The 70,793-nt window shown below is 43.8% G+C and overlaps 1 protein-coding gene across 1 annotated transcript; it reads right to left on the bottom strand.

The window, feature by feature from the left end:
- Positions 1-10,494: 10,494 nt before the first annotated feature.
- On the bottom strand, positions 10,495-29,144 carry LOC309654110 (protein transport protein Sec31A-like). The gene is made up of 7 exons (XM_082478734.1): positions 28,784-29,144; positions 20,915-20,953; positions 19,345-19,403; positions 17,580-17,843; positions 15,088-15,207; positions 12,586-12,657; positions 10,495-11,084 (listed from the first exon to the last, which is right to left on the bottom strand). Exons 2-7 carry the CDS (start codon positions 20,940-20,942, stop codon positions 10,905-10,907), a joined length of 723 nt encoding a protein of 240 aa, XP_082334860.1. The 5' UTR covers positions 20,943-20,953; positions 28,784-29,144; the 3' UTR covers positions 10,495-10,904.
- Positions 29,145-70,793: the final 41,649 nt, after the last annotated feature.

Below are 70,793 nucleotides of genomic sequence, written 5' to 3'. Positions count from 1 at the left end.
ACATTTATACTTTTTTTCACACACTGTCTTCAAAATCCAGTGTTTATACTTACAGTACAGCACATCTTAATTCAGATTAGCCTCCTGTGGCTACTGGCTACATATTAGAGAGCACAGTTTTGAAGGATGAGTAGTTTACTAGACAAAGAAATGGAGGAGGGCAACCCAGGCAGAGAAAATAGTGTGAGCAAAAGCTTTTGCATTTGTCACTCAGAGAGATGTCTGGAATATCCGAAGTGAAAGTAGAGAAATGGTGGGAGATGAAGATGAAATGTCATGCAGTGGGCAGCCCATGAAGGTAGGTGGGTGTCTTTCATGTCCAGCAGAAGTAGCATGTGAGGGGAGTCACTGACTGGCTTTATGCAGCGTAATAATATGATCAAGTTTGCATTTCAGAAGGACCACTCTAGAAGAGGTGTGGAGAATGATTGGACTGCAGGTAGACAGAGGTAAGACTGAAGGCAAGAAGAGCAGTCAGGGCACCATTTTAAGAGTCTGGTCGATTGATGAGGAGGGTCTGAAGTAAGACAAAGTTACAGATTCTGGAAAAGATGTGTTAGAGAGGAGACTATAAAGCCAGAGGAACTCAAATAGAAGAACCAACAGGATTTGATGCTTGACTGAAAATGAAGGAGGAGAAATAAAAAGTACAGGATTCTTTCTGGGTCCCTGGGTTGGATATTCAGGTGAAAAACAGTGTCACTTACTGAGTTACTAAATCGTACTGTGTTTATTACCACTTTTGTGAAACGGGGACGATAGTACCTCCCGTACGGTATTTCTATGGTGACTGAAGTTTAGAACAGCGTCTGGCATGTAGCACGGAGTCCATAAATATTAGTCATCTTCATCACCATCACATGGGTCATCATTTCTGAGAAGGGACTGAAGACATATTCAGTATAGTCAACACTTGGTAAATATGCATATAGGCCTGGAGCCCAGCAAAGGTCTAGGCTGGAGAGAGTAACTTAGTGGTAGTTCAATTTAGTAAAATCCATGGCAGTGGAAGCAGTTGCCCAGGGAAGGTAAGAAAAGGACTCAGGATAGACTTCTAGTGAACTGCTATTTGTGAGAATAGCAAAGAAAGAGAAGCCAGTGGTGAGGACAAAGCAGGACTGATGAGAGATGGGGAAGAAGGTGCAGAGTGTGGGAGAGCAACCTCGAATATTACAGAAAGGCTGGGGAGGATGGGAATGAAGAGACCACTTCATACAGAGGTCATCGCTGACCTTTGCCAAGGCCTTTTCATTGAGTGATGGGAACAGACCTTACACAGAGGTGTGTTTAAGAATAAGGAGGAGGAGGGGGACTTCCCTGGTGGTCCAGTGGTTAACCCTGCACTTCCAGTGCAGGGGGGGCAGGTTCGAACCATGGTTGGGGAAATAAGATCCCACATGCTGCGCGGCTCGGCCAAAAAAAAAAAAAAAAAAGGAATAAGGAGGAGGAGACAAGCATGGCATACCTGTGTAAATTAATTTTCAAGAAGTTTGGCAATGAAGAGCCGAAGGACAGAGAGGTGAAGCTGAGTGTGTTTCTGAGGAATCTGAATATATCTATTGGGTTAGGGAATGATAATGAAAGGTCAAAGTTCAAAAATATAAGAACGAGGATGCTTGATGGAACTATTTTCCTAGGGTTGGGGGTTAGACAGGATGGGATCAGGTGATCAGATGGTTGGCTGAACTTTGAAGAGAGGGACAGCTTTTTCTTGACACTGGAAGGAAATGAGGATGAGGGCAGATTTAGCTTGCAGAGTGAGCCAGTAAAGTGAGGCAGGGTGCTGTGATTCAGGGCTGGTTTGCTCTGAAGGGAGGTCAGATCACCTGCTAGGTAAGCAGAGTGGGAATTTGGTAGAAAGCTGGGGAAAAGTGATGAAAGATTCCAGGAGCTGTTGAGCAGAATGAGAGAGGAAGCTGACCAAGACCCCTAAAAGGTTGTAGAGCCAAATTAAGGGCCCAAGTAAGAACGGAAGCCACAAGCTCGTAAGGCGCCAGTCTGCACAGTCGTGGTGACACAGCCTCACTCGGCAGTCGGATGGGATCTCCAGATGGAAGTGGGGATGGGGGCTTGATGGGAGGACAAGAGAGCCGGGTGACTGAGGTGCTGGTGAGACAGAAGTTTGTGAGGAGTCCAGGCTGGGGAAAGGGGGAGGAAATGTGATCAGAAGGAAGTGAAGGACTCGCAGGTAGTGGAGGAAGCAAAGGCATCGAGGTTTGGAGGAAGCTGAAGGGTAGATTTCTATCTGTCAGGGAATGAGAGTAAAGGAAGCAATGGCCACTGTGCACCGAGTGGGATTCGGAACTTAAGACCTATGGTGGTCGAAGAGTTTCCAATGATAAACTCCAAGGTGAGGCCACAGGGTTATATAGGAGGTGGCGGTCGCTGGAGCTGGGGAGGCTGAGGTATCTGGACAGCACCTCCACGAAAGGCTGAAGTCCCACAGGGAGGCATATGGGTTTAGCTGGAGAAGATTGTGAGCCAGGTGCCCAAGGGCTGTGGGGAGGCTTCCTAAACAAGGACAGGTAACAGTTCTCAAATGTCAATGAACAGTTACAAGTTTACAAACACAAACTACAAAAGGGCAGCTCTGAGATGTACTGGGAGAAAACCGTCATAGCCAGAATGCCTAGGTTCTGGCCAACAGTATGTGCCTCGGAGTAGAAGTTGCTTCAGGTAGGGAGAGAAAGAGGACAGGAGATGAAAGTGTTGGATGGCAACACTACCTATAAAAACTGTGTGTGAGACTTGCTTGTGAGGTGTGTGGGCTGGCGTGGTCAGGAGGGCTTCATGGAGACGGTGGCAGCAAACAAGGCCCTGAAAGATAGAATGACCTGGTAGCAACTCCCAGTTGGAACGCTGTGCCAGAGAAGTCTCAGAGATGGGAGTGAGCCTGGCAAAGTATCTAGCTAAAGGGTTAATACAAGATTTTTAAAAATTGTATAAGAAATGTTTGTGGAGGGACTTCCCTGGTGGTCCAGTGGTTAAGACTGCGCACTCCCAATGCAGGGGGCCCTGGTTCAATCCCTGGTCAGGGAACTAGGTCCTGCATGCCGCAACTAAGACCCGGCACAGCCAAATAAATAAATAAATAAATAAATTTTTAAAAAAAAAAGGAGTTTGTGGAGAAAATGCAAGCTCTGGGGAGGAAGGAAAGAGGAAGAAAAGATCCATTCTTGAAGTAAGAGATTTACAGTGATTCTCATGCCTATGGTTTTCTTAAGGAAATTTAGATTTTGGCTACAGGAACTACAGTGTTGTGAAAATGGTCCAGGTTTGGCATCTGAAAACCTGGCTTTGAGTTTGGCTTCACCCCTCTGAATTAGCAAGTCTGAGTACTCTGTGATTTGGGGACCATGACAGTCTCTTAGATCTTCAATTTCATCCTACATAATGTAAGAATTAAGACAGCTCCATTCTGGGAATACTCTCTGTGCAATTTACCTAATAATCTAACTTTGGTTTTTTCATGTGCTAAATGGATATACCACTTACCTCACAGGAACAGAGCTCAGGACGATGTCTGATACCTAGTTAAGTGCTGAATAATGTTGGTATTTTATCGGTTTTTAATCATACCAGAGAGATAGGCTCCACACAGTTACGAAACCTGCCTGGCCAGGACGCCAGGATGCTTCTGGGGGCCCCAGACTGGGAAGAGACACATCCCTGGGTGGGCTGGAGGGATTCAGACCTTGAAGGAAGGGATTCTGGCTGCACCAGGATTCGTTTGCTCTGAAGGGAACTATGAAATAAAATAAAATCTCCTGCTCTACTTTATCAAGGTAATCATTTAAGGCAACTCCTTTGGCTCAGGAAGGAATGAACTCTGCAGCTCTTGCGGATTAAAGGACGGGGGGTTGCCTCTTGGATGAGATGCATGGACAGCAATTTCAAATGTAAACCTCTTTCTGCTCCCAGAGTAAGAAAACCACTCATAGGCTTTAGATTAGAGTGATCTCAGGAGAGCATAAAGTTGGGAAGTTAGCCTCCAAGACTATGGGAGGATCGGTTTTGAGACACAGCAACACCACGGCATACTAGAAAATTAGTCTTCTCAGCTTCCTTCAATCACAGGAGTGTTGTCATCTCTGCTTCTGTACTAAATGGATTGGAATATTTTCCCCATTAAGATTTTATAGCAGTGGATGAGGGGAAGCTGTTCCTCTGAAAGGAATGCGTCTATTGCTTTGGCTGCGAAGAGAGGAAGGGGTTTTCTTTTAACAAAACCCCAGCCTTACTGCTTAAGACTCTCCCCCCATTTCCTGACCACTCTTCATAGAGTGCTCCAGTTTGGCAGCAGGAAACTGGCCACTGGAAATAGCCAGATGTGAAGACCCTACTTCCTAATTCATAGATAGGAGAGGGTCTACTTAGTGAAAAACCCAACCCAAACCTGCCTCTGATATCACCTGTCAGTGACATGCTGCCCCCTGCATCTTTCCAAGTTACCTTCAGTTTGAATCAATTAAGAGTCCTTCCTTAAGCATCTATCGATTTCGCCTCCTCTAGAAGCCAGCACCGAGCTCAGCTCCACGGACAGAGGAGTGCATGGCTGTGCTCCTGGAACTCCCAGCCCGATAGGGAGGCAGAGAGGGATCAAATAATCCCTACAGGGCGTGCATGCACAGACGCTAACCAGTGCTACGGAGGAGTCACTCCTTTTTACGACCCAGCTGTGACACGTGAACATTTGTCAGTACCTATGCCACATCCCCCTTTGACCAACAGCTGCCTACAAATGAGGTCTACAAACCAAAACAAGGTCCACACTCCTCCCCACTCTCTCTCCCTGCTCCCAAATCCCAGCTCTCTGAATGAACAATCCCTATTGTTGGGGCAGAAGAAAGACAGAGCTGATGAGATTTTCTCCCACATCTCTTCCCGCTCTCCCGTCCACGTCCTCCGACAACACCCACCTTTCTTTTAGGATAGTTATTTTGGTTTCCAAGGGCAGATGAACAGAGAAGCTCTTATTTACTTCTCAGCATTAGCTGCTGTCATTGTTTCTGTTTCAATGACCTCTTTCTCTTCTTGCTGTGTCCGTTACCACGGGCTGCTCTTACAGCAAAGGCCCTGTGGTTCTCTAGCTTGGAGAGGGCATTTGTCAGTAGAGTTCAGGAATGTCAAAAGAGTGACCCAGGTTTGCAGCACCAGAGGGAAAACTCATTCATTGTTGAGTGTCCTGTGTAATCAAATATAGCATATTCTTTTTTTTTAATTAATTAATTTATTTTTGGCTGCGTTGGGTCTTCGTTGATGTGCATGGGCTTTCTCTAGTTGCGGCAAGCAGGGGCTTCTCTTAATAGTGGTGCACGGACTTCTCATTGCAGTGGCTTCTCTTGTTGCGGAGCACGGGCTCTAGGTGCACGGGCTCAGTAGTTGTGGCGTGCGGGCTTAGTTGCTCCACGGCATGTGAGATCTTCCCGGACCAGGGCTCGAACCCATGTCCCCTGCATTGGCAGGCGGATTCTTAACCACTACGCCACCAGGGAAGGCCTAGCATATTCTTGATGTGGGGAACGGGTGTGTAGAAAGGTTAATTTCATGGAAATATTTATCATTGCTGAGGGGGACTCACTACTTAAGGACCTCAAGGCCAAGCAAATATATCTGTCCCAAGTCCTCAAATTAGAAACTTATTTCTTAAATGCCCGCCTATTCATTTCCAACCAAGGAAAGCACTGCATTGATTGTTCTTCAGAAAAATCAATCAACTCTTCGAGAGGAAAAAAGGTATCCAAATATAAATAAGCTTGAGTTGTTTCTGTTATCTTTCTTCAAAGCTTTGGTACTATCCCAAAATTGTCTTTGGTTCCTTCTGAAGACTTGTAGGTAACATACAAAGACACTGTGGGACAGGTAGATGGGTCATAGACTTCCAGAGCTGTAAGTGAAATTAGAGATCATCTAGTCCTACCCCCTCATTTTACAGGTGAGAAATGGAGGCAAAAGGAAATGGGGTGGTTTGACCAACAGTAAGTGGCAGAGAAGACACTAGAACCCAGCTCTTTGACTCTCAGATCGGTGCTCTGCTTCACTGTCCCTCGTGAAGATGTAATTATAGCAACTGGGATAGAGCGGGCTCTCTAGTAGCTTTTTTTTTACACGTAGATATTCTTTTTTTTTTTTAATTTTTATTTTACATTGGAGTATAGTTGACTTAATTAAACTTAAGAACTTTTGCACAGCAAAGGAAACCATAAACAAGACGAAAAGACAACCCTCAGAATGGGAGAAAATATTTGCAAATGAAACAACAGACAGGATTAACTTCCAAAATATACAAACAGATCATGGAGCTCAATATCAAAAAAACCCAAACAATCCAGTTAAAAAATGGGTGGAAGACCTAAATAGACATTTCTCCAAGGAAGACATACAGATGGACAAGAGGCACATGAAAAGATGCTCAACATCACTAATTATTAGAAAAATGCAAATCAAAGCTACAATGAGGTATCACCTCACACTGGTCAGAATGGCCATTATCAAAATCTAGATAATAACTATCTAGATTGATAGATTGATAACTATCAAAAAATCTAGAAACAAAAAATGTTGGAGGGGGTGTGGAGAAAAGGGAACCCTCTTGCACTGTTGGTGGGAACGTAAATTGATACAGCCACTATGGAGAACAGTATGGAGGGTCCTTAAAAAACTAAAAATAGAACTGCCATACGACCCAACAATCCCACTACTGAGCATATACCCTGAGAAAACCATAATTCAAAAAGAGACATGTACCCCAATGTTCACTGCAGCACTATTTACAATAGCCAGGACATGGAAACAACCTAAGTGTCCATCGACAGATGAATGGATAAAGAAGATGTGGCACATGTATACAATGGAATATTACTCAGCCATAAAAAGAAACAAAATTGAGTTATTTGTAGTGAGGTGGGTGGACCTAGAGTCTGTCATACAGAGTGAAGTCAGAAAGAGAAGAACAAATACTGTATGGTAACACATATATATGGAATCTAAAAAAAAATAAGGTACTGATGAACCTAGTTGCAGGGCAGGAGTACAAAGGCAGACATAAAGAATGGACTTGACATGGGGTGGGAGGGTGAAGCTGGGGTGAAGTGAGAGTAGCATCGACATATATACACTACCAAATGTAAAACAGTTGGCTGGTGGGAAGCAGCAGCATAGCACAGGGAGATTGGCTCAGTGCTTTGCGATGACCTAGAGGGGTGGGATAGGGAGGATGGGACGGAGGCTCAAGAGGGAGCGGATATGGGGACATGTGTATGCATATGGCTGATTCACTTTGTTGTGCAACAGAAACTAACACAGTATTGTGAAGCAATTATACTCCAATAAAGATCTATTAAAAAAAAAAAAAAAAAGAATCCACCTGCCAATGCAGGAGACATGGGTTTGAGCCGTGGTCCACGAAGATCCCACATGCCACAGAGCAACTAAGCCCATGCACCACAACCACTGAGCCACAACTACTGAGCCCGCGTGCCACAACTACTGAAGCCCGCGCGCCTAGAGCCGGTGCTCTGCAACGAGAAGCCACCACAATGAGAAGCCCACGCACCACAACGAAGAGCAGCCCCTGCTCGGCGCAACTAGAGAAAGCCCGCGCGCAGCAACGAAGACCCAACGCAGCCAAAAATAAATACATCTTTTTTAAAAAAAAGAAATGGACTAAAAAAAATCAACAGGGTGTGCAGCTCCACTAAAAAAAGGATCTCAGACATTACTGAGTAATGATGTTTATACAAAGTTATTCTAGGTGACTAACATTGTTTGCTAAGTAAATACTTTAGCAGGTCTCTGGAAACATTAAACCAGAGTGTAAAAAACATGCACCACGGTTAAACCAAAGTCTATTTCCTTTTGTTTGATTTTATTAGGTTTTTCAAGGTCTGTCCCAACACCCTAAAACCCACACATTCCGTATCTCCCAGAGGGGAGAGAAAGCAAACAGCTGGAAATTTAGGAGTGGTGCAGTCTGACCCCAATCAGCTCGTAGGGGCACTACTCAACCTGAGCCTGAGTGAATGGTATGGTCACCAAAGCCCTGAGCAGAGCAGATGCTACAGAAATGTATGTAAAACCAGTGTGCCAGGAAAAGTGGAACTATAAAACTAATTTGATCACTTTTTCTTTGTAATTTAGTTTGGTTAAAAGATTTGGAGCATTTATCTGTTAGGGGAAACAGTTAAGAGCTTCTGCGCATAGGCAGTCCTTCTTCACTGAATAATTGGAGATGCTACCTGCCTGTGACTTCTTCAGCATCTGATGAACACCCTGATAGATTTGTCAGGGGTGACATTTGGGAATGCTGCCACCGCAGCAGTTGAACGACAAAGAGGGGTGCATACGTATATATGTATGTGTGCATTTGTAGATGTCCATTCCAAATGAAGTCTCCACCATGGCTGAGCAGTCAACAGATGGCCTTGCAGTCGTTCTTAGGTGAACACAAATCTGGTTCAGGAGACAAGCGGTTATCAGAAAAGTGTTAACCGATCACCATCCCTCCCTTTATCTTTCAGGCAGGTGTTAAATAGAGTACATCTGCTTGCCAGGAATCCTACTGCATCTTTCCATCCTCCAGCATACATGGGAATTCTCTGAATCCAAAGGAATATATAGGCTTGGTGGACTCTCAACAGTCAGATGCAGAGCAGTTGTTTCCAACTTTCTCCTGCTGCCACACTATTAGAATGAACCACCATCTCCATCAGCCGTGCATCCCACACACATAAAGCTTCTCAGACGGGGCCTAAGGTACATCCATCCCATCCAGCCCAAAAGGTCATACGCAGAGTGGAGGAGAGGAGCAGGTGAAGTATGAGAAAGCACGTCCCAGGGATCTGCTATGTCTCCCAGCCAACGCCCAGCCCCACCTACCAGTTTCCCTCGCACCCCTTTCCTTGTTCGCTTTTCTTCAGGAAAACAAACTGCTCTCTTCCCATAATCTCCTGTTATCTTCATACTGCAAGACTAAACTCTATTTTGGGTTCAAGTCCTCTTACCTCCATCCACTTGTAACAGCTGCTCAGATGTCAGTGGCAAATCGTTTGTTTATACTCATACTTGTAAAATCTTTGGGGTTGGTCAGGGCTCCACTGCCACCTATTCCTGTTTCTCATCTTTTGGAATTTTTTTTGTAAAACGCTGCCAGTTATGCCATTGTCATGTCAAGGTAATCATGCAGCCATAACACAAATCCTAACTATAAGGGCAATACCTCAAAAAAATTACTAGAGGCCAGCCTGCTGTTCAGATGGGGTCTTGGGCTGACACCACAGTCGAGGGTCAGGTCCAGAAGGTCAAGTCGCCGCTTCAGTGAGTCATAGGACTGACTCAGGCCACCAAACTCCCAGGGAGCTGATATATCACCCCACTCATGAGGCTCCAATGCTCATTCATGTTATTAAGGTTCTCCTTTTTCAGTTATAAAACTATTTTTATTTTTTAATGTCTTTTTTTTTTTTTTTGGCTGCATTGGGTCTTCGTTGCTGTGCGTGGGCTTTCTCTAGTTGAGTCCAGTGGGGGTTACTCTTTGTTGCAGTGCGCGGGCTTCTCATTGTGGTGGCTTCTCTTGTTGTGGAGCACAGGCTCTAGGCGCGCGGGCTTCAGTAGTTGTGGCACGTGGGTTCAGTAGTTGTAGCTCGCGGGCTCTAGAGCGCAGGCTCAGTAATTGTGGCACACAAGCTTAGTTGCTCCGCAGCATGTGGGATCTTCGCGGACCACGGCTCAAACCTGTGTCCCCTGCATTGGCAGGTGGATTCTTAACCCCTTCGCCACCAGGGAAGTCCCTATTTTTACTTTTAAAAGAGGGGTTTTATTTGGTGAGCAGGGAATCCCAGCAAAGGAAATTAAGAGGGTCTTGCAAACTATGTCACTTAGGCTGCAAAATGCCTGATGAGCTGCACTTAGTCCTTGAAACAGCACCTGTCTTCACAGTAGTCACACTTTTTATCTTCTGCTTTTCCAACTCACTTAGGTAAAATTGCTTAAACAACGAAAATTATTAGTATCTAATTCTCCTCAAGATTCTATGGGGACCATTATCTTTTGTTTACCACACTGTTCTTAAGACAGATTACAATAAAATCATTTGACGAAAATACTGTCTGAAAATATGTCAATTCAGGAGGCTGACAGAAGTTAAAGCTTTCTTTCTGAACTTAAATACCTCAGAGAAATAGGTAACTTTTTAAAAATGGATGAATAAGTTTCTAAATATAAAATGGAGACAATTCAATCTTAAAACTCAAACAGAATATTGAAAACATTAATAGAAAAAAGTTCAATGCATCCTACAGAATGAAAATGCTCAATCTTTTCCTATAGATACTTAAAACTAGTGATCCCACTTTTCATTAATATTTGCTAAAATCTATGTAGCAGCCTCTAGATTTAGTTATTTGTTCAGGACCAAAGTGAAGCCAAAGCCACAAAAAATAGAGATTAAACTAAACTGTGAGTAGCCGTTTAAAAAAAAGACTACATACACATAAATAGGATTACACACTTTAATCTGATTGACACGGAGGAAGTAGGGAGGACATGAAAGAAATTTAGTTGCAGCTCTGCTTTACACATAACCAAAGGCTCCTTCTCCAAAAAGTAAACCTGAGGTTTCAAAAACCATATTTTATCAGAATACTTCAGGAAAGCATACTATGTGTAATCCAGGAAATACATTATTTGCAGAATAGGAAAATCATCACAGGCAATAAAAGATTACAACAAAAGAAAGCACCAGGGTTTTGAGCAGGTCTAAGGTGAGTATATCTGCAGAAACAATGTAAATGTTCTTGAGTGGCTGCTATGGAAACATGCTAAGGAGGACTGGTCCACATCTTATCGTTTTTTAAAACATGTTTCTTTGGAAAAACGGCAATAGTGGCTGAGAGTGAAGCCATCCTTTAGACGCCCAGCTTATTGGCCTGGGTGAGAACCACTTTGAGAACTGGCATGAAAGCAGAGGTCTCACTGAAGTTGCTGGTGCTGACTATGTGCGTATGGATGGTCAAGCCTTCTGAGTAGTTTCGAGTCTCAATGCTCCTTGCGATGTTGTGTAAACCATTGATGATTGTTGGTGAAAGCTGAAGTAAAGGTGGAATTGAGAGAGAGAATTAAATTAAGGAAGAATTTTCCATGAGACCCTCTATAAACATTAAACCCTGATATTTAAGAGGAACTTGAAATAAACATTATTTCAAAAATGTATAAACTGGTGAGCATTTCTAGAAAGATTCTCAGACCAACCAACACTTAAGTTATAAAAGCGAACCATGACAAAATGATTATGTAAGGAATTACTTACGAATTATACATGTATGGTAAGCCAGGTATTTTCTTACAGAAAAGCCAGATTTCCTTCCCCAAGTTGAAATGTTAATGTCTCTCTCCACTTAAGAGCTTTCTTATTATTTTATTTTAGATAACTTAAATATTTTAAATAACTAAATTATTTTAGATAACTGTCTCACACTTTTTAAAAGTTTTCCTATGTACATGAAGGAGTTTCACGATTCTTAATCATGACATCTCGAAGTAGAGGCCCAATTTACTCTAAAACCTTGTGGACAATAAAAACCTTGCACTTCTGGTCCACTGCCATTAGGAGGGCAACAGTCCTCATCATGTACTCAATTTGCCAGCTCTTAACTGCTTTTCATAATCCTGTCATCTCTGAAAATCATAAGACCTCTAGTTTTTTTCCCCCCCATGTCATTACTTGGCATACATGTCCATACTTTCCAGAGAAGACTTTATTTTGGATCCATGTCCATGGGCCACGCCACTTCCACTGTTATATCAACTTTCTCTGGTTTGGTTCTCAGGAGACAAATGGTTATTTTTAGCTGATGGCATTGATATGGGGAATGGGGAAGAGAAATGCTAAAATGCAAAAATGTGAAAAAGTCCCAATTCTTTTTTTCTCTACTAGTGCTTTCATTAATAAAACACAACAATTCTAGAAAGGAATGGAGAGGTTGGGAGGGACAAGAGAACAGAACACACAGGGCATTTACTCCTTACTGCCGATCATCTTCATAGTTATACACATTGATCTGCTCAATTTGTGGCTACCTTTGGCTTTGCCTTTGTGTAATAGCTATTCTAAAAGAAAAGGATCAGAGTCTTAGACTACGAAAGAGATTACAGATTTGGTCTCTGGAAAACAGAGTATCTGCCCACTCTCTGATTTCTTAATTCAAGGGACATATAAAAATGAATAGAAGGCCAGTTACTGTAGCAGCAGTACAGGCCAGTTTGTAAATCTGCTCTTTGTCATAAAAAAGGTTAAAAATTCTCTCTCCCTCTTAATCTCTCTCTCTCTCTCTCTCTCTCTCACACAAACACACACACACACACACACACACACACACACACACACACACACACACACTGCCCTATCCCCTTTTCCCCGGTGACTGAAATGTAAGATTTAGACAGAGAAAAGCCCATTCTATGAACTGTCACGATCATTTTGCCCCCAAGCATACTATATATTACATGCAAGTGCTGATGAGACACTTATTTTACTAGCAACCAGGAATAAATGATTATCATAAATCCTTCTTTTCCCCACAAACTTACTGTCTGTTCCCTAAGTTTATCATACAGAAACTCCAAACGTTTGCTGGCATCATCTAGCTTCCTCTTGGTTTGCTGCAGGAGAGAAAAAACAGGTATGTTATGTATGAGCAATAACTTTTATCCCAAGAACTTGCCTTACGTCATTTCACTAAACCTTACAGTCATGATGTTGGACAGCTTTATTTTATAAAGAAATGGAGATAGCTAAGACCGAGGAACTTGAACAGATTATTAGAACAGAGATCAGTATCTATTAAGGCAGGGAGGGCAAGAAAGTGAGAGCCTTCCTCCTAGGGTGCAAAGTGGAGCACTGGCTGATTTCACGGGGACTGCGGCTCACGTGAGGTGAGTGAGTGCCCATCTACACTGTGTGCACAGGCAACACGAAGGGCCACCTGGAGGCAGCAAGGGGTCGGTGTACTACAGAAAGGAAGGTCTAACAGTTACTGTAAATTAAATAAAATGAACATGATGGGCGCTAGAAGGCAAACATACAGGTGAACTGTGGAATCTCAAAGTACTACTTATACGCTCAGTCACATTTGGTACATTTAATCCTGTCTTATTCTGGGCCTTTAAAACACCAAAAAAAGGAGAAAATTATCTTTTGGTGGCTTAAGATTATTAAGAGGGAAGTGTTAAAATGAGTTCTTAAATTAAGGAGTCCTCCTACCCTCATCCTAGTACTGTGAGTATAGTGAGAGAAAACTATCCTAAAAGTAAAGGTTTAAAATTATACTGTGATTAACTTCATATCTACATTATGCAACAGCCTTAAAAGTGACACTGCTTTTCAATATTTACTGAGTGACTACTACGCGCCATGCTGGGACAGTGTTGTGTCTCATGGATCTCATATTCTATTGGGTGGGGAAAGGATACTAAATAAACAATATATTGTATGTCAGATGGTGATGAGTGCCATGAAGAAAAGTTAACAGGGTAAGGGGGTCAGCAGTGTTGGCAGTATGACGTGGTAAGAAAGTCCTGACGGCTAATGGGACATCTGAGCAGACACCAGGAACAAGTGAGCAAGAGCTATGCAGCTCTGTGGGGAAGAGTTCCAGGCAGAAGGAGCCACAGGTACAAAGTCTCTGATGCTGACACGTGCTTGGTATGTCTGAGGAGGGAATGTCAGTGTGTCAGAAGAGGAGTGCGGAAGAGGTGACGCCATCGAGGATAACCTTACAAACTAAGCTGTGCTGCACAATTACGTTGTGCTGTTTGGACATAACTGAAGTGGAAATAAGAATAAAGCCATACTATAAAAATGATGTCAAGTATTGATTAAGATGGACTTTTGTGGAGGGTTCAAAGTTAATCCCACGTAGCTACCAGCAGGAGTCCTGGGCGGTATTTGAACTTCCTCCCCAACTAGTGACAGGAACAGTTTGTCTTTCTCTTCTGCCCAGGGGTGCTGGGTCACCAGAAGGAAGGTGATAGGGTGACCTGGAGGAGGGGAAGCTCAACACAAATTTCCTAAGCTAGGCCATGTACGAGGTGTCCTCCCAACCTCTATTTACATTAACTCATGCCTGAAGGAAGACTGGAGCTTTCCCACATTTTTATTAGGATTCCTCCAATTTGTATGATGAGGACCTGTCTGCCTAGGAGACACTGTACACTTACCTGTTTAACAGCTTCACCTGTTCTCTGTTCCTAGCTTCGTCTTTCCATCGCTCCCAGAATGCCAGGCGCTAAGGTTTATGTTACCTTTCCCCTGCCTCTGCTTTCCTGACACTTTCAGTGCAGAGAATTGCTTTCCAAAAGACTGGCAGAAGGCTGCACATATTAATAATACTCAATGTTTGATGAAACAACAAATTCCAGAAGCTGTTTTTCAAGCAGACAACTGGCCAGTGACTAAATAAACATATTCAATGTTTGTTGGCAGAAAGTGAAATTTCATCTAAAACAAAACTGGCTTTCTGGAATTTTTGTTGTTGCCAATACAGTCATCCTCTAATAAACTGAGTAAAATCAGTTACTTTGACTATGAATATGACTCCAATATCTAAAGCACTGAACTATTTTTAAGGTCTTAGCAAAGTTAAAGATTGTCTATCTACTTTTAAAAGCTTTGATGTAAGCTCAGAAAGAAACCCCAAATCTGAGTTTCACCGTTCTGTTGTATTTTTGTGCTAGGCATAAGGTTTGCCGATGAGACTCAGTGCCGCATAGTGGTGGAAAGCATGAATTCTGGAGCCAGACTAGGTTCGAATGCTGGCTCTGCCTTAATTATTACGTAACTGCTTTTTGCCTTAATTTCCTCCTCTGTAAATAAATATGACAAACCTACCTACCATGAGGTTGTTTTAAGGATTAAAGTTATATGTAAAAAGCAGTTGAATGTGTTTTTATATGTACAGCAAACTATATATAAGTGCTAGCTTTACTACTTTTGCATAAACTTTCAAAATACATCTTGTAAGACTTTAAGCAATCATTATAGAAGCGCTCCATAAGGGATTCTTTTAATTAAGCAAAATAAAAAATACATACAGGATCTGTGGCTGAAGAGAGGCAGCGCTGAATAAGATCCTCAAATGTGGTCTTTAGAATGAGGTGTTCATCTGGAATCGGTTTCTTGGTAATTTTTTCTGTTGGCAAAGACTGCACATGCTGGAATAAATAATACCATAAAATGACTAGAAATGACCAGAAGTTACCTATACACAAAGCCCTGAATCTGTGATAAAGAGAAACCAAGGACCTTGTAGGTAGGCTCTTCAAAATCAAATGAAAAATTAACATGTGAAATCACTTGGGATAAGCAAACATAAAAATCAGATATTCAGTAGAAGATACAGGTACTCTTTCTACAGCTTCTATTTTCAAAAATAGGATGGATATAAAGTATCTGATTAATTATGGAACATACATTGATCACTATTTCATATAACTGATGGGAAGGAGACCTGTGCCAGCAGGAAATGAAAAGAACAAGGCATTTACAAAGTTGGCTGGTTGGAGTGGCTGCTTGCTTTGCTTGTTGGCTCATTTTTGTTTATCCTGACGTTCTTCTATTCTTTGGTTTACTCTTGGAGGGTGTTAGCTGGACTATTATCAAACTGCAAGATTACACCAACGGTGAGGATAGAAGAGACCATGATCTTACTGAATGTACAGATGGGAAAACAAAGAAGGAATGTGTAAGTGTTTAAAGTTTTGACTGATTAGTTCATTCATAGAAAACATTAGGCAATTATGTATTAGGCATTGGCTAGGTATTGGTGAGCCAATACGGAAATGATCTCATCCCACAGGGAGTTTACAGGCTGATGGAAGAGAAAGTTTTAAAATGTCATAAATGTATGTAAAATAGCAACTGTGATTAAGTTAACATCACTGGAACCAACAGACAATATAATTGGGATTTAACTGAGGGGAAGGCTCTTGAAGGAAGTTATATCAGAAGGGTAAGTAGGAGTTAACCAGTTAAATGGGGGAGGAAATGCATTCCAGACAGAAGAACGTGTACACAGTCAGGATCATGATACAAGGGACTGAAAGGGGGTCACTGTAGCTGGAGCAGAGAGAGCGAGCAAGGAGGAGTGTGAGCTGAGCGATTCCAGACAATGTGAAATACTTTGGTCTTTATCCTGGGAACAATGGGAAGCTGTAACGTTTTAAGCAATGAGGAGATAAGACCAGATAAGAGATGAGTCAAAGTAGATGCTGGCAGACCAACTAGAGGCTCCTGCACTGCTTAAGACTGGAGACGAAGGTAGCATGGACTAGACTGGAAATGTAGAGAAGGGATTTGAGAGAGATTTTAAAGTAATATCAACAAGACTCGGGGATAGCTCTGAAAAACAGGTTAAAGGAAAAAGAATATAAAGATGATGCCCAGGTTTTTGGCTGGATTAAATAGGAAGGGTTATGGTGCCATTCGCTGAAACAGGACACACCAAAAGACGACTAGGTTTGGGAGGAAGACGATGAGTTAGATTCTGGATATGTTAAGTGTGAGGTGCCTCAGAGACATCCAGGTGGAGAGGAAGCTGGACACTAGGGCCTGGCTGAACACACGCCTCCGTGCAGCTCTCCCTTTCAGCGGTAACTGGGGTTCTGGCCCAGATGAGCGCAGCTTGAGCACCCAGCTCTAAACAAAAGTGGACGGCTTCACAAACACCACAGACGTGTAATTATACAAAATTAACAGTGCGTCTTTGTAATTTTATATATTCTCGTGGAAAGAAGAAGGTCCTCCCATCTCCATCAGAACACTTGTTTTCATAATGCAACTGTTAATGTTTAGAAGTTCCTTAGGCAGAAATCTCTTAACAGCAAAACATAGTCTTGTGGTAGAGATATAACCTTTACAAATTTGACTTCAGAGAGTCAAAGACAGTAACAGACAGAAGAGCTAGTTTTATACTTGGGCAGGAATTGATTTCATCTTATGTTGAGCTGTGACTTTACTTTTCATGAATAGATCAAAATGTTTCTCTTTGTATGTCTAAGTCAGTTATATGGAAATATGATAGATTTTTCATCATCTAGAGCCCTGCCAACTAGCTGTTTGTATGTGAAAAGCAAGCACAAATCTATATCTCCATCTAAAGATATGGCTATATTATTAGCTCTTACACATACACAAGAAAATATATAACTCATTACATTTTTATTTTCTATTTTAAAGGAAAAAACCTTTGGAAACAGCTTCTGCTTAGCAACCTTGGATGCAAATATGGATTCAACTGCTCTTAAATTGTGGCTACTGATTAGATCAGATGAAACACTGTAATTGCCAAGTTACTGTTAACGTATACTAGTAAATACATAAGCTCCTTCTGGAAAGTTTGTATATGGCCTCGTCATTGAAAAATAATATACATACATGAACAATCTTAAAAAAAAAGGTATTATTTTTAAGTTGTCTAAATTGAAATCAAATTGAGGTAATAATAAAGGTATAACCATAAAAGTTAAAACGTTAAGAAAACATACCGAAATAGAGCCATCTCCCACTTCCACAGATTTACTGTTACCTGCATGGTATTTCCAATAGGAGCCCCAGGGGCACCTTCAATATTGGGCTTTGAAAAAGACGGAGGCATGCCTGGTTGACTGAGGGGTTGCTGTATGCCGTGGAAGGGCTGGCCACCTGGAAGGTGTGGCTGCGGGAAGGAAGCTTGGCTTGATATTGGTGCTGGAGCTGAAGGCTGTTGCTGCAGCATCTGTGACTGGGGGTCACCCAAGGGGTTCATGATTGGTGATGTGATGGGAACAGGAGGCGTAAAGTTCTCAGGCATCTTTTAAAAGAAATAAAAGGCACCAAGAGTAAGGAGAAAACGGTATGATGACAACATCTCCTCAGCTTTAAATAAGGGAGTTAGCCATTTGTAGCAACGTGGATGGACCTAGAGATTATCACACTAAGTGAAGTAAGTCAGAAAGAGAAAGACAAATACCATATGGTATCCCTTATATGTGGAATCTAAAATATGACACAGATGAACCTATCTATGAAACAGAAATAGAATCAGGGACATAGAGAACAGACTGGTGGTTGCCAAGGGGGTTGGGGGAGAGTTGGAATGGGAGGGTGGGGTTAGCAGATGTAAGCCTTTATGTATAGAATGGATAAACAACAAGGTCCTACTGTACAGCACAGAGAATTATATTCTATATCCTATGATAAACCATAATGGAAAAGAACATATTTAAAAAAGAATGTATACACACATACATGTATAACTGAATCACTTTGCTGTTCAGCAGTAATTAACACAACACTGTAAATCAACTACACTTCAATAAAAAAATTTAAAAAAATAAGTAAGGGAGTTAGACTATTCCATGGTCAAAAACATTTTTTTAATAACAGTAGAATACTTTTTAAAATGAAATTTTATGCAGAATTCTAGAGAAAAACATAAAAGTAAAGGTAATCTAGCTAAGAGGGCTGGGAGCTCAAACCTGGACCTTTGTTTCCCCTTTACCTTCCACACTTATCCCATAACGGGCCAAAACCATGGTGTTTTTGAAAGAGGATGTCAAAGTCTGGAGAATTATATCTAGCCATACTGGGATCAGATATGCCAAATATGTGTTTGTGTGTGTCACGTGATCAGATGTAATACCTTTTTCCCAGATCATTAAGTGATACCTACTTAGTGATCAATCACACTCAAAGCAGTAGATTAAATTTCTGATTATCATTGACCTAATTTTGGGGGGGCTTTCATCATTTAGTATCTCCCAATTTTACATTCTGGCCTCTCATTACTATACTTGGGGGACAGAAATCACTAGGAGTAAAAAAAAATAAAAAGGCTTGGGGTAAAAGAAGGAAAGAAGAATCTTAAGTTATGCTCTAACAGCTCTCAACAGTTATTAACATCTAAATGATGCTCAGCTACAAGGCTATTTCTTTTCATATTGTATGTGATAGACAAAAATAGTCCAAAATATAATTACAAATTCATGATTACTGTTAGAACCCAAAACCAAAGTAACTCCTAAAAAAAAACCATTTGAGAAGCATGAAATTTTGTTTCCTACTCTTTGAAAAAGATCTGCTGGGAATTTACATCTTGCTTTTTAAAAAGGGTTTAATTCATACCACCATACTATTTTGTACTTTCCTTCCTTCCCTTCATGGATTAGAAGATGTAAGTTGAAATACACATATTAAGTATATTAGTCAGTCAGCTTTGCCTTTAAAGGAACAGTGAAGTGTGGTGTGCTTCAGGTGGCTACATGATTGACAGGACACCTGTAGGCAACTGAATAGACATCTTTTTCTAGTACCTTCTTCTTCTTGGGTACTCTGTTCAAAGCTGGAGGATCATTCCAACCATTCTGAGAACCTATAACAGATAATAGAGGGCATTTTCCTTTAGAATCCTGAAAAGAAGAAAACTAAATTGTATCCATCATATAATATCTTCAAATTTTACTTTCACCCTGAGATAACTGTCACAGAAGTTTTACCAGCTGAGCTGCTGGGATCACTATGTAGCCCTGGACTCTCAAACTCATTACCTCTAATAATCACAGGGCCTTGGCTTAGAAAGCAGCATATCTTGACATTATTTCCTTTTAAAGTGAAAGAGTTGTACTAAATTTAAGGATAGTGAAGTTTTTATGTCTATATTGGTATATAACCTTCAAACAATTCTCTCCTAAGAAAGAAAAAATAAATCCCCTGAGTCTGCTAAAAAAAAAAGGCTTCTGATATATTCAACACACAAAAAAAGAATAAAAGTGGCAATCTTCTATTTCCCCAGAGAGCAATTCAGCATACCCAAATCATCCACATGGTAGAAACACTGTTAAAAAAACAGAGCCCAACTACGCAACACCAGTATGTTTTTATCACCTTTGCGTTAAGAACAACCTATAAAGTAGAAAAAGGCATTCAAATATCTGTGGTAAGATTTTTTTTTTAATACACCCCTCCCCCCCAAAAAAAAATTTCCACGCTGGCAGCAAATATAAAATTAAACTACTGTCACCTTTAGGAAATTTCCTCCCCCCTCAAATCTCCCAAAACCTGTCATCTCAAAGTGAGAAATGAATATGAGTAGCAGAACTCATTAAGGTACTTAATGCCTGTATTTTTTAAAAACAATTTTTTAAAACATCTTTATTGAATGCCTGTATCTTTAAAGAAAAATGGAATAAAACATGCCAGAGATAAGATAATTACTAAATCAAAATATAATCATTTTACATCTTATTAAGTTTTGTGTATGTGTATATGTAAAAGCAAAAAAGTCTTCTTCTTTCAATAAACATTCTTTCAGTATTTTACTTTTGCTTGTTTTATTGATATCTACGATATTAAATCACAACAAAATTGCTTAGCAAACCAAAGAACATAATGTCATAGAAATTTTGTAAAAACAAGATCTTCTCCTAACCAGCATGCACTCATTTGCCTTGATTTTAAAAGTAGAATTAATTTTCTACAAGGTGACTAGGAGACAGAACGCCAAATGAGCCTCAAAACATTCAAGAGCTAATCACAAAATATTAAACCACATGCTGCTATTTGCTTAACAAATTCTTAAAGTTCTCATTATACACAGACTAATCATTCAAACCTCTCCCATCACCTTCTAATCTTTCTTATATCTAAGACAATCTTGGTATAGCCTTGTCTTTCAGTCTATATAAAATAGACAACTTTTATGATTCAAGATCATTTGTGTCACTATGTTAATTCAGTCAGTTCTAAGATTTGATTCCATTAAGAACTGATCAGATTTAGGGTATTATCGGCTTTAAAGTTCACATGCATAATTGTGAATATCCATTCATTAATTATAGTCAGTGATTCAAAGATTTCCAAAGATATATTTTGTAACTAATTCACCTTCCAACATAGATGCCTGGTCTTGCATAGACTGATTTTCTGTAGACAAAATGTAAAAGTCACTTAAACAGTATTATCATCAAAGATATTCTAAACTCTACTCATTTTCTTTTTGAATTTTTGAATTTTATTTATTTTTTTATACAGCAGGTTCTTATTAACTATCCATTTTATACATATTAGTGTATACATGTCAATCCCAATCTCCCAGTTCATCACACCACCACCTCCCCCCCACCACTTTCCCCCCTTGGTGTCCATACGTTTGTTCTCTACATCTGTGTCTCTATTTCTGCCCTGCAAACTGTAAACTCTACTCATTTTATAATTGTTTCTCCTCCCTCCATCAACCCCAAGAAAGAACAAACTAATTTTATAAGGGAATAAAACTTACTTTTTAATCAAGTCACGTGAAATGGCTTCTATCTAATTAAGAAAGTAATCAGTTTGTGGGCAAAGCTAATTCATTCATGAGAGCACTTCCTAACATATTATAACTGTGTCCATTTTAGTATTTTTTAAAGCTGTGAATCCAAATCAGTTGAAGATCTTGCAAAAATGCAGATTCTAATTCACTAGGTATAGCGTAGGGCCTGAGATTCTATTGCTTCAGCCAGCTCCCAGGTAATGCCAATGCTGCTGGTCTAAATCCTCTTTAAGTAGTAGGATTTTAAAGAGAAATGGGAGGATTTCTGCATTGTCGTGCAGACTTTAACACTACATTGTTAAAGATAATAAGCATGTTAGACGATCTTAACAAGGAGGTGCTACTTTACTGCTGGATTTGGGAGGACCCAAGGATCTGCATTCTGGAGGAACTGTAATTTCTGGGGTCACAACATGAATATGAGCATAAATGGGAACAGGCCCAGTAAATATGTAACCATCTCATATGGTCTTCTCTATAAGAATATACAGATTTGCAGACTGTTTAGCACAAATCTTCCAGAAATCACTGCTTCTCTTAAAAGAACTGAAGTTTCTGGCAGTGGACAAGAGGAAAGAAGGCTGAGAACTAATACAGCAATTCCAAAATTGTCGGATGTTCAGGATTGGTCCAGGCCCAGTCTCCAATCAAAAGCGTGCAGTGTAGATACATCATATGTACATACAACTTACGGGAATTCAACTTACGGGATACATCATATGCACATACAACTTACGGGAATCCCGTAAGTATGTGGGAGTTATGATAGTTGAACTTGGGGAGAGAGGAATCGAGAGTATATAGCATTAACTAGTGAGTTCAATTCAGTTTGAGCTCTACTCAAGAAGCACATGCCCCAGAGAAACTGTGAGGTGGGAGAACTAATGCCACAGTTTGGAATTTCTCTGTATGGCGCTAAGGAGAGATGTTTCTCATGCAATATGGCTTCTGACCACAGGCAACTTCTTCGTGAGGGCTTAACTGAAGAAAGCGGTGATCACGGATAACTGACTCTTAAGTGATTTCTTATTTTTGTCTTAAATGATGACTTTACAATTTAACTTCCCATGCAAGGTATGACCTCACAGCACTACAGTTAATAAATCCCTGGGAGTCACTGTGTGTGTGTTATGACAGAGGACAGACCTGACTTGAAACTAGTGATGTACTCTCTAGCGCCAGACTTCAGCTTCTGGGCTGAGGGGGTCAATATACAGTCCATCCCCAGGTTCTACATCTGCAGATTCAACCAACTGAAGATCAAAAACATTCAGGAAGGAAAAAACTCCAAAGAGTTCCCAAAAGCAAAACTTGAATTTGCTGCAAGCATTTACACTGTATTGGGTATTACTAGCAATCTAGACATAAAAGTATATGTGCATAGGTTATATGCAAATACGACACCACATTATATAAAGGACTTGAGCATCCTTGGATTTTGGTATTGGGGCGGGGTAGGGGGGAGTCGACGGTGTGAAAAACCTAAAAGTACTGGAGGTACCCTGGCCTTGATCGTTTTTTTCAGGGAGCAGTCTCAACAACATGCCTCCTCTCTAGCCCTGTGAAACGTGGGAGCAGAAGGTGAGACCAGTTTTTCCTCTAACCTCTCGTGGCAGTGATCTTAGCCTTGGATATTAAAGCCTGAGTGGGTATCCTGATTTCACCAACTATCAGCAGCACAAAAAAGTATGTGGAACAATTTCATATGACCCTTTGGTAGAATGACACCAAAGTTATAATGAAATCAAATTAAATCGAAAGTTACGAGTAAAACTGAATGAAATAAGAAACAAAAAGATTTTCAACAGGAACATATACCCAGTTGGCTATCCCTCATAACTTGAGGGTGGGCTGCCTGTTGAATTGAAAATAACGACTGTACAATAATCAAAGTTCCCACCAAAACATATGCCTAACTGGCCCCTCCTCACCTCAAACCATGCAATATATTTAGCAATATGTTTTATTTCAGCCCAGAAAATCCTTGTTCAAATCTCTGATCAATTTAACAGTTTTATCTTAGCTATGATTCTAACCCCTCAATACTTTTGCTTTTATATCTTTAAATTGTTTAAATATGACTTTTTCAAAACACAATTAGGGCTTCCCTGGTGGCACAGTGGTTGAGAATCTGCCTGCCAATGCAGGGGACACGGGTTCGAGCCCTGGTCTGGGAAGGTCCCACATGCCGCAGAGCAACTAGGCCTGTGAGCCACAATTGCTGAGCCTGCATGTCTGGAGCCTGTGCTCCGCAACAAGAGAGGCCGCGATGGTGAGAGGCCCTCGCACCCCGATGAAGAGTGGCCCCCACTTGCCGCAACTAGAGAAAGCCCTCGCACAGAAACGAAGACCCAACACAGCCATAAAACAAAACAAAACAAAACAATTAAATTAACCTCTACTTTATGGAGACACACTTTAATAGCAACACTAGGTAAAGCAAACTGAATGAAGAACGTGAATATCTACAGGAGACAGTATTATGGGGGTTCATTATGGATGTGCAAAATGATACTCTTGGTCAATATGTTTAAAAAAAGATAGCACAGTCTAATCTTGGACATAATTCTCTCATAAAACTAGTAAGGGAAGATAATCTTTTTTACCTTTTCAAAAAACCTTAAAAATGGGCATAAATCTCTTTCTTACTCTCTTTTTAAACATGACAATGACTTTAAAGAACATTGGAAAATGGTTCATGGTGTAATATTAAGGAAAGTAGTAAGATGTAAATTATGAGTGTATGTGGGAGTTATGATCTCAATTCTTTAAAAATGCATGCATACAATAAGATACTACTATCTTCACACCCATTAGAATGGCAAGAATTAAAAACAAAAACAAAAAAACAGGAAACAAGTGTTGGTGTGGATGTGGAGAAATTGGACCCTTACGCATTGCTGGTGAAAATGTAAAATAGGTCCACCACCTCAAAAAATTAAACACTGAATTACTATTTGATCCAGTAATTCCATTTCTGGGTATATACCCAAAAGAACTGAAACCAGGGACTTGAACAGATATTTGTATACTCACATTCATAGCAGCATTATTCACGGCAGCCAAAATGCCCATGTGTAAGTTAATGGATAAACAAAATGTGGTATATACATAGAGTGGAATATCACTCAGCTTTAAAAACGAAATTCTGATTACATGCTATAATATGGATGAATCTTAAAGACAGTGAAACAGCCAGTTACAAGAAGAAAAAAACTGCATGACTACTTATATGAGGTACCTAGAATACATACATAGAGACAAAGTAGAACGGTGGTTACCAGGGACTGGGGAAAACGGGGGGTTTTTAATGGCTACATAATTTCAGTATGGGATGACAAAAAAGTTCTGTAGTTAGTGGTGATGACTGTACAATAATGTAAATGCACTTGCTGTCACTTAAAAATGATTAAAATGGTAAATTTTATGTTATGTATATTCTACATTAAAAGAACTTTAATATATGCATACATACATATATGTGTGCATATATGTGTACGAAGGGAATAAATACACCTAAATTATTAGTGGTTATATATGGGTGGCAGAATTACAGATAATTTTAATTTTATTCTCTATACTATTTGAGGCCTTTCAAAATTCTACAATAAAAAATTAATAAAAATCAAGGGAAAATTAACTTAAAAACTGAATATGGCATGTCACTGGATTCTGGAGACCCTTATCCACCTTAGTGTAGGGATTAGTCCTCCACATGGTCTTTAGGGAAGGAAGAGAGAAGCGCTTGGTCTCACATACAGAAGTGGAGTTGCTACCATCCTTACTTGAATCTCACTTCTCAATGGGAACCTTCTCAAGGTGTTCTTGCATAATGGTAGGATGTAGGCACTGGCTAAGATACTCTCAGCGGATTCACAGAAAAATATTAGTGCCAATGGTACGGAGACTTTTGGCTAAAAGATCATTTGAGACGGAGAGGACAGAGCATCCTTGTTAATCATACACCTCCCCCTTCCCCGTTAGCCTCGCACGTCACATTATTTAAAAGGCACCACAAAGTTAAAAATTTAAATTTAGAGAGAATGAATCCTTAAGGTCATTTTCCAATGACACGAGATAAAACAGATGTATCCAAAGAAAAATAAAGAAGGCTATCATGCTCCTTTCCTTTGTTTAAAGGGTTAAAAACCAAGTACTTATAATTTGACTACGGAATGTTTATGAAAATTTAAAAAAAATTTTTTTTCAGCACACTGTTTCACGAAAATATTCAATATTATGCCCCTTCAAGACTCTTCTATGTGAAGGAGCACAAGACTATATATATATACATATATATATATACCCAAATTAAATTTTCCATTTTTTAATACTGTTTACTCAAAAACAGCTTCATGAGAGCTTCACATTTTATCAGAAAATTTTGCTAAGTAAACTTCTTGGGCCTTCACATTTGAAAGTGCTCTCCCTTAGTAACAAGTATACATTAAACCAGGGACAAAAAAAAAGGTGGGGGGGGGGCGGGTACAAGCAATATCTTACTTATCCTGCACAGTAAAGCTAGGAAAACTTCCTGCTTTTTGTGCTGCCACCACTGAAACATGTCGCACTATACTAACTTAGGCTGTTAGCACTTTATACCTTGAACTCGGAGACAGCCTGTTTTCCTTGCCTCTGATTCTGCCATGCTGCCCACAATCTGTTTTGCAGAACCACCTCCAGGTTAACCTCCCTAAAGTACCACTTTGACCATGCCTCTCAGGAGTTCAAACTCCTCCACTAGAAATTTTCTTCTTACTGTATGAAGTATAAATTTCTTGCCCTGACATTTAATGTCTTCCAAAAGTTGGCCCAAATACAAATTTTATGTTCCAACTTACAACAAAGCTATGTGCTGTTCACTAGAAATAGAAATGTACTGTACTTTTCTGCCTTCCTACCTGTGCCTAGAATAATTCTGATTATAGACTGAGCAGGTTCTCATTAAGAATTTACTGAATGAATGTTTTGATGATTGCAACATGAGTTTCTCTGAGCAGTGCGCACATAATTTTGTGGTTCACTAATAGTTACAGGGCTTGAAAATCCTAGTGTCTATCAAGAAGAATCCACCGGACAAGTGGAATTTCCAAGTCCCGTAGAAAACCATGATATAATAATCTAAGACATATTAGAACAAAGATAAAACTTTTAGTCACAGTTATCTGTATAACCTAAGCAAACTTTTTAGGAAATCAAAAAATAAAATAAGGTAAAGCTCTAACTGTTAATTAAAATACAGGGACTACTAACATGCAAGAGGTAACAAAGCAGCTAGCTTAGTGCATGCTGAGTATTGCAAAATGTATGGCTTCATCTTCCTATTAGTTACTGTGCTTCTCAGCCAGGTTAGAACATTGTTACTTTGTACATAAGCAAAGACTTTATTATAAGGCCAAATGCCCTTTAGCTTAAGGAGGAAAAAAATACCCATGCAAATATTTAACTTAGATGATGAAGTAACAAATGCTTAAAATAGTGATGCTAAATGTTTCTGTAATTCCAACACTGATAGCTATTTCTACTGCTTTCATCAGGACTAGACTATCTGGTAAAGAAGAATGAACATGGGCTCTGAAGACTGAGAGACCTGGGTATCTCAGTTGTATCTCAACTTGGAGTCTATCACCATGCAATCATGAAAACATTATACACAACCCTAGGAAACTCAAGCTTCCTCATGGCAATTTTTAAAAAAATAATTATTCCTATTTCTCATGGTTATGAGAAATAAGAAAATATACGGCAGTGCTGGTACATGTCCAATGTATGTTCAATAAATGATAATTCACTTTCCTACTTCCCTGCACCACTTTCCTATGTGGGGATTTACTTGAATCCATCTTTCACTCAAGCTATTACCCAACTATTCAGAATATATACTGTTTTCGCTCATCCAGGTTTTAAAAGGTAATTTTTTGAACTCTACAATTGAATGAACACTCCTCTCTAAATATCAACCTATTGAAATATCTGTATTGAAAATTATACAAATTGTATTTGTGCAGTAAAGGCTGATACATATTGTGTGTATGATTTTTGGTACTTTGGACTTTAATATTATATATCAAAGAAGAGAGAAGGAGATATGTGTATAATTCTGGATCCATAAGACTGCCAAGAAAAAAAATACTTCCTCAATAAATCCTATTATATGACCAGTGTTTTCAGTTATTAAAGCTACTGCTTAGCAGTTAAAAAGAGAAAAACATATACTGGACTTCCAGGAACAACTTCAGTAGTAGAAAGCAAGACTCACTTCTGTTTTGCCCCTCTAGTTTAAAACCATCAATTATAATCTGAAAAGGAAACTATTTTCAAATACCCTTAGTAACAAGTATACATTAAACCAGGGACAAAAGGAAAAGGCACAGAGCTCTAATTCTGGGCGAGGTGTCATCACGGCTAACTTTGCAGTCACTGTCCCCAAATGCTTTCAATCTCTTCCTAAGCTTATGCGTACATACTATTACTATTATGAGGAAACTGAGGCTTAAAGTTAAGTACTTATTCAAGGTCACATAACTAGAAAGGAGTGAAGCTGTGATACAAACACAGGAAGTCTGATTCCAAAGTCTGAATTCTTTGCTATGTTAGTGGTTCTTGCCCCGATTCATTGATCTCTTTTTGTAATACGTACTTCTGAGGCCCCTTTTACAATCCTAACATGAAAATCAGATAATATTACCTACTCATAAAAAATTAATATAATGCTTTAATTGTAACATGAAAGATAAAAAGAATCTATAAAATGTGTATTTACTATAAAAATAATTTTAAATTATGCTTTTAATTAGAAAATTTCAGGCAGAACTACACTGTCAACAACAAAAATGCCTAGAAATTTCCAAAATGTTTGTGAGGGTAGAATTGTCCTAATGGAGAGAATCCCTGCACTACTGTATACTTTCTGCTGTCTTAGAGATTCTGTCAGAGTTGCATTCTTTCACTTTTTTCCTTTCAATACACGTCAAGATCCTTGCTCACCTTTACAAACAAACATAATTACAAAATTTGTACAGCCTCATTAAACCCTGTATTATTTAATCTCTATGAATGAATTTAAGGCACAAATAATTTTAAAAACTGAAAATCTAGGAAGAACACAGAGCATCGTTTTACTCTGGCAAAGAAATTAGTGTCAATTAAATCTAGTTCCAACCACCACTTATCTGGCCAACTAATTTCTTACCGCTTATTTTAAATTCAATGGCAGATTATATACTCTTACCCTTTTAAAGCTCTAAAGCTTTTCTCATTTAGCAACTAAAGTTCACTATGGGAAAATCACACTTTTAGAAATAGTTTTAGAATTTGTTATACAATTAAATCAATACCTCACCTTGCCCAGTTTATAGTTAGAAGTAATTCCCCTCCATGCACCCACGTGATCACGAAAAAATAAAAGAGGGAGCCAAACCAAGTCCCTTTCAAGCGCAGACCTGTTCTTTGGGATGCAGGCAGCTCGCCGGCAGCAGGCAGTGTACCTGTTGCTCCAGGAGGCAGCGCATACGCTGAAGATGACGGTGGAGCTCCTGGTCCGCCGTGCTGGAAGGACGCTCCAGAGCGAGGGGGAGGAGGGAACGAGGCAGTGGGGCTGGACGTAGGTGGAGAGGCCTGGTGCTGTGCTGTGTACAGCTGAGACTGCCCAGAATAGGACGAAGCGGAAGATATGTACGGGGTGTTAGGGTAAGCGTTTGAAGCAGGGGGCGCAACAGGCTGCTGAGGTCGATACGCTGCTGACCCCCCTGTTCCGAAGGAATACTGCTGGACTGGCTGAGAAGCTACACCAGGGAGAAGGAGCAGAGATTTTAATTAGTTACACATTTATTCAGACAGCAACAGAAAACCAAAGTTATCTCATTCTATGGAAATTATTTTCTAGTTCAAGTCAATTTAAAACTGCAAAAGAAGAGGAGAGTGATAAGAAAATAAATTAATTGTGCTAAAAACTGCTTCTTGCATCCTAAAAGCACTAAAATGCAATAAGCAGATAGATAGATGGGGGGAGGGGAACTTAAGGGAGGTGGGTAGAGAATATATAACTATATATTTAGGTGAGCAGAATTCTGCTCAAAGAGGAATAATGAAGGATATACCTGTGTATCAGAGGGAGAGGCTGCAGGTGGATGGCTGGGAAGGGCGGTAGGAGTTTTGTTACTCCAGGTAGTGACAGTGGGGGCAATTCTAACCTGAATTGAACAAAGAAATACCAATCACAGAACATAAAACATGAAAATGTTAAAAGAAGAAACAAAAAACCCAACAGGCATTAATAGCCAGATGCAAAGCAAAAAATAAGAGCAGCAAGATAGCATACGTTAGCCAGGCAACTGCTTTCAGGTAATCCCTTTCAAGGGATTCCAAAAGAAAAAAGCACCTTTCACAACAGAACAGGGGAAGGAAGGCAGTAGAAAACTCAATATGAAAACTAAATCAAAGCAGAAAGAACAATGCCGTTCAAGTGTCAAGAGTAAGTGGGAAAAGGTAAGTTCTGTAACTAGGGAAGGAAAGAAGACATTCCAGGGGAAAAAAAAAAAAAAGGTAATTGAGTGAAAAAGTGATTTTTGAAGCACTAATTGTATTCATGCTACTATTAGATCTGTAAACATATTGCTATAAGCTCCCTTTTCCGGATTTCATTAGAGCCACAAAAATTATGTTAGTTCCGTATGAGGCTTAGAATCATACAATCAGAGCATATTAAAGATCATCCAATCTGATCCCCACCCTTTACCACTGAGAAAACCAAGGCCCAGAGAACTGAAGGGGCTGGCTGAAGTCCATACAACCTGTTGTTGATGGAGCTACGACTGATTCTAGGTCTCCTGATTCCCAGGCCAGTGTCTGCCACGCTACGCCATGTTGCTTACCCTGGAGTCCAGAGGTTTTCAAAAACATTTTTTTAAGCCATCAGAATATCTTTTGTCAAGTAAATCTTTGTAGAAGAAACTCTATCATATAAACAATTAATAGCAAAGATGTGCTGGTCATAGTAGGAGGAGAACTCCTACTCAGTTGGCTTCTCTTTCAGAAATCCCTTTACTCCTGCCTATAAACATGCCTTTAAAACCACAATCCACTGTCCTCATTCAACATATCATAAGCTTTAACCAAGAAAATCACTGCATAATTTATGACTGAATTTGTTTTCCTTTTCTTAAAGTATGAGACTGCTAAGTCACGGTATAATAAAAGTCCTTCATGGTTTTTACATTTTCCCAGAAAGATAGATTAAACCCAAGGACATAAGGAGTAAATATTCTCTTCTCCCAATGCAGAGAACACCTTACTTCAGTGCCCTGACACAGTGAGGTCAAACTCAAGGTGCTTAGCTTAGGAGTTCCAATCCTGTTAACCATTAACTAGCCATGCTGACAAATTCAAGCTCTATGTCTTAAAACTCTGGTTAGTCGCTAGACTTCTCCACCTCTCAGTTTCCCAGCCATCACCTGATTTGCCCTATCTATGCCATAGACTTTCTAAGTCTAGCAACAAGAGTGGAGAATTTAGTTTTGTTTATCAATATACCCTCAATAGGGAGAATAAAGACAGGCCCTTAAATTCATATTTGTCAAATGAACGAAAAAACAAAACAGAGAGTAGTACAGTCATAATTATATTCAAATGTAATCTATCCTGATTAAATAGCAATCAAAAGCATGACAGACAAAAGAGCATGAATTTTTTTTTCATGGTTTTATGCTTAGTTTTGCTACAAAATGTAAAAATGACCCCATCAATTCTATCAGCAATTTGTTCTATTTTAAAATGGGCAGAGGGACTTCCCTGGTGGCGCAGTGGTTGGGAATCTGCCTGCCAGTGCAGGGGACACGGGTTCAAGCCCTGGTCCGGAAGGATCCCGCGTGCCGCGGAGCGGCTGTGCCTGTGCGCCACGGCTGCTGAGCCCCCGTGCCTGGAGCCCCTGCTCCGCGCTGGGAGAGGCCACCACAGTGAGAAGCCCAGGCACCGCAGCGAGGAATGGCCCCGGCTCGCCGCAACTGGAGAGAGCCTGCACGCAGCGGCAAAGACCCAACGCAGCCAAAAATCAATCAATCAATAAATAAATAAAAAAGAGAGACTGCCATCGAGGTGGTTTCATCTCAAAAATAAAATGAGCAGAGTACCTACTAACTTTGTTATCAATCAAGACCATTTATTACTTACGAAAATATACTTTTTATTTAAGAACATGAAGGTTATCTGCTGGTCTGGAAATATAAGTTTCTACATGAAATAGTAAAAGACAATAAGAGGTCACATTTTATGCCACTAACCATTTGGTAATTTTAATTTAATAAATAAATTAGTTTATTAATAAAAATTATTTAATCATCTTTACATTCCCCATGACCTACAACTTCATATACCTTTGGTCACTCACTTTTCTCTAATATAAAGTTGTCCAAAAAAATGTTTGTATTCTGGATACTCTTTATTGTGCTGATACAGAAGACATAGTAAAACCACACTAATGATTCAGAAAATAATACTTAAAAAGAGACTATTTTCTAAAAACACTTTAAAAAATTGACCAAATTACCCACAAAATTGTTCCCACTACTTTACTTAGTTTGTTAGATGAATCAAATTAAATTTCAAGAACAGATGTACATGTGTAATTTAAGCTTGAGTGACGGAGAAATAAGAAGAAATCTCCCCAGAGAGCTTAAGTTAATTTTACCTAGTTTGTAAATTATTTGACTAGATTAAAGGGATAATTTTTAGAAACATCATAAATGCTACTTTCAAGAAAAGAAAAACTATAACCATTAAAATAATACATTGTCTAGTTTTATCACTGGTCTCTTACTCAAGACACTAAAACCACCAATTTGAAATACATAAATGTTCCTACTTTAATCTGGACCATATCACTCACATGGGGATAATATTGTTGAGCTGGAACTCTTGGCATCTGTGTGTGGCCAGCAACTGGTCCAGGCCTGCCCTTGGGCAGCTGCTGCCTCTCATAAGGAACTTTAGGTGACTCCTGTTGCCCTGGTGCTGGATCTCCTTGTGCTCTACAAAGTCTGTCACGAAGCTGAACAATATTTGGCTATAAGAAGCAATGGAAGAAAGCAAAGCCAATTGTTAAGAGTTCACCCAACTATATATGACAGCATGTTGATCTTCTTAAAGTAAGCTTGATCATTCATATGATTTTTGTTCATATGCTGTGTATTATGCAATAAACCCCGGCACATTAGGGTCTGACATCATGGTTTCTAATACTCAAGAACTGACACCAAAGGTCCATTATATACAGTGTAACTTGTAAGTTCACTGAGGCAGGGATTTGAATTATGCCTGCCACATGGTAGTATGCAAGATCAATGTCACTTATCATCACTGCTCTTTTGTTGTTTCTCTTGCAGTTGAGTAATGCTCACAAATCACAAAAGCAGCTGAAAAAATACAACTTTGTTTCTCTGCAGGGAAAAAAGGCTCCAAAAGAGAATCAGCTGCTAAAGATGGTGATGGAAGAAAATGGTGATCTATGAAAGACATGAAAATTAATAAAAAAAGAGATACTTGAAATAAACTAAAAGAGTAAGATGTCAAACTCAGGGTAGCTCACACAGATCTATAATTATATAGATCAATAGTAAGTATGAGTTTACCATATACATGTTCCAGTTATTAACAAACAACAAAAAAGCAATGTGTTAAAATGTTTCAGCAAGAATTCATTTAATATCTATAAAAATGATACATTTCTATAAATTCATTAAAGGTTTAAACACATCATTTACATTTTGTAGGTATACTTAGGTAAACCTGCCTTTTATGGAGGGGAACTTTATACTATAATGATATTACAAAGTCTCAGGAAATAGTCCCCAGAAAATACTAAGGGTATACTGAGATATATAGGAGGAAGTAACATCAAAATTACAAGTTTTGCATAAAGAATGTTCTTTAAAAGTCCAAAGAAAAGCATGAAGAATAACCTATAGAAAATGTATGTGATTATAAACAGTATTAAAAATAAAGAGTTTAATTCTCAGGCTAGAAGGTCTAAAGGTCTTAGAGTAAGTCAGTCTTAAGATAAAGGGTCTTATACCTCAATATAATAAGAAGACCTTATTAAGTACAAAATCCTATAAAACTATTATACCAAAGTCATTTTAAAGATAAAGACTTTGTTTCTATTCTACTTCATATTCTCATGAACAATTTAGAAAGATGTGAGCTGGATCCTACATGTAAGTGTACACAAAACCAACTAGAGAGTCATACCTCCACAGTCCTGGAACACAGATATAAGTATTTTTACTCAATCAAATTTACTGACAATTCCCTAGAACAGACAAAATACTGAAAACAATTAACTAAAAAATTTCGTCAAAAAGAGAATAAAGTTTAGAACAAAAAGTATAGAAATAAGAAAAGGCTCCAAATTAAGCTCTAGCAGATACACAATGCAGATAGAAATATCCTGCTTGTGGAAAATCTTCCTCACTCCCCACCCCAGCTTCCACCCATGCTGCATTATCGGGTTTAGATTTCCCTCCTCTGTGCTCCCACTACCTCTATCATTGTCCTTATCACTTTGGAATCCCATGTATACTTCTGTTGTCATTTTGAGTTTGGAAACTCCCTCAGGGAAAGGATCTTGGCAATCCTATTCATCACTACATATTCAGTCACTTATTGAATTGAAACAAATATCATGAAAAAGCCCAAGTTTTATTGCACACCAAATAAGGACACTAAATTAGGAATGTGATATAGTTCTCTCTGCCTTGAATACTTTAAAAATATACTCACCCACAGACAGCATCGGACTGAAACGGCATATAAAATGAACGACTTTGTTAACTCCTGGGGTGTCATTTGTGAGAATTTTAAAATCACGACCCCAATTTGTTTGATTAAGTATTAACATTTATATCTTTTTTTTAAAATAACTAATACCTTCTTTTTTTAATGAATGAATGAATGAATGAATGAATGAATTAATTTATTTATTTATGGCTGTGTTGGGTCTTCGTTTCTGTGCGAAGGCTTTCTCTAGTTGGGGCAAGTGGGGGCCACTCTTCATCGCGGTGCACAGGCCTCTCACTATCGCGGCCTCTCTTGTTGCGGAGCACAGGCTCAGCAATTGTGGCTCACGGGCCTAGTTGCTCCGCGGCATGTGGGATCTTCCCAGACCAGGGATCGAACCCGTGTCCCCTGCATTGGCAGGCAGATTCTCAACCACTGCACCACCAGGGAAGCCCAACATTTATATCTTTGAAGATACCTACAAAGAGTCTTGTGCACAGAATCAGCATTTGGCTTAGGAAACAAAAAGCTGGCCCTTTTCCTACTTATTCTCCTCAAATACTAAGCCTTTCAGTACAAAGGGACAAGCATTCTATCTCTCTGACACAGCCTGGGTACACCTGAAATTACACTTGAAGACGTGTCAATAACATTCACCTATTAGGTGATAGAAATTCAACTGCTCCAAATCATTCCACCTACTAGTACATTTATGTTTCATACTGAGTGCTATCTACTGAACTCACCTATTAAAAATAATAATAGCAATAGCAAGTTTGAAAACTTTCACATGGACCTATTCAGGTGCTTAATTGGCATTTAAGGCCTTCTAAGTATCTGTACTAGCCTCCTTCAGGTCAGCCTGTGTTGCTGGGAAACTGTTTTTCTCACTACCCTCTGGACAAAACTCTGGGTCTAGTTTCCATTATTCAGTGGGGTGTTTTTAGATCCCACCCATTGTTAAACACACACACACACACACACACACACACGCATGCACGCACACACACGCCCAAGGTCTCACCTGCGGACTTTCTCCCTTTTCTCTGATTCCCAGGGGTACTTACTGTCTAGACCCTCATTTCCACATTTGGTCACATCCAGTCCTGGGAGACCTGACTGCTTTGTGTCTCTTTTTTATACTTCATGCTCACAGTGCTAGACCCATAACAATAAATTTTGAAGAACGCTGATAAGTTGGAAGTACTTGGCCTTTATTCATCTAGTCTCAATTTTTTTGTAAGGTCCTTACGAAAACCGCACTGTCTGTGAGACTTTGGACATTGGCTGGCAACTGCTCCGAATCTTCCCCAAAGAAATGCTGAAGAGAATCCCTCAGAGCACCTTGAGCGAACTCTACCCTCGAGAGTCTGCAAAGCATTAGCTGCTACTTCATCGCTGGCTCGATGCTCTTGTGAAATACTGGTTCTGTTTTCTTTATTCCTTTTGCACTCGCCCATCCCCACCTTTGTGTTGGAGTTTACTGTGTTGCCCTGTAATTAAAAACAAAGAATAGGTAACATATTGTGCCAGTGTTGCAATGTTTTAAACTGCTAACAGACTTTAAAATATCCCCTGTTCAGAAAACCTGGACCTGCAATGCTTTGTTTAAAGTAGCTGAGGGTTGGAGGTGAACTTTTCGTACTGATGTGTGTATTTGTACGTAGTGGTGTAGTTAGCTGCCTAGTGTCCTCATTATTTGGGTCTCTCAGACCTTCCCTGTCCACCCCCTCCAGAGTATCACTATCTGAAGTTCTAATGCTTTGATCTCCAAACTAGGGACAAGATAGGGTCTGAAAGACGCTTCCTCTCCGAGCCGAGACGCTTTCCTGAGCACTTGTTTTTAGATTTCGGTGTGCCTCTGGGTCTGCTCTAGGCAGACGGCTTTTCCTGTCCACCTGCTGTTTCCTGTTTAATGAATAGATTAGAAAAGGAGTTTCCTTTTCCTCTGTGGTGCGGATAAGTTTCAACTCCTGTGTCTTACCGTTCTCCCTCCCTCTGAGTAACACAGAATCATGCAGCTTTTGCCCAACTGGCATTGATCTGATAGTAGTGAGATGCCCTGTCTTGATGATCCCTTACTGGGTTTCCATGCAGAGGAATCATAATGAAAATAATTAATAGAATTCTTGGTTGGAAAGAGTTGGGATACAATTTTTTAAGAAAGAAAAAACCTATATCGGTTCTACATTCGGACATGCTAACAGTGGTTTTAAGTTTCTAAAGTGTTGACCGGATGCTAGAGGCAAGGTGGGGAAGAGAAAGCTCTTCTGTGTATGGAATTTTTTTTATATATATAATCTATGGATATTTTAAACTCTGTTAGATAGCAGCCTTTGGAAAATCCCCTGTTTGGTCCTGCTTTCTGACCTATCATCTGCCTTTTCAGGGTAATCTTGTGGCACAAGTGATAGCATTTAAAAGCTTTAGTCTTTTAATTCCTCCTCCTTCCTGCTGCGAGCCCTGAGCTGTCTTCTATGCACTTCTGACTTGTCTACTGTTTGGTCTCTCTGTGTTCTTTGTTACTTGGGTGCAATAGCAACTTCTCTGTGCATTCCATCTTTCTTTCAAGTTGTGTAAAGTTCTTCACTTTTTTTCTCTGAGGGTGTAGGGGGTGGGGGCAGTCAGCATGATTATATTTTAATGTAGAAAATGCGACCTGGATATAAAATGAAGACAAATATTAAATTAAATGGAAGTTACCTAAAGTGACTCTGTATCTTCTAATCAGAAAAGCAATAGCAACAAGCAAATATATAATAATGCACCTCTCTTTGATTGACAGTTTTGAACATCATGACCAGTATTGTGAACCAGCCCCTTGATTCACAATATTATGAACCATGTCCCCTTTACAGGGACATGGCCCATGTTCTGTACCCTCTGCCTTTTAGGCTGCCCTTTCAAGCTCTTTTCAGTAATACCTCTTCCAACATATTGTAGTTTGATCCAAGGTTGAGAGTTGCTAGGGTGTGGGGTTGTTTGTTTGTTTATTTGTTTGTTTTGCAGATCGTTAGTGGCTGTAAGTTCTCTGAAACTTGACGTTTTGATTCAGGGTCCACTTAGCATTTTCGAGAGTTACTAAGGTGTTTTATAGCATTCTTTGTTTCAGACATTCTCAGGACCTCTAGAGCCTGTCTGCCATGAATGAAAGAGGGTAATAAATAGAAAATGAAATACATACTGAAGCAAGCCAAAACTTGCTTCAAATAAAATCTGAAAAAATGGTCCAGTATATAAAGAAAACATACTGGTTAAAGCACAGGGATGTGGCATCACGGTGGCCTCCCATTTCTTTCCCCTCTTCAACTCAGAGTGACATTTAGGAGATGTAGAGGAAGAGGCTCAGTCATAGCAAGAGTAGGTAGACCTGTGTTCTGATTCTGGTGCTGCCACTAACTGTATGGTCTTGCTTAGTCATTTAACAGATTTGTGTTCCTTTTAGGGTTATTATAAGGACTAGAGATTTTGCTTTTCATATTGCTTTTTAACTTACGTAAAAAAAAAAAAAAAGTTTGTTGTATTGGCATGTGTCTATTTCTGTATTCTCTATCCTATTCATTGAACTATGTATCTATCCTTCCACCAATACCACACTGTCTTACTTATAGCTTTACAGTAGGTCTTAATATCCTCTAACTATATTCTGCTTTCTCAAAATTGTTTTACTTATTCTGGTTCCTTTGCCTTTACCTTTTGTTCATACATTTTAGAATAAGCTTGTCCATGTTGACAAAAAAATTCTGTTGGAAGTTGACCTTTTATTATGTTGAGTCTTCCAATCCATGAATGCGATATGTCTCTCCATTGATTTAGGTCTTGTTTGGTTGTATCATACAGATCCTCTATTAAAATATTTATAATCAAATATCTCATGTTTTGGAAGCATTGTGTATGGCATCGTGTTTTTAGTTTTGGTTTCCAGTTGTTCATTGTTAATATTTGGGAATATGACTAATGTTTTTGTGTTGAGCTTGTTAGACTTTGTTAAAGAAATTGCCAATTATTAATTGCTTCTTAGAGATTTCTTGGGATTTTCTATGCAGACAGTCATGCTATCCATGAGTATGGACAGTAATATTTCTTCTTTTCTAATCTGTGTGTCTTTCTTTCTTTTTCTTGCCATGCTGCACTGGCTAGTACCTACAGTACTAAGTTGAAAAGGAGAGATGAAAGAGGACATTCTGGCCTTCTTTTGAATTTAGGAGGAAAACATTCATTCTCTCACCATGAAGTATGATGTTCACTGTCGGTTTTTTGTAGGTATTCTTTACTGGGTTGAAGTAGAGCCCTTCTATTCCTAGATTTCTGAGAGTTTCTGACATGAATGTGTGTTGAAGTTCATCAAATGCTTTTTCTTCATTAATTGATGGGGCCATGTAGATTTTCTTCTTCAATCTATTAATATGGCAAATTACGCTGATGATTTTTGAATAGTAAACCAAGCTTGTGTTCCGAGAATAGACTCCATTTGATCAGAGTGTATTGTTATTTGCTTCCTTCTTCATGCGTTGATTTTATTGTGCAATTTTTTTCCCATTTCCATGGGTGAAAGCTTAGATTATTGATCTGAGACCTTCCCTCTTTTCTATTCTAAGCATTTAGTGCCATTCGTTTCCCTCTTAATAATGTTTTATCTGGATCCTTCCACATTTTCTGTGTTGTATTTTCATTTTCACTCAGTTTTACTTAACTTAAAAATCTTCCTTGAAATTCCTCTTTAACCATGGATTATTTAGAAGTGTGCATCTTAATTTCCAAATGTTTGGAGGCATTCTACTTCTCGTTCTCATTTTTATACAATTTAAAGCTTAGACTTTGGACACAGTGGAATAAAATGCAATTATGTTTGTTTAGTTACTTTATAGAGGTTCTTCAAATATCACTGGAGTGAAGTTTTCAAATATTAGTTTTCCATAGTAGTTCCCAGTCTTTTGCACTTGTAACCATAAGAGAGTTCCCTAAAAATATGTAACCCTGGCTGCTGGAGCCATGTTTATCAGGGGAAGTTCACAGTCACAGGAATAGTGAGTGGGGAGTTTGTGGGTCCCCACTGCACACTCTTCTCTGGGCCAGCGCACAGGGATCCAGTAGGGATCCAGGGTCCAGGAGAGGGACTCAAACTTTGGGCTCTGGTGTTTATATTGCAGAATCAGGGAAGCCCAGGTCCCGTGTGGGCAGGAACTAGGACCAGCACTGGGACACACAGGACCCAGGTCCATCCCTCTCCATGGAACGAGCACTCAGGCTGAGGGAGGCCCAGCCTCTCTCCTGCTGGTCAGGGCTGAGCCAAGCTGCGGTTGCAGCTGTATTGCTCAGTAGGCCCATGGCTGAGTCACCAGCTATGACAGCCGTAAGCCCTGGCTATGGGGAGTGTCCATGAAGTCTTGAGGAAGGCTGGCCTTCTTCCTGCAGGGAGGCAGCCTTGAACAAGTCAGCCCTGCCCTGTCACTACTTCAACAACCCAAATTTTCATTACTCCCTCTTGCTCCCCAACCCCACTCAGATAAAAGCATAGTTTCTCATGGGGTGGCCTACCTTTTATTTTTCAAACATTATCAACATCATTTCATCCAAGAAAGGACATTTGAACCCCAATTAACTAAGAAGCACATATTGCAGAATAAGCTCGTTTGCCCTAAAACAAGACCCTTAGCTATTTCCATGGACCATCCTTGATTTCTCCATTTTGCTGCTGAGTAGTGCAAAGTTGGTGCTCAAGAACTCCTTGGATGATGGTGTGCTATCAACAGCTGCTGTGAAAGCAAGAAGATGGCACCCTCAGTGGCTATATGGGCAGAGGAGTTGAGGAGACAGTAGGTGATGGCTCTGTGCTGTCAGTGAGGGCTGTTTCCTGCCCGCACCCCTTTTAATCCCTTTGTATCCCTACCACCTGAGGAATGAAGGCAGTGATGAGTTATTGGCAGAATTGCCCTGTCTGATAAGAGGGTCACCTGCAAGCCAGAGGGCCCAAATCCTCCCTGGAACACATCACTCCCTACCCACCACTTAACAATTCCCTTCAAACAAAGGTGCAAATTTGTAATAGCTGTACCGTTAAGATATGCAGTCTGTGATTTGGACAATTGTGACTCCTTGCCCTGTTCTTGGAGAAACATGACGTTTTGTAGGGAGAACCCAGGCCAGGTGGCCAAAGTCTCTGTCAAGTCTGTTTCTTCGCCAATACTTGGATTCAAGTTGAGGGTGGTGGAGATGAGTGGGCCTTCACCATGATAGCCTTTCCCTGGTATCACTGGCCAAGGTTCCCTTTGGTGAATATTACATACAAAAGCTTGCCCAGCACATGCCTCGCTCTCAGACGAGCCGTGGCCACGCTGCTCCTGGGATTAGGCACCTCCTTTGCACACCCTGTGGATGGTGCTCATCTCCTTGATTCTGTGAATGTGTCATTTGTTAAACTATTACTTCTTGAGGCCTGTAAACTATTATTTCTTGATGTCTGTGCAAGTTTCAATTCTGCAATTTCTATTTCATTCTTCTTACGGATTGAAGAACACTAGTGAAATTCCTCATCTTACAATCTATGCTCCTTAACATTAACCGTAGTCTTCTTAAAGTCCTTGGTCTTGCTCTCTCAAAGGCTCCCGGGGGCTTGATTCCAGTGGGCTGGTGAGGTGGACACCACTGAGCTTGACAACATGCCATACTCCACCCAAGCCTGGAGATCTCCGGTGTCTGGGGGAAAAGGCAGGGGCCGTGAGACAGGAGACAAGAATGGAGGTAAATTCAGGGGTAAAGCCCAAGGAAGAGTCCATATGTCAGTTACACGTCAGCTCTGTGCCCTGTGTCCGAGAAGTCGCCCCTCAGTGTGGGATGACCAACATGGAGGTAAATTCAGGGGTAAAGCCCAGGGAAGAGTCCATATGTCAGTTGCAGGTCAGCTATGTGCCCTGTGTCCGAGAAGACGCCCCTCAGCGTGGGATGACCAGCTGCTCTCAGAGAGAGCGAGGCTCCTGGCCCCGGCTTCTCATGTGATACTGGGGCAGATCCTATGCACAGAGGCTGTGGCCTGCAGGGGGCGTGTATGAGCACCTCTGCAGGGTCGAGGGGCCAAAGGGGGCCATGGGCAACCTCTCCCAGGAGAAGTCACCTGCCCTGGGGCTGGGGCATCAGTCCCTCAGACCCACACCATCTACCTTTCTACCTGGGTTCCAAGCCCAGCAAGGCACAATCCTGACTTCCCCAGTGTAGGATTTCCCCAGTGTGTGACAAGCCAGGCTGTGGCCACCTACCCCGAGGGTATAGTTCAGCGGGGCAAAGCCCGTCACTGCCCCCTGGGGAGGCAACTACAACAGAAAGGTGAGCTTTGGAGAGCAAGGGTCAGGAGTCAGGGAGGAGAGGCAGAAACCCAAGAAAGGACCCATCGCCTGAGCCCACATCCTTGTCCACCTCTGTGGGGTCAGTCAGCCTCCAGTGTCTGCTCTGAGATCACAAGACCCCACAGTACTGGCCATCACAACCACCTGCCTCAGAACAAAACAAGAGGGCACAAGAGCAGGAGGCCCGTATGATAAGCGTGGTCCGTTGAGGAGGTGCTCCCGGGGCCAAGTGACAAGACATGGCTTCTCAGGGCACAGCTGCCCCCAGACTCAGCATAAATGTCTGGGCTGTGAGCCCATTGGTTCTGGGAAGGGCACCAGCACAAGGTGAACAGATGCTCCATCCTGTGAGGCAGGCAAGCCAGGAGCCCAGCACTGACAGTCAGCCTGCGCTACACCCTCATGCTTCCCAGGGCAGGAGCCTCGGGGCGGGGGGGGGCAGGGCCTGCCCTGAGGTCACAGCAGAGGAGGTTTGCTGCTGGAGGGCCACACACAGGACAGCTGTATAGAATGTGATCAAAGGCTCTCTGGTGCTTCATGCCATTCAAAACCAGGGGCTCTTAAACAGCCCGAGGGTAAGATACCGCCAAATCCTTGCTGAAATTTCTGAGCCCATCCTCAGATCCCAAATTTTGCCCAGATTGCCAAAAGTTTCCTGGACTTCTGGTCAAGGAGCCGATTCATCTGGACTGCTCAGTGCACAGCAAGATTGCCAGGACGGGGCCTAGGGATCTTGCCCACACAACCGTCCCTGACACTTGCTCCTGGAGAACCACCTGCCCAGCTACCGACATCTCCTCCTTCCCTCTAATCAGGCTAAATGCAACTGGGAGAAAGGCAACACAAAAGGAGGCAAATGTGGAAACATAAACCCGACAGTGCTGTCTCCCCTAGCCAAGAATAAGAGTCCATGAGTCTACCCGCTGCACTCACCTGAAAGCCCCCACATATCACCAGAAGCACAGAGAGCACACAGGCCATCAGATACACCTGACCTCAGTTTCCTCCTGAGAGAGCACTCAGGGGCCTCCCTGGGATTTGGAGGTGTCAACAATTCACTGCATTGTGGCTTATGCCACAGAGCAATTTTGAACAAGGATTCTAGTACCGGTAAACTTTAAGCACTGCTTTAAGTCCAATCACTTTCTGTTTAAAGAGAGAGGACTTGGGACTTCCCTGGTGGCGCAGTGTTGGGAATCCGCCTGCCAATGCAGGGGACATGGGTTTGGTCCCTGGTCTGGGAAGATCCCACATGCCGCCGAGCAACTAAGCCCGTGCTCCACAATTACTGAGCCTGCGCTCTAGAGCCCACGATCTACGACTACTGAGCCCGTGTGCCACGACTACTGACGCCCGCGCGCCTAGAGCCCGCGCTCCGCAACAAGAGAAGCCACCGCAATGAGAAGCCTGCTCACCGCGACTAGAGAAAGCCTGCGCACAGCAACGAAGACCCAACGCAGCTAAAAACAAATAAATAAATTAATGAATTTGAAAAAAGAGAGAGAGGAATGGAATATTTTAAACAGAGACATATGAGCCCTTTAAAGGGCAAAGAAATGTTGCTTACAGCTTTTCACATGGAAAAGGAAACAAAAAGTGACTGGGTTTGCTGTGTTCCTTGAATTTGTCTAGTACTAGCACTAGATAATATTGACGATCTTCACGCTTGATCACAAACAACATGATGCTGTAATATTCAAACTGTTGGTGAAACGTTTTTAATCTCATGATTTACTCTGGAACAATTGTGTTGACATAGGTACTGATGGTGCAAAAGCAAAGGTGGCAGAAGTGCTGGCACCTTAACCCAAATCAAGGAGTAGCACCAAAGTGTACTAGTTGGGCTTGTATTCACTACCCTACACTTGTATTAACAGTGCCAGTTCCAGTTAAGAATGTTCTGTCTTCAACAGTAAAAATGATTGATGTTAGTAAATCTTGACCATTGAAATTGAATATTTTATAGTGGATGATGAAATTCAACCTACAAACATCACACATCTGTAGAGCAAAGGGAATGGGAAAAAGTTAGATCAGATACTGATAAAGAGGAAGTGGATGACATGGATGATAGACGTGAAAAATTAGCTAAAATGTAGCACAGAAAAGAAACGGTCAGAAATTATGAATGAGAAATTTAGGGACCTGGAGTCTGCTGGTGGCTTGATTTTGGGCTTTGCAGCCTCCAGAACTGTGAGAACTAAACGTCTGTTGTTTAAGCCACCCAGGCTGTGGTAGTTTGTTATAGTCCCTTGAGCTAACACATATTTTGGTACCAAGAATTCGCAAATACCTAAATATGTGGACGTGGCCTCGGAATTGGATAGCAGGTAAAGGCTGAAAGAGATTGGAAGTGCATGCTAAAAAAAAGCAGAGATCACCATAAAGGCCTTTCAGCCCTTACCTATTCAAAGTGATTCTGCTGATGGCTCAGAAAGAAAAGACGCACACTGGAGAGAAAACCTCCATCTTTGTAGAGAATACAGAAATAATCATGAACAGATAGAAATATGGACGTTAAAGGCTATTCTGGTGAGGTCTCCAACAGAAATGAGGAACACGTTATCAGAAATTGGAGGAGACGCAGTTCTTATTATAAAGTGGCAAAGAACTCGACTGAACTGTGTTCTAGTGTTTTTTGGAAGGTAGACCTTGTGAGTGATGAAACTGAATATTCATCTGAGGAGATCTCTGAACAAAGTTTGGAAGAAGTAGCTTGGTTCCTCCTCACCGCTCACAGTGAAACACATCAGGAGAGAGAGAAATTGAAGACCAAATTGTTAAGCAAAAAGAAATCAGAACTTAGAGATTTGGAAACTTCTCAGCCTATCCATATTTGAAAGTGAGAATGCTTGTTCTGAAGAAAACTCGAAGGGTGTAGCAGGTGTGCTATTAATTTAATTAGTCATCTCAGCAGAGGCCAGGAATAGAGGATTAAACCAGCAGGGACCCTGCCAGTTTGAACGAAAGGGGACAGAGAAAGCCAGGCAGAATGAGGGAAGGCTTTCAGAATTCTTGGATTCTACAGAATGGGAGCCTAGAGCAATTTGGCTGTGAATGTGTACTCCTCTTGAAGAAAAGGGAAGAAGGACCCCAAAGGTGATTCCGAGATCATCGGGTCTGTCAATCCCACCACAGGCCCAGGGGGCCTCAGTTTCAAAGTGTGAGATTGTCGCCCTCACAGAGAGTCATGGTGTAGGTGGAGGCCCTACAGAGAGCTGCAGTGTGGGTGGCACCCCACCAAGCTGAAGGAGTGGGGCTGCCCCACCGAGCTGTGGGGATGATGTTGCCACCCCAGCGGGCCTGGAGGGCAAAGCATCAAACTAAAGCGGGTTATTCTCGTACTTTAAGATCTAATGGGATTGGCCTTGCTAGGCTTTGGACTAGCTTGGAGACTGTCACCCCTTCCTTCTTTGCTATTTCTTCCTTTTGGAGTAGGGATGTCTATTCTATGCCAGTCCCAACATGGTATTTGGAAACACTTAACTTGTTTGGGTCACAGATTTACAGCTACAGAGGAATTTTGCCTCAGGATGAATAGTACCTCCTGTCTCACCCATATGTGATTTAGATGGTGTTTAGATCAGACTTTGGACTTTAAATTTTACAGTTGATGTTGGAATGAGTTAAGGCTTTTGAGGCTGTTGGGATAGAATGAATGTATTTTGCATACAATAAGGACACGAATTTTGGGTCCCAGGGGTAGAATGCTATGGACGTATATCCCCCCCACCAATTCTTATGTTGAAGCCCTACCCTTCAATGTATTTGGGGATAGGGCCTTTGGGAGGTAATTAGGGCATGGGAATGGAGCTTTCATAATGGGTTTAGTGCCCTTAAAAGAAAAGACACAAGAGAGACCCCTCTTTCTCTCTGCCACGTGAGGACGCAGTAAGAAGACAACCATCTGAAAAGTAGGAAGAGAGCTCTCACCAGGAGCTGAATATGGCACCTTGATCTTGGACTTCCAACCTTCAGAAACGTTAAGAAAGTACCGTCTGTTTTTCAAGCCACCAGGTCTATGGCATTTTGTTAAAGCCGTCCAAGCTGATGAAGACACAGAGAATATATAAGATGGTCTAATATACATATATCCAGGGTTCTAGAAGTAGAGACAGGAGAGAATGAGTAGAAGTAACGTTTGAAAAAGATAATATGTTCTAGATGAGATGAAGAATGTGGATTATCAGTTAATGAAGCAAAATAGATCACATGGAGGATACATTTTTTTAACCTGAAACTAATCACACGTCAAGAAACTGGAGAACACAAAAGACAACAGACAGTCTTACAAAAAACAATCAGCCAGGAAACTGATCACCCACCATGAAAGGGTGTATTGATGGCATAATTTGAAAAAACAGTAACAAAAGCCATATTCGATGGAATAAATATTCAAAGTTCTGAAAGGAAAAACTTTTCCTCTGGAACTGATTACCCTGTCACATTATAATTTCTAAAAGTTCACCAACAAGGGAACTGATAAAATATTTTTAATGTATGCATACAATGCAAAATTATAAATAATTAAAAAATTAAAGAACATCTAATATATCCATTTTTCTTAAAGTAAGAATGTTGAAAGAAGAAGCCAAAGGCAATATGATTTACATGACACCATATATAACCAAAAATATTGTTATTATACATAATTTTGATTATCTACAGCTCTGCTAAAAGCATAAACATTTTTATAAGATGGATATATACCAAGTGCTTGATGGTAGCTATCTTTCTCATTGTTGGTGAGAGGTGTAAAATGGGACAACCCTTACGGAAAACAATATGAAGTTTCCTCAAAAAATTACAAATATAACTACCATGTGATCCAGCAGTCCCACTTCTGGGTATGTATCCAAAAGAATTCAAAGCAGGATCTCAAAGAGATCTTTGCACACCCACATTCGTCGTAGCATTATCCAAAATACCCAAGACGTGAAGAAGCCCAAATGTCCATCAACAGATGAAGGGATAATGGGGGTCTAAAAACACAAGGAAATATTTCCTTCCTTGAAATAAAAGGAAACCATGTCTCATGCTACAACATGGATAAACCTCTAAGACATTATGCTAAGTGAAATAAGCCACTCATCAAAGGACATATCATAGCCACTCACATGAAGTATCTACAGTAGTTAAAATCATAGAAACATACAAAGGTGATTGTCAAGATCTCAGGGAGGAGGAGGGAGAATTAGGGAGTCTCTGGTGTCCCAACCCCCGCCTGGGTCCTGGGGAAGGAATCAGAACTCAGAACCGGGAGAAGAGGCCTTGGCCAGCAGGGAAGGGGGGGTGAGGCCCAGGGCGGGTCCACAAAGGATCAGAGCATCTGAGTGCATTAGGAGGAAGGGGCTTCAGAGGTGGGCCAGCACAGGCCGTGACGGGGGCTAAGCAGGCTGCGAGGGGGGGCAGTTCAGGGAGACAGCAGGGGTCTGCTCCCTGCCCCTCATTGTTTGCTCGTCTCACCCTTATGAGCGGGTCATTTCCCCTGCTCTGATGATTCAGTCTCTGCCGGCAACCACAGGACGGTGACTGAGGCCTCTACACTCCTCAGCATGGATCCCAGCTCCCACCCAGATCTGGGGCCACAGACACCTCTCCCCACCCCTGCTGCCCCTGTGAGCAAGCTGTTCTTGTGAAACACGGTCATAGTTTGTCAGGAGGAACTGTTTTCTATGGGAATACAAATCAGTGTTGATACCAATACACACACATGTCCAGCCATGGGTGGAAAGGGAAGGGACAGTAGTTCTGGGGTGTCGTTGCACACCCCTAGGCCCCTAAGGCCAGTCCCCACAGCCACAGCCAGATGGGTCCTCCTCCCTCAGCTGAACGAGATGCTGCTGCACAGAAATCCCACAAGTCCCACAAAGGGGCCCCACTGTCACTACCCTTATACACACCTGTAACAGGTGCCCCATGAACTTCCCCGCGCCCATTCCCCTTGTTGCATCCTCATTGGGATTAAGAGGTAGCTGCCTCAACCACGCTCCACATTGCAATCATCCCAGTGGGACTAGAGAACGCTCCCGCTATGACGAGGCAGACAGTCCTGTCCCCATGGCCAAGACTTTTCCTGTCTGGTCAGGCCACCCACACAGGAAACCCTGGATGAGCGGAGGGTCACCCCAGCGCCATCGCCTGGCCACTTCAGGGAAGCAGAGAGAAGCTCCATAAAGACAAGGGCCGTCTCCAGGCTCCGTCCTAGAAACTGGTTAGTGTCCAGAGGGCTGAGAGGCACAAAAGCAGCTCTCCCTCCCCAGATGGTTCAGGGATGCAGAAGATACTACAGATGCCCCAGAAGGCCCCTAGCCAAGCAGGCTTTAGAGAAGGGGATGATGACGGGGTCCCTGGGGAAAGTGAGAGCTGTGCGTTCCCAGGGGCAGCCTGAGGAGTCCTTGTCTATGTGGAGGAAAGGTTTGGTCACCTGTAGATCCATAGCTCCTGTGACCTCCCTCACCCTTCCTTCTTCTCAGGATCGCTCTCTGTGGAGCAGCTCCACACGAACAAGATGACAGTGGCCTGAGAGCATTTCCCACCAAAACTATCTTTATTCACCATTTTCATACATCACTCCAAAGGTCCTGCCCACACCCACCTCCCCCACCTCCCTAACCCCCCACAATCCCACTCCCCCTCCCCGCCCTGGTGGTCCTGCCCTCCCTCCCTTCCCCCCACATCCTCCAGGATCAGCACTGGGGTGAGGAGGAGCCCCTAGGCTCCCGTGGGGGCCGCCCTGGGGGGCTCGCCCTGGAGGGCCGGCCCGGCTGTTCCCTACTAGCTGCAGCGCTTCCTCTTCCTGTTCCTCCTCTTCCCTGTGACAAACGGGTCACGCTTTCTCTTTCTCGGCTGTGAGGGGCGAGCCAGCCCCAGAGCCAAGGCTGGCCTCGCAGAGACCCCGTGGGCAGCCCCGGGGATGGGCAGCTTCTCAGCAGCGGCTGGGCGCCCACACAGAGCCCGCTTCTTCGACTTGGGAGCGGCTGGTGGAGCTGGACTGAGGCCCCTTCTCTGAGGGGAGGGGGCCTGGGGAGCACTCTGGGCCCCCCAACCTCCAGGGGAGGCCAGGCCTGAGGCAGGGGCACGACTCTGGGACAGCCGGCAAGGCGGCAGGCCCTGCGGAGAGGCCAAGAGGGAGGCCAGGCTGGGGCGCTCCTCCTTGTCCTCACCGGCCGCGTCCCTGGGCCTTCGGGCCTCCCGAACAGGAGGCGCCACTCTGAGAACAGACGCATCCCTGGGTCCCAGTCGAGGGCCAGTGCGCCTTTTACCCTGGGGAGGGGAGGGCCGCCCAACCCGGGATGGAGAGACCTCCTGACGTCCTCGAGAGGGAACAAAGACTTTGGGCCCGAACGGGCCAGTGTCTGTTCGGATGGGCCTATGAAGAGCCTCAACATCAATCTCTGGTGGGCAGGCTTCATCACTGACCCCTCGACGGCGGTCCTGCTCGGGCCTCTGGGCACCTTGGCCGGCGTGGGACTCAGATGGACTTGAGCCCATTCCGGGTGCACTGTGGCTCGGGGCTGCCGGCCCACCCTCGTCCTTTTTCAAGGCCAGGAGTCGTTTCTGCACCAGCTGGTAGGAGGGAGGAGGACAGTGACGGCTCCACGCGCACGTGTGAGAGGAGGAGCACTGGGCAGTGGGACAATGGCCCTGGGGGGGAGGAGGGGACGGGTGACCCCAGGACTAGACTCCAAATGCAGACACGGTGGCATTCCTGCCATCCTCCTGCACCTTATTCCCAGCTGTGTGTCCTTCCCTGCGCTCCCGGCTCCCCATCCTCTCCTTCCTATCACCCTGCGCTGCACCCACCCCAGAGAGGGCCCTTCCCCATGCCAGGCCTCCGAGGCAGGGAAGGGATGGACAGAGCCATGTGGGCCTCCTGCTCTGGGGCCCTACCTCTCCCCTGCTCACTGGGGTCCCTCCGTGCCCTGGTCTTCCTGGGTGTCCCTTGTCTCCCCTGTTCTACCTGCGATCCCTCCCTCCTCGGGCTCCCCTGGGCCACCTAGTTTCCCCTGTCCCCTGGATCACCAGGGGTCCCCCCTCCCCTGGAGTCCCCTGGCTCCCTAAGTGTCCCTCTCCCTCCCCTGGCTCACTTCTTCAGGGGTGAGTCCTTCCTCCTGCTTCGGCTCCTCAGCAAGGGCCGAGACATCCAGCTGTGGGTCTGGGGAAAACAATTCTGCCGGGAATCGAGGGTGAATGACTGCCTCCACCTCGGACAGAAAGAAGAGGCTGTGAGCATCCTTGGCCAGGAGTGGCCTGTGACACAAGAAGACCAGGAGGGAAAGTGAAAAGCAGAGACCCACCCCCACTCTCCTCCACAAGGCGGGGATGGTCAGCACACACACACACACACACACATGCACATACACAGTCACACAGAAAAGAGCACATATACAGATGCACATACACAGACACACAAAGGCATACACACAGACACAAACATATACACACATACATCTGCGTAAACCTCCCCTAACACCAGGCTCAGGAACAAGGAGCTGAGCTTAAGTCCCATCGGCCTGAGCAGAACCCAGATCTTGGGTGCTGAGAGTTCCATGCCCTGGCATCTTGTAGACCCCAGGCTCCAGGCCCAGCCTACCTTGGTGACAGAGTGTTCCCGGGAACGCAGCTCGTCAGTGTAGCTCAAGAGACACGGGTCCAAGTAGGTGTCGTCCTCTTCCTGCTTCAGCTCATTTCCGGCCTTTCCACATTCTGCATCTGAGTTGCCTGGGGCTGAGTGGACGGACCCCACCAGCGCCTCCATCCTGTCCACATCCTCCCTCACAGCCTCAGGGGGAATCTCCTTGGGCGCCTTGGGCTCCGGGTTCCGCTGGGATCTGTGTGGCTTCGGGTGCGAGGTCTGGGCCCTGGGGCCGGACATCCTGGGAGCACAGGCTGAGGCAGAGCAGGAGGAAGGGAAGGAAGGTGAGGCACTCCCGGTCCACCTCCTGACCACCGAGCGCACGTTGGTGAGGGCATTGTTTGGGGGACGTTGATGTGGGTGTGGGAGGGGTCAGGACCATCTGAAGCCTCATGCACAGTTGGAGAGGGGAGGTTAGGGGGTCATCTAAGAGAGTCACAAGTAAGGAAGTGGGGAACCTCCAATTTTCTAGGGGTCTCCCCATCAAGCCCACTTCTTAGGCAGACTTAGTGTGGGGTCCTTTGAAAGGGAGGTGTGAGAGGAGTTACAAAACTGACCAAGTCAATAGCCCGTAGTGACAAAGGGCAGCTGAGACCCCCCCCCCCACCCCCCGCCTCGGTGGCTGTTTTGGTTGAAAGACCAATGCCCCTGTCTTGAAAGAAAAGGATCCACATGGGGACGGTGGCCAACCCTAGGCCCCTGTTACCTGTGCCTTCAGCTCCAGTGGGAACCTGGGTGCCAGGCTGAAGGCCCACTTTCGGGGCTGGGGGCCCCCGAGGATCCAGCTTCGGTGGGTCCTGCGCGCACTGCATCCACTGCAAATTCTGAATATGCATCTCCTCCTCGGCTGCAAATTCCATGAACCTGGGGGGTGACGGAGGCACAGGCCACCCTGAGAAAAACGCCTGGGTTCTGGAGCCCAACAAAGGCAGCCAAGAATGAGGCACTGGGAGAGGATGTGCCTTGGGGCCGTCAAGGCCCTGTGAGGTGCTGTCCACAGGAGAGAGCTGCTCCTGGAAGTGATAACAAGATCTGGGACCCTTCCTGCCTCACCAGCACTGCAGGGCATTCAACAGCATAGACCCAGGTCGCTGAATTGAACCAGGTCAACGGGACACATGGCTGACCCAGGGGGCACCCTCCTCATGCCCCCGTCCCCATCCAGGACCACATGCAGGGCTGCCAGCCAGAGGCTGGAACAGGCATGTGCTCCCCACAGGGGTCCTTGCCCGAATCCAGGACCCTGGGCTAGGACTGAGAGTCCTGCAACATAGACCTGGAGACAGGGCCCAGGAGAGGCTGGACGATGTGGATGCTGAGCTTAGAGGAGAGGCCTTCCCTTCCTCTGAGAGGCGCTCGTTTGTTTGGTTTTGTTTCTTAAACCAAGGGGATTACCATGGAGCAAACACTGGAAGGGCCGGAGACCCTTGGGCTGACGACAGCTGGCTTCCCCAGCCTCTTCAGGGATGCCAGGGTACCCACTCAGGGCACTCTTCATGAGGAGAGGTGGTCCCAAATCTATGTTAGTGGCCGCCAGCCACCCACCACTAAGGAAGCAGCAGGCTGGCGGGTGGAGCTCTTTCCCCGCCCCAGCCCATATGGCCGGAGTGGGACCCCTACTGGACTCACAGCTTCACCCTGCCCCGTCCTGAGACCTTCATGTCAAGGTAAGGGTAGGTCAAAATCAGGGGAGGGCAGAGCTCCTGGTGGAGGAAGGACAGAAGTCTCAAACTCTCAAGGTGAGGGAGGGGTTTCTGGGGGACAGTAGGGCCCCTGGGCTGCGGGGACCCTGTGCTGGGTGACAGCCCTTCTCCTCTGTCCTCTCTGATGCGCACCCCCACGGCCAGACCCTGCCCTCACCCACTCGCCTCACCCTCCACGCAGCCCCTGGGCCCAGGACGCTGACTCACTTTTGCGCCGTCTCGTAGTAGATCTTCCGGTCAAGGTTGCTCAGGCGCCGCCATTCCTGCACGGCCCTCCACAGTCCCTCCTCCAGCAGCATGGTGGGATTCAGGCGGGCCACGGATCGAAGCACTGGGCTGTAAGCCCTCGGGGTCAGTCTCCGGGCCCAGCCCAGCCCCCACCTGCCTGACCCCACCCGCCCATGTGGACCACACATCACTCAACCCAGAATGACTGAGCAACAGGAGGGTGAGAGGCGGGCGTCTGGGAGGGCAAAGACAAGCCTTCCCGGCCACTGCTGTCACCGCCTCACACTCACTCAAGGATGGCCATCCACTCCCAGGCTAGAGCTGGCACATTGTGCCGTGAGGAGCTCTTTTCCTCCTCAAGGCTGCATTTTCATAATAAAAATCACTATCATCAATGAGGCATGGCAAGTGCCAAGCAATCTGCTCACACTTCATAGATTAGTCCAAGGCGTCTTCTGCACAGTCCTCTGAGTGAAGTGTAATTGTCCCCTTTTTACGAGGGACCGGAAGTTTAGGATGGAAATGCCTGCCAGGCTCACAACTCTAGTGGGAGAGAGCCCACGCCCTTAGGAGAGCTCTACCATCACCCTGTTCCTAGTGGAATTCTCCACAACGAAGTGGAGGCATGCATAAAGCGCTCTCCTGGGCCCCGCGCTCCTCCCCCTCCTCTGAAGTGACCTCCCCTGGCCATGTACGCTCAAGTCCTGTATGAAGGACACGGCACCACAGGAGAGTGCGGCATCCGCTCCTCGGCTCCTCACCTTACACCACGACCCTCTCTGACTGCAAGTCTTCAGTCCATATTACCATGAGAATCATGGAAGAGCAAGCTGGCCAGACTCACAGGGTGGTGGGGCCAGTTGAGATAGGGCACATGTCAGTCCTGATGTCACGGACTGGCAGGCCCACCCATGTGACCGACAGTGTGCCTTCTCATAGCATGGACATCGCCCTCACACCTTCCTTCCAGTATCCCTAGAAACCTAACGTGCGAGTCCATCCCCAGTTCCTCTTTATCTAAAAGCTCCCATAAGCTCAGGACCCCCTGAGCGTTCACTCACATGAGAAAGCAGGAAAAAGCTTCTGCATCAGGACTCAGGCAAAAGTGTCTCCGGGCCAGGGGCTTGACGTGCTGCCAACGTAGGAAGTTACTGTACTCTCTCTGGGGGTTGGAGGAGCCATCCTGCGAGGCGTTGGACTGGTTGGTGGCCAGGCGGCCCTCCCTGGAAGTGCCATGTGGCCATGGCCCAGAGTTCACTGGGCGAATGAGAGGGGCCAGCTGGGCAGCTGGTGGTGGAGCTTGAGGAGGAAAGCCTGGGGTCCGGCCTCCCTTGCCAGCCTGACTAACTCCAACAGCTGAAGCAGTCACCACGGTCCCCATCACAGGGGTTGCTACGAATACGGGTGCAGGACATGAAGCACTCCTGCTGAGGGCCCCTGCCGCGCTCCAGTTGAGGGGGGCCTGAGTAACGACAAAGGTCTGAGTCTGGGGGACCTCCACTGTCCTCCCTTGTGACCTGACTTGTACAGTGAGGTTGCAAGCCCCAGGGGCACTGGGGCCACGGCCACCATTAGCCACCAAAGGCGTCCTGGGGAAAGCTGGCAACAGCAGGCTGCTGCCAGGAGGGAATGCTGGCGTGATGGGACGTGGCAGGTGCTGCTGCCAGGGTGGCCGGTGCTGGGCGCCAGGAATGGGTGGAGGGAAGGGCACTGCCGTGAAAGTAGACAAGGAGGCCCCGGGGCTCATGGTCATATCCGTTCCCAGCACTGCAGATGCTGTGGAGGCAAAGGAAAGGAGTGAATGCAGGAGGAGAATGGGCACGTGGCACTGAGGCTTTCTGTGGCATCAGAGTGTAAATCTCCACAGGGGAGGGACACTTGGACAAGGGAAACTGTGCAGCGTGCAAATGTCTTCCAGTGATTTTCATGCCCTGACCTCCAGTTGAGAATTATTCCACTGCTGACCCCGCGCCCATCCACCAAGGTCCCTGACCCCTGTCTGCCGAGAAGAAATCGCCTCAGCAAGCACTGACTTGGAGAGCCTCCCTAAGGCACCCCCTGGCACCTAAGCCTCACAGGCTGTCTCCCAAGACCTGGAACTGTGTGGACATCCGCTCTGTGAGAAATGCCCCTCAGCCGGCGTACTAGCAGGTAGGGACCTTCTCCAAAGTAAGTTCTAGGCACCCAAAGGCCCTTTGTGGACAGGTATTGTGTAAACTATTAGGGCCCCACCTCCTCCTCAGTCCTCCTTTTCCTGATGCTCAGTAGAAATCCCCTCTTTCTTTCCTAGCCTCACAAAACAAAACAAAATGCTGGAAAATATCTCTCTAATGGAATCCCGATACAAACCCAGAACACTGGCCCAGAATGCACCTGCATCTCAGAACAACCCACAGCAGACACGTAACATGGGCCAGGTCCTGCCACCCCCTCCCCAGTGCCCAGAGTCACTGTCATCACTCAGGAGTTCTGTTCCTAGGAGGCGGGGGTGGGGGGAGTGGTGTGTGAGAAGTAGGCACGTGTCCCTTAGATTCTGTCATTTCACAGCCAGTGATGGCTGCAGAGGATTAAACAAGGGCCAGGGAATTGTCATGTTACATTGGTCATGGGAGTACAGACCGCCTGGGGTCCTTCCCCTTCCAGCTCCCAATAACGGAAAGACAATCTGAGAAGCAGGCATAAGCCAGTTGCCATGGCGATCAAGTTGTCTGGATCACATCCCTGTTCAGGAGAACAAGGTACACACCACGGTGCACCTAATTAACCGGAACAGGTGTCATAGGACGTTTAATAATAACACAGAAGATCGTCTTCCTGCCCCTGGGCTACACTCCTTCCCCCTTTAAAAGAGGAAGCAGCCTTCACAGACATTCCACCCGAAACAACCCCACTCCACATCTGTCCCCTGTCCATGAAGGAGTGACAGGAAATATGAACAAACTCTTCCTCTCAAGGCAGCCTGAGGGTCCACCATGAGATACTGGACGAGATGAAGTAGGTCTGAAGTACTGCGATTCCACAAAAGGAAGAACAATTCAGAGCAACTCAGGAACCTGAGCCCTCTCTTGGCTGAAGTTACACGGTTGCCCATCCCCTGTGGAATCCAAAGCAACAGTTGCCTGAACTGAGAAGTGAGCTCTGGGCTGGGAGGAGTGGACGAGGTGTGGGCTGCGGCAGTTCGAGTAACCTCCGGCCTAGCTCTCGGAGAGGACACTTCACTGCAGGCGTGGCCACACACAGCCCCACTGAATAGTTTTCTCACCAAGACCATCTCTCCCCACGGCCCCCTGAGACACAGTATGCTCCTGTTCAAATCCCGTAGAAAGATACGGTGAGGCAAGCTTCAGGCGCCTCAGGAACACAAGACAGGTCTAGGCTTTCCTCATGACCCTCCCTGTGTCACCACCAGGACATCACACACATCCTTACACACACGTTTCAAAGTGGCTGGTCTCCCTTCTAGAAAGAATCAACCTGCCTGCTGCCATCCTTTCTCCATAGCCAGGGCGATTCCTCTTGATCCACCTCCAATGACCCCTCCTCCCCAGTGCAGTCTCAGGTTTCTTCAGGCTCCCCAGTCTCCCAGGTGAAATGTCCTTGTGTGTCCAGGGCTCTCTTCTCCCTCTACTTCAGTCCAACTGTGTGCCCACCGTGAAGTGTCACGTGTGAACCCGAAGGATGGGAGGGATGGCAGGGTCTCTGAGAACACACCCCCAGCCTATAGGCTTACCTCCTTCTGAAGCCATCCTGCAGGCTTGGGCACGGACTACTGCTGCCTGGTAGCCTCCATGAGAAAAGTCAAGACCAGGACCCAGAGAGTGACCTGCTTCAGCAGACGCTCAGGATCCAAGTGAAGGAGGGCCAGGTTTGAATCATAAAAGTAGAATGTGGCTGAAACGTTCTGCAGTGGGGGAGGGGCAGAGGGCACGTGGGTCTGGGTAGGGTGGGGGTGGGGAGACATTCCACGAGGGCTCTGGCAGGTAGGCAAGAACCAGAAGTTCCTTCCACCTCACACAGTGGCAACACAATTGGCGTGGGCCTCTTTATGCAGTTTATAGACTGTTTTCTTGATTCACGGCACCGAGGTTGGACTTGACGGTCCCTTCCTTTCACTTCTTTTTCCATCAACCTAGTTTTGTGTCCCTCAACACACTCTGCTTCCTACCTGGCTCTTGACTTACTTCAACAGAGACTAGACTTCCTGAACAAAATTCAGAACTGTTAGTCTGATAAACACTTGGGTATTTATGGCCACATGGAACTGAGTATTTGCAATTAGGATTGTCTCAGCAGATCCAGTGTCTTTGACTGCTGTATGTACATCACTCCTAAGGGAGTGGTCCTTGTGCTCCAACCAACATCCAGCAGGACCAGCCTTACTAATGTTCCTTTGTGCTGGAAAGCCCCCGTCCATGAAAAAACCATCATGCAGCCCCCATGTCCAAGACCAGAATTCACTAAATGTCTTTCTCATAGTATTCCATGGTTGTAAAAGATTTAGTTTTGTACCTTTTAAATGATTTTAGTATAATATTTTAAGCGAGCCACACCTTCTCATGGTTCAAAATTAAATTGTGCAAAATGGAATATGCAGTGGCGAGTCCTCCTCCCACCTCTTTCCCCTGTCAACCCAATCCTCTTTCCCGGAGGAAACCAGTGTTATCTCTTTCACTAAAATCTTCCCAGAGATACGTCATGCAACTAAAAGCGAAGGCAATCTGTTTTCAGTTTTTAAAATGCCTTCATTTTTTTTCTAGTTGAAAATTCATATATGTTCCAATATATCTGAGGATATTTCCAATGATTGTCTTTGTACGGGTATCGTGGCTCCTCTGTTTCTGCACTAGATTCCCAGAACAAGAATTTCTAGTCTCTTAAAATTCAAAGCACCTGAAAGAATAGGGTGGCTCGATCTAGTAAAGAAAAGTAACAAATGCCTAACTGAATTTGACTTTTGAATTTCACATAAACAATGAATTCATTTTTAGTACAACTTTGTCCCATGCAACATTTTGGACATAGTTTTACTGCAAATTATTTCCCTGTTCATCTGAAATTTACATTTAACTCGAAATCTGTATTTTATCTGGCAACACTACCAAAAATTCAGAACATACTAAGCTATTCTCAGTTACTCATCCTTATGACAAAGAGAACTTGGAGTGACGAGACTCAAGTGTGCACCTTGGCTCCAACAGAAAACACAACTGTGAACATCCACAAAATCTGCAGGCTCTTTGGATGAAATGGATTTGGAAGAGTCATCATATAGCACTGAACATCTTGGCTTAGTAGCGGTAAGGACAGAAGTAAGGAACAAGAAGGCAGAAAATCTTCTTCTCTTTCCTTATGTTAAAGGGACTAAACACCCTAGAGCCCTGGTTTTTCTAGGTGTTAAAAGTCCACTACCCATGAGATGAATGTGCACCTTGACACAGTGCCAAGAGTTTATCCACCAGTGTCCAATCCCCAGACAAGCCCACTTCCATCGAAATCCTAGCCTGCAAGCCCTGCTTACAAGTTTGTTCATTTCCTGTCTGCATTACATACACTTGCTCTTTACAATCTAGGCTCATCATTGCATATGGCCCCATCTGCATGGGAATCATGGTAGCATTCCTTTTACAAAACTTGTTTGATTATGATTTTCATATTGAGAATCCATGTCAGTCAGTTTACCACTATCAAAATGATACGAAGGGGTATTCGTGTTTTGTGTCGTGAGAAGAGAGGACTGTTAGGAAACTTGTCAAGGGAGATGAAGGCTGAAAACCTCAGAGGATGGCAACCAAATCACTTGGGAGATGAGATTCTCTCACTGCTGTAGCTGCAGTAGAACTCCAACTGATTGTGGGGTGTTGGGGAAGGAAACAGAGGTTTAGAAGGACTGTTCCACAGTGTGAAAAAGACTCCTGTTGGTGCTTAAGAAGTTCCTTGCCCCTTGTCAGGAAAAACTGACTCCGAAGAAGATGAGAAGATAAGGTGAGAATATTTCAAGCAACATCATGGTGAACTTTACATCTAAAGAAACTCCTGTCGGGGGCTGAAAAAAATAAACAGTTTGGGAATATCGCTCAGTACTGGAGCTTTTACAATGAAGGAAAACGCATATGATTTTCACCCAATAACTTCATACTAGAGGGATGGTGAGGCAAAATATTGTACCCAGGCACTCGAGAAAGGCAGGCTTCCTTGTTGCTTCCTCCCTTTGTTCAGTCATTCAACCAATTATTTACAAGAATCTCACTCATAATTCTGATACAGGATTTGAAGGACTCTTCTCAAGGCCACTGATACAAAAATTGCACTGTGCAAAAATTAGCCAGTCCCAATTCTGCAATCACTTTTGTAATACTTCAAAATCCCACACCCCAGAGACAGAGATCATCAAATTAGCCCAAATGTAATTTGGGAAGAGCAGTCACAGAAGGGAGTATCTAAAAGTCCTTTGGATCATGATCTCTGACTATTCCTGCACAGAGGCTGCCGGCAGGCATTGACTACTGAGAAAAAACAACTCTGGACATGCATCACAAGCCTCAGAAGACAGTTCATCTTCCACTCAATCACGAAACATTAAAGAAATGAAGAGATACCATGTTTGTGTCTGGTGGAGTTTTGAAGTCTGTGCACTTGGAGGCGCTTAGTGCTGTTAGATGTGAGGGGTCTTCAGAGGCATCCTGTTGAGTGAGAAATGCTCTAATCTTGCAATTGACCAGAAAGAGGATCTGATGATTGAAGTTTCTTTGGGAAGTATTACAAAGTTAGGGCAGTAAGTTGATCCCGCTACTATTTTTGTTGTTGTTGTTGTTTTTTAATGCCAACTGAAAGTCTGCAAGATATTACAAAAAAGGAGGGAGGGAAAGTAAAATTGTTCCCATACTACCTGCTGTGTTGAAATTGGCCCAGATTGTCCACTCTCTCTCAAAGTTATTAAAAAAAAAAAAAAAAAACGTACAAAGGAAACACCTGTGAATCAACATTTATTGAAAAACCTCCATGTATTAAATACACTGAGAAAAAATATTCTAGTAGAGTAAATGCGTTTGGAAAAACTCTAGGAACGGAGTCAGGAGACAGTATCTTAAGAGTGCTTCCCAGGTCTGAATTCTTTGCTAGAATTGTTTAACGGAAACTTCAGGCTTGCTAGGAAAAAGGACCTACTGTTTTTTGAAAGGCATAAACAAGAACCAAGGAACTGCAGTCCAAAGGGCATGAAAGCACTTGCCCCAATTGGAGGCTACTGTGCTTAGAGCAGAGCTCTCCAGAACTCTTTGTAGCTAAGTGCATGGGTTTCACGTGTGCAATAGAAAACTCACGAGTGCACATCTCACAAGAGCTGGTTTTAAGAAGAGACCATCACGAGAGTTCCCGGCGAGGAGCGTCGCCAGAGACGCTCCGCAGCGTGCCCGACACTCCACCTCGCTCCTCTCTGGCAGAGAGCTGCCAGAGCAGGTCCCCGCGCGCCCCACGCCTGCACGCCTGCGCACGCTCACTAGGGCGGGGCTCTCGGGCACGCGGACCGCCGTCCTCCAACTGCTCCTGGCGTCAGTTGGGGCAGTCGGCTCCGGAAGACAGGAGCGCATGCGCGAGCGTGGAGGGTGGGGCCCCAAGGGCCGTCCGGCGGGGGAGGGGCCTGTCATGGCGGCCTCGAGAGTCAATTCCAGGAACCCTGAGGTAAGGGGTATGGGGACTTTTGACCCCTCAGGTGTCACCGCTCTGCGCTGTTGTTCACCCTGTGGGTTATTTGTGCCCTTGTCCGTGTAAGGAGACTCCCCACAATGTGGATTCACGCCCCCATAGAGCTCGATTCCCTTGAGGGGTTTACCCCAGGGTTATTGGCCCCACTGGAGAGCCGGCTGCATGAAGTGTTCAGTGAATGCGAGGCCTACAGTGGGGGGGAAATAGTGTGTGTGAGCTATTAAACAGGTGCCGTTCTAGGCTGCGCGTTCTGAAGAGTACAAAAGCTAGAGGGACGTTCCTGCGAGTTGAAAACCCTCATCTGGTTCCAAAGGTGTAGCTCAGGTGATTGGAAAATGAGTGAAGAGCGAAGGAACACACTCATGGTTTCACTAGTGTCTTCCTTCTTATCATAAAAACATCAATCACCACTTATGTCCAAACTGCATTCTTTTGTCAGTGATGGGAGCAACTTTGCTGAATGTGGTAATAAACATGTATTTGTAGTCTGATGTCACATCATGATTGATTTGCAAGCATAGATGGGGTCTGTACATATTTAATTGGTTGGTGGGAATCTGATATGTAGTCAAATGTGTGGGTTGGTTTTGTCTGTGGATGTTTGTGTCTGAAGGGAGGTCGTGCCCGTGTTTTTGTGAGAGCGTGTAAGAGTGAGTGTTGTACTTGGAGGGTGTTGAGATGTGACGCAGGCATACTCAAGGAGTTGGTGGTTAGGTGTTTGTAATTTGGTGTTTGGGGAATATGTTTACATGTGTTTTTTTCACCCATGAATTTGGGGATTTATGTGTGTCTAATGGTGGATTTGGAAGGATTATCTGCATATGCATAAGGGCAATGTCAGGAAAAGTAGTGGTGTATATTACTTTGGGTGTCCAGTCTGTTTATTTTGTATATTTGGGGAATGTAGGATGATCATTTGTGTATTCAGGGCATGTTGTATGGTTATGGGGTGTTTGTGTGTGTGCATTTTCAGGAGCTGTCTATGTATATTTGGATGTGTAGAGGGCAAGTCTGTGGCTATTTTATGGGACTGGTGGATGTTGTATATGTAGGTATGTTGTGTTTGTATGATTCTGTATTCTGCAAGATGGCAGAGTTAGTTCTGTGTAAGAGGTTGGGAATGTGGGGTTATATATATGCCAGTAGTGTGGTACTGTATGTGTATTTGGAACAAAGGGCATATAGGATGATATTATTGCATATTTGTAGTGTTCTGGGTAATTGTGGTTGCATTTGGGACTTGTGGAGAGTTATGTGTTAAATGAGTTTGTGTGTGTATTCAAGGGGCATGGCCACTTGGAGGAATATTTGCTGAGGCTGTGCATTTGTAATTTTCAGTAGGAGCCTCTGAAGCTTATGTATTTTGGGAAGTGAGTATATGTGTATCTGATAAAGAGGTGGGGTTCTATGTTTCTACAGGGAAGTTGGACAATTGCATTTCTATGTATTAGAAATATGTGATACGGGTATTTGTGAGTACTTGCATATGTGTGAGCTGGCTCCTAATAGCTAGGGATAATTTGATATATGGAAGTTGTTTCATAAATGGTTTGCTGGAGACACTTCCATGTATCTTACTTGTGTATTCTAATCTGTGTGTGTGTCCATCATCAGGTTCATGCATTATCAAAGTTTGTTCATAAGGTATGGAATTGTTAGGAGTATTCAAAGTGTATTTCTTTGGAGAATGCTAGGGTGTTTATACATGTGTTTGGTAGGAGTAAGAGGTGGTCTGTCTATATATTCGGGGTGAGGGTAGAAATATATATATATATAAACACCCCCACACATATACAGTTTATATGTTGGGGTAGTGGCGGGGAGCTTGTGTTCTGGAGAGGTAGCATAATGTATAGTGTTTGGGAGGGGATCTGTATGTTCAGGGCTTGGGAATATTTGCATGTGTGTGTCCATAGGTGTGTGAGAATTGTGTATGTATAATAGTAAGACTGCAGAGGTTTTGAGTGTGTCTGAGCATTTGGGGTGTACACTCATGAGTAGTTTGTGGGTGTGTGTATTTGTGATTTGTGAGTATAGCAGGAGGCTTAGAGTCCTCTATGGGTCTATTTCAACATGTAATGCCTGAAGAATTGAGTGGTGTTGCTTGTATGTGTTCTCAGTATTAGTGAGGTGGACTTATATGTACCGTTGACCCTTGAACTACACACGTTTGAACCACACGGGTCCACTTATAGTGGATTTTTTTTCCAGTAAATACTACAGGACTACTACACGATCCATGGATGCAGAACCACTGCATGGAGGGTTGGCGCCCTAACCCCCAAGTTGTTCAAGGGTCAGCTGTATTTGATAAGTATAGGTTATTTGTGGCTGTGTGTGTTTTTGAGTTCCTGGGGCTTCTGGGGTATGTATTCTGGGGGATGTGAGAGTTTAGTTTGTGTGTTTGGAAACCAGTAGACGGTGTAGGTTATGTGTGTGTGCAGGAATCCTGAAGTATATGTATTTTAGGGCTGTGGGACTGCATATGGGTCTTTTTTGGGTTGCACGTGAGACAGTTGTGTACTTGGTGAGCCTGTGTGTTTAGGTACTCAGTGTGTACATCTGGATGGCATATTGGTTGCACGTGTTTGTTTTCAGGCCCATGTTGTGCGTGTATATATAGTTGTGAGAGTGGAATGTGAATATTCAGGGTGAGCAAGGTTTCGTCTGTAAAAATTTAGATAGTAAGAGGTGGTCTGTTTGTGTATTTATTCAGGGTGAGGGTAGAAATGTGTGTGTTCAGGATATATATATATGTATGTATATGTACAAACACATATGTATATGTGGTATCCTTTTGGTTCTATATCTGTGGTGGGAGTTGAGGGGTCTACTTGGGGTGTAAGTGGATTGTGTGCACAAATTCATAGGAAAAGGTATGGGATGTGCTGGAACTGGTTCATACTATCTTGGGATAGTCAATGGTGCATATCTCTTCCCAGCTCTGTGTTCAGTGATGTCAGGTGGGTAGCTTGAAATTGGTCATGCTGGGAATATTTATACCATGTAGATAGCATAAGTGAAGTCTTTCCCACCTTTCTCAGAGAGTTTTTTAGCGCTTCCCAGCAGACCACTGATGTGCGTGTTTGGATGTATGTATGTATGAAGCAAGAATATTTGGGCATCGGTGGATACGTATGGGACACCCATGTGAATTGTGAGTGGGGCACCTGGGGCTATGGGCCCCTGTATATGTGCATTGACCCTGGTAATTGTGAATCATTGCATTGCTCCTATCAGGTTGGTCTGTTCTTTAGGGCCAAAGAATCCCCATAAATGTTGTAGATTCCCAGTAGAAATCATGCAGATGGATACAGGGGTGTCTGTACCTTAGGCAGGTGGACACTCCTTCAGCATTTGGGTGGTCCTAGCATCTGTGTCCCTAGAAGGGGGGGCCTGGTGGACAGATGGCCATGCAGAGCAGAACCTTCACAGGTGTGTTGTTGGCGTGACAGGCAGCAGTCAGAAAGTCACGGGGCTTCCTGGATAGGAGGTCAGATGACCAAGGGCTCTCCCAGGAAAATACCCTGAGAATCAGTTGGACAGCCACAGGCGTTACTGGCTCTTCTGGGGCACAGCTGACGTGCAAGGACACCCTCCACATGGGGTCCAGAGCCACGTGTCCCTGAGCCCAACTGCCCCAGGGTGGTGGGAACTGTTGCATATCAGGCTGGTCAACTGTATCACTAGGTCTCAACCAACCTGTCTCCATGGAAATCTAAGTCCTCAGGGGTAGGCAGGACCTCTAGGGATCAGTGAGCTGACTAGGACAGGGGTGGGGAGGCTTTGTCCCTGAGGGAGAGTTGGGGACTGAGACCTGGAGAGCCTGGTGAGTCCCACTCTGAGGAGATATGGCTGATATGGCTCTGATGTTCCCAAACCCTTTAGCCATGTTCTCTGTTCTTTTCTGAAGGCTCATGATGCTTCTAGCAGTGGGAAGCTTATCTCAGTTTCATGTTTCTCTGATAGGATGAACTGACCCTTTTATTCACTATTCCACATCGAGCTGCAGACCCATCAGATGGAACCATGTGATCATTGTGGCCACCAGCTGACCCCACAGCCACCTTGTGCCTTCCTTGGACCCACCCAGGAATTTCTGAGCCTTCTTTATGGTGAGTCTTGTGGCCTTTTCTCCCTCATTGGGAATCCTCCTGCCAATAAAACATGCTGTGAATGTTAACAAAAGGAAACCTCAACTAGAATTGGAGTCTGGAAGGCCCGTAGAGGGAGCTCTCATGCCGTGTCACACATCATCCATGACCCCAACAGGAAGAGGTCATTCACTGACCCCAAACAGGAAGTGCAACCACTTTACTACCCCAGCTGGAGGAGGGAAGACTTCCTTCCTGGCCAGCAACAAGAAATAGAAAATAGAAATAGCTAATAGAGAATTCCGCAGTTTAGCCAATGAGAAGCCATTGTCACCTGAAGTTTCACTTTCCTCCAGTGAACTTTCATTTTTTCCCTTGATGATGACTTTCTTTCCTTGTCCCACCCTCTTTACTTTGAAAGCCTTCTGGGACTTCCCTGGTGGTCCAGGGGCTAAGACTCTGCTCTTCCAATGCACGGGGCATGGGTTCGATCCCTGGTCGGGGAACTAAGATTTCCACATGCCATGTGGCGTGGCCAAAAAACAAAAAGCCTTCCATGTTGTGTAACCCGTTGGAGTATCTCCCTTTCTGTCAGATGAGATGCTGCCTAATTCATGAATCGTTTAATAAAGCCAATTTATTCAAAATTCAAAGGAAATCATCACATTTACTCAGTTAAATTTTGTTTTTTAATACATTGGTGGCATTCAGAGGTGGCCGCTAACAGTTTCATATGTACCCCTCCAGAAATGTTCTGTATCAAAATATGTATGTGCACTTTTCTAAAATCCACTCTTATGATTCCTCCTGCTAACAGGATGATTTTATGATTAAATGCTTATCTTTTTAAAAAGCAAAAGATAAATATATTGGTGGCAGTGATGGGATCTGAAGCAAATTTCTGATAACTTTTGGGACAAGGAGAAACAGGTGTAGTGCCCACAACTCCTTTGAGTTCACTGTCTTTCTTGCCATTCCTGAAGGTTGTTGGTAAGCTCCTCTTGGTTTGAGCTCCATTCTCTTTGATTGAGTTTGTGCTCGCAATCTAATTGGCTTTCCTTTACAGGGCAGGTCAGTTTGGCTGGTAGAGGATTCTCCCTGAGGCCAAACCCCTAGCCTTTCAAATGGAAATTCCCAGGACACAGTAACATCTCTTGGTTATTGCCAGTATATTTTTGAGTGGGAAACCTTAGCCCCTAATTTTGTTCCCTGGATTCCACATTGCGCACGGCTGGCAGTGTAGTCTGCACTTCCCCATCTGTTTGGAATCAGCCCTCAGTTTCCATGCTTGGAACTGTTGGTGGCAGCTATAGTTCTCCAGTTTGTTTGGCATCAGTTTGCAGTCCCCATTCCTTGGGATTTGCTGGTTGGATCTTTTTCCTCAGTCCAGGGATCCCTGGGAATTGGTGGTGGTGCATACCAGGCCTTCTTTTGGCCAGGACATAGTGACATCTCTTTGTTACTGCTGATATATTAAGGCGCAGTTCTTTTGTGTGTTCTTTTGGGTTGACAAAGGCTAGCTAAGGAAATGAGATCCTTTATCACCAAAGAGTTGAGAATGCCAGCTTCTGGCACACCTGCTTATTTTATATTTGAGAACTATGGTCCTGGAGGCTGTAGATATTTAGAAAGATGGCAAAATTATACTAATATTGATCTAGAATTACAATGGTCACTGTGGGGAATGTTCCAGTTAGACAAGATTGTTCATTTGAGGAAAACACTGGAGAGCAAGGGTTCCCAAATTGGACAGGGAGAATGAGATGCCTGCTTTAGTTGCTATGTAAAAGTTTAAAGAAGGTTTCAAGATTCCAACATAGCTTCGTTTAGAGACTTAGAACAAAAAGCTAATGAAATATTGAAGAGACAAAAGGTACCTGAAACAAAAGACCATAGGACGGATGTGACTGCAGATTGAACTCCTACTGTCCCCCCCTTTCCTTTTTCACCTGAGTACTCTTGTTTTACTCATTTTCTGTCTGAAATACTTTTCTATTCCCAAGAGAATATTTAACAATTGCCATTTAAAGTAAAACTAGCTGAGGTTGCAGGTGAGCCCCCTCAGGTGTCCTTTACCCCTTGGTCAAAGACTGAACTGAGAGCTATAGTCAAAGAATTCTCTAAACCTAGGGAGGAACCCCCAACATTTTTTTGAAGAATTTAGAGTCACTGTCACGGCCTATGTCCCCAAACTGCTAGATCTTTATCCGCTTGTACACATGTTGGTAGGACTGGGGGAAGCCCCAGAATGGACGCGGGAAGCAAAATGACATAATCCCTAGGATGATATTCAAGATCCTCAACCTAAAAAGGCTTGCAGAATAACAAGTAACCTTTTATAAGCTATTCCTAAAATCTTCCCTGCTCACACTTGGTCTATTATTAATTGGCCTAATAATGATTGGCCTATTATTCACTCATACAAACAAAAGAGGGGTGAATCTGTGGAAGACTTTAGAGCCAGTTTGTAGGCTCTCTTTTTACAGCATTTGGGGTTGCAAGCAATAAAAAGGCCACTCAGCCTACTTTAACTGCCCTCTTTGTAAATGGATTATCTTCTGAGATTAGTGGACTGATTAAAGGGCAGAAAATAGGCTGGGAAGCTGTAGGCCTGACTGAACTCCTGACTGTAGCTGAGCATTTTGAAAGGACCTTGGAGCAAGATCACAAACAGAAATCCACCAAGCTCATAGCCTTACAGTTACAACAGCTCTAAGGCAAGAGACACAAAATAACACCTAGGCCTCCCCCCATTACAACCTCCTAGGGGTCCATGATCAATTCGATGACCCAAAGTTGATGTTTCATTTGTAATCAGTGAGGACACTAGAAAAAAAGGTGTCCTCAAAGGTCCTATGCAAACTCTTCACAAATGCTCTCATATCTGTCTCAAAGGGAGGGCCCCCCACCATGACCCTCTCCCCTAGTTGGCAGAACTCCAGAGGTTCTCTGGTAAACGATTGCGAGCAATTACCTTAAACAGCCCAGCGGAAAATAGAATGAAAATTAATGAAAAACTGCCAAATTTTAGTTGATACTGGAGCTATGCTTTCTACTTTAAACCCCACTCTCATATTCTACTTTGAAATCTACATTAAACCCTAACCCTAACTGTAAACGTAATTACCTAACCCTTTAACACCCTAGCCCTAGCCCTAGCCCTAGCCCTAACCAGATCTGTGCTTTCTACTCTAAATCCCACCCTCAAAGAACAACAGGTCCCTCTGAGTCAAGAGGATGCTTCCATGGTGGGAGTACCTAATAAAGTTCAGAGAGAATTTTTATCTCAACCAAGATTCCTTTTTGCTATGCAATATAGCCCCAGTTAACCTATTTGGTAGAGATCTCTTTTGTAACTTAAAAGGGCCAGTACATTTTGCCTCCAGTGGAGATCTCACCTTAAAGTTTCCTGATCAACTTGAACCTGATTATTTATGTTCCTTACAATCTGTCCTGGACATAAAAGAGGAAGTTCAGCACAAGTTCTCTAATTTGATGGAGATGCCTGCAAATTTGGGGGCTACTTCTGACAGTGTTAACATCAGAAGAATAAAAAAAATGCAAACCTATAAAGATTCAGATAGATGTAGCTAAACCTCTCCCTAGGTTTCCTCAACAACTATTAAAGCCTGCGGTCATACAAGGTCTCACACCTATTGTAGAAGACTTAATTTCCCGGGAGGTAGTCATTCCTGTACTCGTCCCTGCAGCATGCCAATCTTGCCTGGTTGGAAACCTGGCAGGATGGCGATTTGTCCAGGACTTGGGAGCTGTTAATAAAAATAGTTATTCCCTGTTTTCCTGTTGTTCCAAACCTAGCCACCCTTCTGTCACAAGTTTCAACTGACTTGGAATGGTGTACTGTTGGAGACCTTTGTTCACCTTTCTTCAGCATCCCGGAGACCCAACAGCCAATATCTATATGCCTTTACTTGGAACAATCAACAATATACCTGCACTTTTATGCCTCAAGGGTTCACTGGGACCCCTTCTTTTTTCTCCCAAGTACCTCACCAAGATTTAAGTACCCTCTAGTTCCCTGAGAAATCCACCTTTTTACCATATGGAGATAACCTCCTGCTGTACTCAGCTACTGTAAAGATTCCATAAGGCATGCATAAAAGATTCCATTTATTTGCTGCAACAGTTAGCTGAGAAAGAACACAAAGGAAAAATTACAATTATCCCTAGAAACTGTTCATTACCTAGGACATAATCTAAGCACTGAAGGAATTCAGCTATCTGCAGAGAGAATTCGGCTGATACAGGAACTTCCTAGACTCACAACTAAGTGCTAGCATTGTGGATTTCTAGGTTTAGCTGGTTATTGCAAGCTCTGGGTTCCAAATTTTTCTCTGTTACCTCTTCCACTCTATGAACTTATTAAAGATTTAGTCCCTGAATCCTTTGCTTGGGAAGATAAACATAAGCAGGCTTTTATAAGGCTAAAACAAGCACTGCAAGAGCTGCCTGCCTTAGGGTTCCCCAAATGATCAGGTTCAGGTTGATCCGGAAACTTTAAGGTGAGATCTCCACTGGAGGCAAAATATATTAGCCCTTTTAAGTTAGCAAAGAGATCTCTACCTAATAGATTAACTTTAGGTTATTCAAAACCTTTTACTTGATTTGTGCATGAATGGCATAATCAGGCCCCGCGGAACTATGTGAGCATGGTAGTAAACATAGGCCTTTTGCCTATTATAGCATGCAACTTGAGTCAGTTGCTTATGCCTATCTCAGTTGTCTTAAGGTTATAGCCACAACTGCAAATTTAGTGGAAGCCTTGGCAGATTTGACTCTAGAAAATGAAGTTTATTTGCCAACTCCACACATTGTCCACAGTCTTCTTAACTCTGAATTGGCAACGTTTCACTGCAAGTGTCACAAGATTCACTTCCTGTGAAATCCTGCTTTCACCACCTAATCTTTATCTTAAACTTTACAACGTTCTCCATCCTGCTGCACTACTACCTCTGTCTCACAAAGGTGAGGACCATGACTGCAAGGTAACAGTGTCCCATGGGAATTCCCTGGTAGGCCATTGCTTGGGACTCCGAGCTTCCACTGCAGGGAGCGCGGGTTCGATCTCTGGTCGAGGAACTAAGATCCCACAAGCCACGTGGCGCAGCCCAAAACAAAAACAAACACAAAACACAAAAACAAAACAAACAAACAAAACAATGTCCCATTTTGTGACACCGTGTCCTGCGTAAAGATGTTACCAAGTCCAAGCTTGCTGTGCTTGCCGCACGACAGGCCAATAAACGGGAGATGAGGTGTTGAGGCAAGGAATATGACTTTATTCGGATGGTGACAGGGAATACCTGGAAGGGAGTTTTCCTCTTCCCTGACTCATATGCTGCCACTTCCCGTTTAGGGTGTCCCAGTCAGCCTCGGTGGGGTCAAGGGATGATTTGCAACAGCAGCAAGAATTGCAGCAACATAGGAGGCACTTACCTCAGCGGCATTTGCCCGCTCGGGGTGCCATGATGCCCCTGGTAGAGCTGCCTCTGTCATGGGTTAGGGCTGTGTGGGGAACTCATGGATGTATGTTTGGGGTATAGGACGGTTTGGGGTAATAGTAAAGCTGTGTAGAGACTGTGTATGTGTGATCTGGGGAGAGATGAGGGGCCTGAGTGCCTTTATGAGTGTACGGTTGGTGTAGCATGGTGCGGCTGGGTGGTGGGGCTGGTTCTGGGTGTTTTGAGGCTCTGTGTGCAGGCATTTGAGAAGAGGTAAGGGTATGCATTTTAATGTTTTGTGTGTTGGATCTGTGTGTATTCAGAGTATAGGGGTTATACATATGCTCATCCTGTAGGGTAAGAGTTTAGGGAGTGTATTTTTGGTGTGGAGGAATTTGCAGAGACTGGGGATGTCAGTGTAAATTGGGGTTGTTAGCTGTGTGTGTATAATCAGGGGATGTGACAGAGGCTGTTTATGGTATCTCAAGAGGGAGATGGGTGTATGTTTGTATTGGGGGTGTGAGTTCATCATGTGTTCTGGGGGGAGTATTTAGGAGAAGGTTGGAAACATTGTGTCTCTCTGATGGTATTTTGTGTTTGTCTCAGCTTCTGAGGCATTGTACATACGTGGATGTTCACAGCTGTGGGGGGACTGTATGTGTTATATTTGGATTTTGGGGGTTGTGTCTTATATTAAGAAGTATGTGAGTTTGGTTTGAATGTATTTGGCTATTGTTGAAGGGTTTGTGTGTTTGCATTGGGGGGTTATATGGGGTTGGGTGGATTTTTGTGGGATGTGAGGATTTCGGTGTTTGATTATCGGGGGCCGTTGGGGGTGTGTTTTTGTATTCAAGACTGGCTGTGATTTTATTGGGGTTTGTAGTGCATGTATATTGGAGCAGGAGGGTTCTGGGCACACAGGCATCTGCTTATAGGTAGGGAGTTTGTGTGTTTGAGGATGTTTGGAGCTCTGTGGGGCTGTGTGATGGTGGCACAGGCGACTGTGGGCAGGTGGAGTGTGTGTTGGGCTGGAAGGGAAACTCGAGGGCAGGTTGGTGACTGTGAGGCGCCCATGTGAACTCCCACGTGGACTGACCTTTGTTCCTTCTGACCTTCTATGGCTTGTACCCATCCTGATCTTCTGTGGCAGCTACTCCCCTGGAATGGTCAGCAATACTCTGCTCATTCTTAGCCAGATGAGTCAGGAAACGTCACTTCCTCCGGCAGCTGGATGTGTCTCTTGCAAGTGAGTGGTCCTGGAGTCCAGGGTGCAGGACTGGTGGACAGATGCAGAGTGAGGCTGATTCCCCCGTGAGCCCTCTCCTCAGTGAGGTGGCCAGGAGGTCAGGGCTGTGTCTCCAGAGGGTCAGACATGGCCAGTCCTCTCTAGAATGTGCTGGAGGGGCCAACTCATTGAACGGACCCTGCCAGGAGATAAACAGACCCCGAGGACAATTCCTAAGGGAGAAGTCTCTACCTACCCATCTTCCACTTTCTCCTTTGGATGGCCTCTAC

Source organism: Balaenoptera physalus (assembly GCF_965194825.1).
Source record: "Balaenoptera physalus genome assembly, contig: HAP1_SCAFFOLD_1984, whole genome shotgun sequence".
Classification (NCBI taxonomy): Eukaryota; Metazoa; Chordata; class Mammalia; order Artiodactyla; family Balaenopteridae; genus Balaenoptera; species Balaenoptera physalus.
The sequence above is the reverse complement of the archived record's forward strand: the minus strand, read 5'-3'. Positions and strand labels throughout refer to the sequence as shown.

What these genes read in the sequence shown, in the direction of transcription:
- LOC309654110 (XM_082478734.1), bottom strand. Translation starts at nt 20,942, where the DNA reads ATGCAAGACCAGGCATCTATGTTGGAAG. An exon ending in GAGTACCCAAGAAGAAGAAG is followed by an intron (nt 17,844 to 19,344) that starts GTACTAGAAAAA and finishes TTCTTTTAAAAG; the next exon opens with ATGCCTGAGAACTTTACGCC. An exon ending in TCTCTTCAGCCACAGATCCT is followed by an intron (nt 12,658 to 15,087) that starts GTATGTATTTTT and finishes TCTCTCCTGCAG; the next exon opens with CAAACCAAGAGGAAGCTAGA.